The sequence below is a fragment of the Notamacropus eugenii genome, chromosome 3, assembly GCF_028372415.1.
Source record: "Notamacropus eugenii isolate mMacEug1 chromosome 3, mMacEug1.pri_v2, whole genome shotgun sequence".
NCBI classification, from domain to species: Eukaryota; Metazoa; Chordata; class Mammalia; order Diprotodontia; family Macropodidae; genus Notamacropus; species Notamacropus eugenii.
In genome coordinates this window covers 97,762,081-97,814,244 of record NC_092874.1, presented here as the reverse complement: position 1 = coordinate 97,814,244, position 52,164 = coordinate 97,762,081, and the positions used below count along the sequence as shown (strand labels likewise).

Below are 52,164 nucleotides of genomic sequence, written 5' to 3'. Positions count from 1 at the left end.
CATAGTCCTATTCTCCCAACTTCCATTGCACAAATAACAACTCAAACAAATGGCTGACTCCCTCATATCCCTTTATCTAGAGGGAGATATCCAATATCTCTGTGGAAACTGATTGAAAGGGCCTAGGGAAAGGGAACTGGGAGTGTTGTCTAACACATTCCATTAGAAGTACTATTGCCAGGGGCTACAGGAAACAACTCCCTCTCCCTTCTACCCCCTCCTATTGTGGAGAGAAGGGGCAGTTGGCTCAATTGCTTCTGTGGTTCAGAGTGGTAAGGGAAGGAGAAATAACTCTGAGGGAGCAGTTTCATTGAACCAGGTCCATTGTCTTGCCCCTGCCACCAGTTACACTTCTTAGCCTACTAGTCTCTCTCAAAATGAGAGAGCTGAGGGAACAAGTGCACGTTCCCAAGACGGAGGACAAAGGCTTGGCTTCTTTAATAGATTTGGATGGGGGAAGGGACAGGAAAGGAAAAATAATTTATTAAGAACCTACTATGTCCTGGTGCTAAGTGGGATATTATTTTACAACAGCTCTCTATCAGGTATGACTCTCTTTTTACAGTTGAGGAAATTGAGGCGCACAGAGGTTAAGTAACTCGCCTCAGGTCATAGCGCTGTGTATTCGTCCTTCATTGTCAAAGAAGACCATGCCATCAGAGAAATAATGACATGACTTGCACTTGATTTTGTTTTGAGTGAGGGAGGGCTGTGCAGGTCGCCAGCCTCACTTCTCCTCCAGAGCCATCTGAATCCAGTGACCAGATATTCATCAGGATGACTGGAGATGACCCAGGATGAGGCAATTGGGGTTAAGTGACTTGCCCAAGGTCACACAGCTAGTGAGTGTCAAGTAAGTGTTGGAGGCTACATTGGAACTCAGATCCTCCTAAATCCAAGTCCAAGCCCTCTATCCACTTGGCCACCTATCAACTCACCTTGTGGGTTTTTTAGTACTAATAGTACTAATAGCTAATATATGCACATTGCTTTAAAGTTTGCAAAGCAATTTACTTTGATCTGGGGTTCTTAACCTTTCTTAGGTCATAGATGCCTTTGGCAGCCTGGCAAAGCCTATGGACCCTTCTCTGAATAATGTTTGTTGCCATAATTAAAGGGAAGAAGGTGGTACAGCGGATAGAGTTCTGAGCCTGGAGTTAAGAAGACTCATCTTCCCAAGTTCAAATCTGGCTTCAGAAACTTATTAGCTGTGTGACCATGAACAAGTCACTTAATTCTTTTTGCCTCAGTTTCCTCATCTGGAAAATGAGCTGGAGAAGGAAATGACAAACCACTGTAGCATCTTTGCCAAGAAAACCCCAAATGGGGTTACAGAGTTGGACTTGACTAGACAACAAATACATTTTTGTATTTGTATTACATTTTGTAAAATACATGTATTTTTTTCCCATCCAAGTTCTCAGATCTCCTGAAATCTATCCAGGGACCCTTAGACTCTAAGTGAAAACTCCTTTATATGAATTATCTCATTTGAAACTCACACCATGATATAGGAAGTTCAGGTATTTAACTTTTTGAATTTGCAACAATGTGATAACCTTATCTTCAAACTGAAACCATATTTTAATTTTTTAATTTATGATTTCAAAAGGTATAATTGGTATAATTGTTCTTGTAATAGAAAACATTTTGTTAAAGATAGTTTGAAGAATTGGGACTGTCTTGGATCTCATTATTTTGTTCTCTTTTCCCCTCTTCCACCATCACAATTCCCCAAATCCATCCCACCAAAAATTTTTTGCAAAGGGGGAAAAAGTCACAAAAGTACAACCTGAGGCATGTATTTGGAAGACTAAAATAATAACAATAGCTAACATTATGCAATGATTAGTCAAAATTCCAGAAGGCCCATGATGAAGATAGATAAGGAGATAGGTCCTGTACCTCTCACTCAGAATGATGCACACATTTGGACATGGCCAATGTGGGAATTTGCCTCGTTTGACTAAGCATATTTGACATAAGGGTTTTGTTTTATTTATTTTCTTTCAGTGGGGGGAAGGGGAGATGGAAGAGGCAAGAAGGAGAAAAAAATAAATGTCAGAAGATTAAAAAATTACTTTTTTTTTTTTAAACAGAGACCTGGAGGAACAAGGACTGCATTTATCCCTCCATTTATTTTCACAGTACCACCATGCAGAACCCTAATTTCCACTTTTTCAATCATCTTCTAGTTGGTTTCCCTGCCTCTCCTCCAACTTTCACAATGCAACCAGATCAGTCTTCCTTATTTGAAGATCTGGCCATTAATCCACTTGTTTTCAGAGTCCTTTAACTGTCTTTCTAGTGATATCCAAGCTCATTATCATGGCAGCCAATTACTCCCTAAAGGTTCTCTAGGGTCCCTTCTGGCTCTGATCTATGATCTTAGGATTCTCCCTCTCCATCCTCACCCCACACTTCTCCATGTGCACCATGCTTTAGCCACACTAGAGCACACACTATCTTCTCTCTCTCTCTTTTCAAACATGCACTTGTTTTTTTTCATTAACAAAACTGAAAACCAAAATTAAGCCATGACCATACTCACTGTTTCCTTGGCTCTTATCATCTCTGTCCATGGGATGCCCTCCCTCAAACTCACCTGTCAAACTGGTTGTGATCATCCTTCATTTTCCAAGAGGACCGTGATATCGGAGAAATGATGACATGACTTGTGCTTGATTTTGTTTTGAGGGAGGGAGGGCTGTGCAGGTCACCAGCCTCACTTCTCTTCCTGAGCCATCTGTCCAACTGGTAGGCATCCTACAAGGCAAAGCTTAAATGCCACCCTCCTCCAAGAAGCCCTCCTTGACTCAGGAAAAGATATTTCCTTTCTCTGACCCCATACTCTAATTCAAGATGAGCAAGTTCAAGTTCAAGCCCTTCAAAAACCTGTTCCTGGATCATCATCATCATGACTCCTACCCCTCCCTGGTCATTGTTTTCTACTAGTCTGCATCATGGTTGTAGCATAGCAAGGCAGGAACAGGATGCTGATGCACTAATGGCATAGTCCCCAAAGTCTGGGCGCAGTCCGAAAAGCTGCCCTGGGACTGCTGGACATTCTGCAGAGACAGGTCATTCCTGCCTTGGTAGAGGATGAACTTGATCAAGGGCAAGAAGTTTAATTATCCCTTTTGTTCATTTTATTTATCTTTCAGATTATCTCCCCATGACACTAATGCTGCTTTACACACCATAGGCACTTAAAATGATTGTTGAAGAATGGATGAAAGAAACCAGAAATCTTCAAAATGAAAATTCCCTGACCAATGCTTTGCTTTTGATCCTGGCTCTGCGCATGCGTCTTCCTCTCCGGCTGCCCTCCCTCCTCCCGGCCCGCTGGCGGCGCTGTGCTTCATTCCGCCGCCAGCCAGCCTAGCCGGAGGTCGCTCTTGGCCGGGTAGGCGGACGGGGCGGGTCGCGGCTCCCAGGATGCAGTTTGTATCAACACGGCGGCGGTGGCTGCGGCGGCGGTGGCGGCAGTTGCCGCTCCTGTGGGGGGTCCGGACTAACCGACGGCAGTTCGGCCTGGCTCGCGCCCGGCTGCGTGAGGACGACTGCGGGGAGCCATGGCTGAGGCGGTTTCTCCTCCGGTGAGGTTCTCCCGGAGGACCGAGGAGCTGGCCCACGGAGGGGTGGACGGAGGCGGGCCCGGGGGGAGGAGGGGACCCCGAGGCCTGACCGGGGGTGCGGGGTGCGGAGCGGGGACCGGCTCGGCCCGAGGAGCACCCCCCAAGGGGAAGGCGGCCTCGGGGGACCTGCGCTTGGCTTCCGCCCGGACGGTGCCAGGGCCGCGCTCCGATGTCCCGGGGAAGCTGGCGGCAGCCCCCTCCCTGGGCTTCGCACGTCGCCGGGTCCCATCTGATTTTACAGATGAGGAAACTGAGACCAGGGGAGCGAGGGGCGTTGGCCAAGGTCACAGCCGGGGAGCCCCCTTTTATGGGCGCCTTAAGGGCTGCGAGTCAAGCGCTGTGTCCTCTTGTTCATTCAGGAAGCCGGGAATCCCCACAGATTTTGAACCCAGGGCCGCGGACTCCATTTTGCTGGGGTGTTTGTGGGGAGCGTGCGTCTCCCCTCAGTCTGTTTCCTGGGGGGGGGGGTCTCCTTGGTGCTGAGGCAGCATCTCGGATTGACCCGGTGCCCGCCAGCAGCGGGTGGACCTTGAGCCAAATCCTGTTAAATCCCCGGCTTTTCTCTGTGTCTCCCCGTGCACGTAGTAGGCGCTTTGTAAGCGCTAGCTGGCTGGCCCATGTGGGGAGAGCGGACCCCGGGATTCGCCTTCTTACGGCGCCCACAACTCCGGGACGAGTAGTCACAGCTGCCTTGGCCCTCGCCTTGTAGTCCAGTCGTGGCCGACTCACCGTGACCCGCTTTGGGGTCCCCTTGGCAAAGCTGCTGGAGCAGCGGGCCATTTCCTTCTCCAGGTCATTTTACAGATGAGGGAACTGAGGCAGAGTTAAGTGGCTTGCCCAGGGTCACGCGGCCAGGAGGTGTCTGGGGCCAGATTTGAACTTGGGAAATGACTCCGGGTCGGGCACACTTCTCACTTTGGCCACCCAGCTGCTCCCATTTTACAGACTGGAAAACTGAGGACAGGCGCCGTTCCTTGACCGCCCATTACCACATAAACCGTGGGGCGCTAGGCCTGCTTCGTTTTTGTCTCTGTGTTCTCCGAGCTTAGCACGGTGCCTAGCGCACCCCGAGTGCTTAAGTAGGTGTTGGCTGATTGATAACTCACAGCCTGGGGCTGTGAGGGACCAAGCCTGTTTTTAGTGCCTTGCCCTGAGGCCTGTCGAACGTGCAGCCCCCCATCTCCCCGGCACGGTCAGCGTCTGCTTCTGGGCTGCAAACCAGCCGCTGGGGCTCTGTTACTTGTCGAATTCTCCCAAATCCGCCTTTCAGAGTTCCGCGCTGCCGTTGTACCGCCGTCTGGAGTAAAACTGTGAGAATTAGGTTTGGGGATCTTTAAACTTTCTTTTGGCCTTAGCATTTGGTGTAAAATTTAAGGCCATCCGTATACTTAGGGCACTTGGGTGGTCCCGTTATTTTTCTCTGGTAGAGTTTGTGACTGGGATGTTGGTTAGAATATGATTGACTTTCCCTATGATGTAGGCCATACTGTTGTCAAAAACTGTTAAAGGAGGAGCTTTGACATAAAGTACAATTTAGATCAGTTCAAAGATGTGTATTACTGTGCCTAGCACTGTTCTAGAAGTCAGTGGACTTGAGTTTATTAGCTCACAAAGTTGTTTTAGGGAATAAAGGAAGATGCTTTATAAATTCTAAACTGTCATAAATTCCAGTTGTTGTAATTGATTGCTTAAGCTAGTTGCAGGTGATAATAGGTGAAAACTAACTCACTTCCTATTCCTCACGGAGCTAATGATCTAGTAGAGAGATAAAGAGGTATAATAATATCTTTAATAGAAATTTGAAAATAATTAAGTTCATAGGTGAAGTCAAAACATTAGTTGAAAGATTCGTGGAGGGGCACTTGTAACTGTGGATATAAGTGAACCTAGGGGAGAAGGGCTTCAAAAATTGAAGTTCTGAAAGTAAAGATCATTTCCTTCTTTGTATTTATATCCCTAGCACCTAGTGCAGTGTCTGAGTTATATGTCTATGTGTGTGTATGTGCATACACACACATATACACATGCATATTAATTCCTAATAAAAGTTTACTAATTTAATTAATCATGTTGGAATTTTTCTGCTCTCTAGTTCACTATGAGTGAATGGTGGAACATGGTGATCCATTAAGTAGTTTCACTCTTTATTGGCCCAAAAGGAGGTAAGTGCACTTCCAAAGGTGATATCAAATCAGTATCAACAGGTATTTATTGAGCACTTGCTACCATTAGACCAGTGATTCCCAAACTTATTTAGACATGGAACATTTGTGCTTTAATGGAAGTATCTTCCCCCAAGATTAAAAAAAGATGAGGCTGGAACTTTAGAAGAAAATAAGCATGTAACAAGTGGTTTTGGTACATTAAATAATCTTATTTCATATCTTTGGTACATTAAATAATCTTATTCCATATCTTAGGAATGAAAATTATCATCAAAATGTTATTACAGAACTGTCACATTCCTTAATACAGGGTACTCTTGGTAGAACTTGAAGTGTTACAGAATTCCTGACATCTTAGTTCTCTTCAATTTCAGTAGCCATTTGTTCACATAACAATATAAGGTTTGCGTAACTGAGACAGCAGTTGAGAATTCAAAGTGTTCATTGCCTGTTTAATTGCCAAATCTGTGGTTCAAATCTGTGTTTTCTAAAAAAACATAAACCTATTATTCTGGCCCTGCCTGGCCTGGCGGTAGTGGGAGATTAGTGCTGTTTTGTTTAAAAGTAGAAATTTTCTATTGCTTGTCATGGTAGTAACTATATAAATAACAAGCTTATGGGAGATTTGGTAATTCAGTTTTTGACTTGTTGCATTTGAAGTAATTGGTAAGACTGCTGGTGATACTTTGAATGGGGTCTAGGGAGAAGTTGAGTCCTGAGAGTCATTTATATTGGTATGATAATTTAAAGTTGGCTGTGGATTAGATCTTCTTGGGAGAGAATGTTGAAAGAAAAGAGGATTGAGAACAAAACCCTTAGAGTAGCAAGAGGAAAAGTCTATGAAGATCTCTTGTACTGAAAAGGTTATATAAAAGCCAGGAAAGAAGTTTCGAAGAAATTAAAGAGTATCAAAAGGGAGGGATGGATTTGTAAAGAAACTGTTGGATTTGATGATAAAACACCTAGACTTTGAAGGGAGCAATTTCAGTACAATGGTAGAGATAGAAATAGGTTGAGGAGTTGGTGGTTCCAAAGGAAGGTGAGAAATATTTAGCAGTGAAGGAAGGAAACAAGCATTTATTAAGCATCTACTATGTGTCAGGCCCTGGCTAAGTGTGATACAAATATTATCTCATTCCATCCTTCTAACAGCCCTGGAAGATAGGCACAATTATCCATATTTTACAGTTGGGGAAACAGAGGCAAACAGGTTAAGTGATTTACCCTGGGTTACACAGCTAGTAAGAGTCTGAGGCCAGAGAGTCTTCCTGACTCCAGGTCCATTGGTGCATCTGCTGTATGACCTAGCTGTCTCTAAGAAGAAAAGATGGTAGCTTAAAAGAACATCACGTTCAAGGGAAGGTTGTTTTTTAAAGGATTAGTGATAGCAACTTATTTATAGGCCAAGGAGAAGAAACCAACACAGGTAGAAATTGAAGATGCGAGAGAATAGGAATGGTTGATTGGAGCAAAGTCATAGCAGAGACAGAATGGGAAGATGTGATGCAGATAGAAAGTCTAATACAGCTCAATTTATATTGCCTTGTTTGGTCATCTCTCTTCTTTCTCTCTGTAAACCCTGTAGAGAAGGGATCCTAAGATGCTATTTGTGTTTCCATTACCTAGCACATTGTTTTGGAACTCAGCACCAATTGTTTGAGTTCCAAGTATGAGCAAAACAATGTGCTTGGGTAATAGTAACACAAATAGGCATCCTATGATGATGGGCAGCTAAGATGTCCCAATGGATGGAATGCTGGGCTTCAAGTCGGGAAGACTTGAGTGCAAATTTGGCCTCAGACTAACTAGCTGTGTAAGACTGAGCGAATCACTTAACCTCAGTTAAAATGGGGTTAATAACTGCACCTGTGCCAAGGTTGTTGTGCAGATCAAATGAGGTAATATTTGCAAAGTGCTTTGCACAATGCTGGAACATAGTAGGTGCTTAATAAATGCTCATTCCCTTCTTACTGTCAGAATGCCTTAGCCAGCATGAGACCATCAATTTTTATATCGTCTTCATTTTGGTACATATCCATCCCTGCTTACATACCCCTGAGGTGTGAGAGAGAGAGAGGGAGAGAGAGAATAAAAAAGGAAAAGCAATTCAACAAAAGAAAATTAATAATCTTGTAGTATCTATAGCTTTCTACCACTCATGGTCCCCCACCTGTGCAAAAAAGAAAGAGAGAGAGATGTGTTTCCTCATTTTTTCCTCCAGGGAAAAAATACTTGGCTTATTTATAATCATAGTATTCATCTTTTTTTAAAATTCTTTGCTTTTACCTTGTTGTAGTCATTGTTTAAATCTTTACAGACTTCTTTAAATTTTTCATATCCATTGTTTTGCGTGGCATAGCATTATTCCCTTATATTCATATACCATTGTTTGTTTATCTCTTCCCTAATTTATGAGCATCTACTTAGTTTCCAGTTCTTTGCTGCCAGGAATATTTCACTTTAGCTGGGTGGGGCCTATCATTCTTTGACATCCATTGGGTATGCTATTAGCTGTGGGCTTTTAGCATAATTTAAAATTGCTTTCCAGAATGTCTGAACTAATACATAGCTCCACCAACAGAATTAATATGCCAAACTTTTCAAAGCTCCCCCTACAGTTACTCTTTCTGTCTTTTGTTATGTTTGCTAATTTTCTGGCTATGAGGTGGAACTTCCCAGTTGTTTTGATTTTCATTTCTCTAAATATCAGTGATTTGAAGCAGTCTTTCATGTGACTGTTAATAGTTCTCAGATCTTTTGAGAACTGTTTCAACAAGTATTTTTATAGTATCCATTATTACGTATTTTGAGGTCTGTTTTCCAAAATGGAGGTGGACTTGTCTGACGACAGCATTTCAGAATGCTGGAGAGTGATATTGCATATCATGTTAGGTAGGGGAGAAAACCTTTGGTGGAAAGGGAGCTTCTGAATAATGATTTCACTGAAAGCATAGGATCTAGGCATTTGGGAAAATGACAGCCTAAAAATAATGAAGATGTTGTTTAGAAAGAACCCTTCTCATGTCTCTTATGCTTTGAATTTGCCAAATGATCAGTGCAGCAGTCTCAACAAAGATTTGAAGATTTGTTTGTGTATTTCTTTATTTCTCTTCATCCTTCCTCCATCTGTGTTTCTCCTGTTTACTATCAGCTAGTATTTATTGAGTTACCATAGCCCTTGCTGTAGAAACTTAAAATTATAGGCAAAAATAGACATGGGTGTGTATATATATTTTTGTTGTTGTTTTCCCTCTTGATCATTTTTGGATTTTTAAATATCTGACATAATTTTTTGCCACCTGAGTGTGGGACAGGTGGAGAGGGCAGATAGCCAGGATAACTCTCTTGTTTTAGGGTATATTGCTAATGAGGCCATACTTTTGGTCTTGAAAGTCCCCATATGGACTGGTTGATTTCATTTTGTTTTGTACATCTCCAGACTGTATTTCTGACCCCAGACAACTCATTGATAGATCGATCTATGCTTCTGGTCAGCCTCCTGGGAGTCTGAATGGGACCCATCATCAGTGCTGGAAAGACAACGTAAAGTTCATATCAAGGATGAAAAAAATGGATAGGACTTGGTAACAGAAAATGTTGGTAGTAGCAGATAAACATGAAACAAGAATGTTACCTGTTTCTGTTTCGTAGATTGCCTGTCCCTCAGACTGAAAGATGAAAAGTGGGTGGGAGTCATTTGGCAGGACATACTAGGGTGACCAAGCAGCACTTAAATTTTGCTTGTTGTTGTCAACTGTTCTGTAGACTCATTACATTTTGGAGCTGGAGTAGACTTTTTAAAAAAAATCTAGTCTTAATATCCTTTTCCTCTCTTCCCCTCCCCTCCTCTCTTACAGTTTCTTTATTTTTTCTTTTTGCCATTGCATCTCCAGTGCTTAATGCCTGGCAAATAGTAGGTGCTTAATAAATGCTTATTATATACTTGTTGATTGCAACTTTATTTGACAGATGAGGAAACCATTATTCATGCAGCTAGTTAGTATCAGATCACACTAGAAACTAGCTCTCTTGACTCGTAATCTTGTGCTCTTTCCAATAGACCCAACACCTAGAACAGAATTTAGCACACAGTAAAGAAGAAATAGTTGTTCTAGGGAAATCTTAACTGTTGGCTCTTCCCTGGAGGGGGTTAAGTTGGTTGGAGGATTATTTGTGAATTTCATTTATTTAGATTATCTCTATTGATTTCTTTATTATGTTATCCCTACCTTCTCTCCCTCCTCCCCAAAAAGAAAAAAATCCCAGAAAATCCATGATTTGGTCACACTTCTTTTGAGTTTCACCTCCAGTGTTTCTTCCACTTGTAGGATGATGCTAAATATCACCAAAATCAGTGAAATCTGGGTGGTGCTTTTATTTTGTTTTAAACTAGGAGAAAAACCTAGATCCTAACCTAGACATGAACAACTTTGAAACATGTCAGTTCTTTTCATATTGTTGTATGTTTTAACTGTTATTGTCTAATCAGACTGTGATCATATTAATTTTTCATTTCTCAGGGCAAGGGAAAACGACGCTCTACACCTATAACTTCCTCTTCACTCCTGCCTCCAGCCTCAGAGAAAGATTCCTACTTACAGAGTACAGAGATCTCCCTGTGGACTGTAGTGGCAGCCATTCAGGCAGTGGAGAAGAAGGTGGAGTCCCAGGCTGCCCGCTTACAGACCCTGGAGGGGCGCACAGGGATGACAGAGAAGAAACTGGCTGATTATGAGAAGACAGCAGTTGAGTTTGGGAACCAGTTGGAAGGCAAATGGGCTGTGTTAGGGACCCTGGTACAGGAGTATGGGTTGCTCCAGAGGAGGCTAGAAAACATGGAGAACTTGCTCAGAAACAGGAACTTCTGGATCCTGCGGCTCCCCCCAGGAAGCAAGGGCGAGGTCCCCAAGGTAATCTCCCTAGGTCTGGAGCTGAGGGTTAGAAAGGGACACTTGACCTTCCGTACTGTTGCGTTTCTGGTTACTTGCTTTTTTCTTGAAGGGTCAGGTTGTACCAACAATGATGAGAGACACTCAGTGTATGACCCTTGTGATTTCAGGTGCCTGGAACTTTTGAAAATGATGGGGTCTATTTCTCAGAGCAAGAATGGGAGAACCTGGATGATTGGCAAAAAGAACTTTACAGGAATGTGATGAAGAGCAACTTTGAAACCCTTGTCTCTCTGGGTAAGGGAGCTTCCTTTTTTAGAATTATCTGTTATGAACTCTGGGATTGGAACAGTTAATTGACCTAGGCCCAAGTTGTTATAAATTGTAATTTCTGCCTTTTTGATACCCATTGCCAACTCATGATATAGGAATCTACTTTTTCTTCTCATTTTCAAAGATATTTAGAAATCTCAGTGCTGGTCCTGTGGCATTTATTATCTTTGATCACGTTGGTAGGTCTTGATTATCCTTACTGATAAGGAAAGCATGATCAAATGGAAAGAACACTGAATTAGGAGACAGGAGAATTGGATTTGTTTAATCACTCTGTGTCTAACTATGATTTGGGGCAAGTCATTTTTCTTCTTTCCTCATCTGTCAGGATAGATAATATTTTTCTTACCTCACTGGGTTTTTATGGGAATGAAATGAGAAGAAAGATGTGGTAATATTTTGGAGAATAATGTTGTAAAATAATACTATTGCCTTTGGAATAGAGTATATAACACTTCATAGTATCATTGATTGAGAGTTGGAAATGACCTTGTAGATTATAAATACAATCTTAAGGGTAGTGGAATCACTTTTTATATTTATCTTAAACTTGCTTTTAGAGTGAACTTATGTGTTCCCTTAGTACATACCAAATGAGTGGAGGATGATGGGTCAGAAAGTTGTAGGGTGTGGCAAAGGGTAAACCAGCTTACCTTGCCTTGGATAATTTACAGTTGAGTTTTTAAGAATATTTGGTGTTAATACCCCCTCAGTGCCTGCATTACAGGCTCTTTTTGACTAAAGAATTTTTCTGTGAAGCTATAAATTCTATTCTATGAGTAGAAAATGTCTTACATCATAATTAAAGTGCTCATTAAAACCATGCCTATGTAGGTTTATCTGTAAAGTGGGAGGAATAAAATGACTTCCCTGGGGGCATATAAATAAATGTTAGAGCCAGCACTCAAACCTAGGTCTTTTGATTGCAAGACTGTTGTTCTTTTCATTATACCTGATTGTTTTTGCTGTAGTATCTGAACCTCTTTTTTGCACTTAATCAGTCTCTCTCTTGTATAATAATCATAAGTGTCCATGTCTTTTCTGCTTTATTAGGTTATATACTCTTTGAGAATAGAGTCTAGGTTGTTCTGTATTTTTGTATGCCCAGCAACTAACATAGTGCCTTAGCACCCATTTAATAAATAAATGTTTATTGAATTGATTAGCTTAGGTAAGACTTTATTTCTTGTTAACATATCAAAGGTCTCTGGGGAATAGAAAATGCATAAAATTGAAACACTTGATCATTTACAGTGTGGGCAAAAGAAGTTCATCTGTAAAATGAACTGGAGAAGAAAATGACAAACACTCCAGTATTTTTTTGTCAAGAAAACTCCCAAAGAGATCACAGAGAGTCAGACACAACTGAAAATAACTAAACAACAACAGAATCACATAATCTATGAATTTATGAAGTGATCTAAGCAGCTGGGAAAGGAAAAATAGTTTTCCCATGGTTCTTCTGAAGTCTTTTGGTCACCAATCACCAACCAGTTGTTCAGCTTCTTGTTTCTTTCTTGTTCTCAGACTGTGCCATTTCCAACCCTGAGATCTTGGCCCACCAGGAAGAAGAATCTGGTACAGAGGAATTGGGGGATTTGGCTGGGGAGAGCCCTGGTGGTCCCCACCCAGGTGAGTGGCTACAGGGTGATTTCTACTACAGTTTATAGTATTCTCTCCCTCTGAAGGTCCTTATCCTGCTGTACTCTTCTGGAACCCATCTTTGACTATTTTCTGACAGATTTTAGATGAGGTGTTTTCTTGTGTTATTAATGAACTGTTCATTAATTAACATTATAATTATAAATTTGTGAGCAAGGACCATACTTTACTTCCCTTCTGAATTCATTCAAAGATCAGACCTTACTGGTTATGAAAACATAAGACTCAATTAGAAAACTAATGGATTCAGAAGTGTTCCAGATTACCAGCTATGTAGCCAATGCCATCATTTGGGGTAAAAAGGGAACTGCACTGACTAATCCAGTGCTGTTTCCAATATAGTAATATGATTTTGGTTAGTTAACAGTCAAGCATTTATGAAGCACTTCACGTGTGCCAGTACTGTGCTAAGTGCTGGGGATACAAAGAAAGGCAAAAACATGGTTCCCCAATCACAAGGAGCTCACAGTTTAATGGGGAAGACAACATGCAAACAGTGATGTACATATGGGACACATACAGTGTAAATGGGAGGTAATCTCACAGAAGGTATCATGTTTATTTTTTTAATAATATTTTTCCCCAGTTACATGTAAAGACAATTTTTAACATTTATTTTTAAAAAATTTTGGAGTACTGAATTTTCTCTCTCCCTCTCACCTCTCCCCTTCCTGAGATGGTTATAGTTTAGTCGTGCAAAACATATTACCATATTAGTCATTTTGTGAAAGAAGATACAGACCCAAAGGAAAAAAAAATATGAAAAAACAGAAAATGAAAAATGGTGTGCTTTGATCTGCATTCAGATTTTTACTTCTTTCTCTGGAGGTGGATAGCGTTTTCCCATCATGAGTCCTTTCGATCATTGTATTGCTGAGAATAGCTAAGCATTCACAGTTGATTTTCATACAGTATTGCTGTTACCTTGTACAGTGCCCTCCTGGTTCTGCTCACTTCACTTTGCATCAGTTCATGTACATTTTTCTAGGTTTTCTGAAATCAGTCTGCTCATCATTTCTTATAATACAGTACATTCATATAGCACAACTTGTTCAGCCATTCCCCAGTTGATGGACATCCTCTCAATTTCCAATTCTTTGCCACTACAAAAAATTGCTATAAATATTTTTGTACAAACATGCCCTGCCCTCCTTTTTAAAAATATCTCTTTGGGAATTAACCTAGTAGTGGTATTTCTGGATCAAAGGGTGTGCAGTTTTATAGCCATTTGGGCATAGTTCCAAATTGCTCTTCAGAGTGGTTGAATCAGTTCACAACTCTACCAACAGTGCATTAGTGTCCCAGTTTTCCCATATCCCTTCCAACATTTGTCATTTTCCTTTTCTGCCATATAATAATAGTGATTTGGAGCATTTATTCATAAGACAATAAATAGCTTTGGTTTCTTTGTCTGAAAACTGCCTGTTCGTATCTACCATTTATCAGTTGGGGAATGACTTATATTCTTATAAATTTGACTCAGTTCTCTATGTAAATTGAGAAATGAGATCTTTATCAGAAACACTATAAAAATTGAATCCCAGCTTTCTGGAAAGTACCATGTTTAGAAAGGCATAACACAAAGGTCTTTCAGTACCTGCTTGACCACATCTGCATGAATATTCAGCTTGCCTTTGATTTATACCTTCTTTCACTCTTTTAAGGAAAGGCTAAGGCAGAGCCTTTAATTCTCACACAAAATGGGCTACATGTTGACCAAACCATATACTTCTGTTATATCAGTAACCATTTCACACAGCCTGTCTTCTACAAGTCAGAATGATTTTTTATCGGGCGATTGAGTAAATACTTCGTAGTCTTATTCTCTGGATATTCTTTCCCAGGGATAGGGAATTTTGAGTAAGCTCAGCTAACACAGTTCAGCCATGCTATTCCATACTCCATATGTCCGTGGCTCTCACTTTCTCATGTTTCTTGTGCACCTGTGTGATTTTGTAGCAGCAGAAGACACAGAGACCCATGAATACTCTGACTGCCACTGATGAGGTGGGAGAGAAGGCTCAATCATCTACTACAACCCCTTGTTTTACAAAGGAGGAAACTGAGATTCAGCAAGGATAAATGACTTGTAAAAGGACACACAAGGTCGACCCTGGTTTAAAGGCATATCCTTGAACACTAAACTGACTTTCTTTTTATTCATATTTCAGAGAGACAGAGAGAGAGAATGTGTGTGTGCATGCACGTGTGCATATGTGTAAATGCGCGTGCACCCCTGTGCTCCAGCGCACAAATGCTTAAATACTTTCAGGCCAGATTTGTATTATATATGTTTCTCCTTTGGGGTGGGACGGGTTCCATTCCCAAACAAATAATGCTTCTTAAAGCTGGGCAGTTTGCAGTGTACAGTGGCAGTGTCACATCTGTCTCTGCTTTCATTGAGTCTCAGGTACTTGTCATACTTTCTTGAGGTTCCTGAGTTTCCTCATTTATCTTCTAAATACATGATGATGATGCTCTGCCCTTTTTATCTATTCTTTTTCTTTTGTATAAGGTGCTACCAGAACCATATTCAAGCTGTATCCCACAAGTCTTCTGAAGAGAGTTAGCCCTACCTAGGCTCCTACCACCATTTGCACCATAGCTGTACCACACCTCTCCCTCCCATCTTCATTTAGCCTCTCTGCCTATATTTATATCACTCATTGTCATGACATTTTCTTTCTTATCACCATGGCTTGATAACCACTCCTGGCTTGATAAAAAATATACCAGCCTCTTTATATGTAGCTTCCCTGAATAATCTAGAAGTACTGATACCAAAAGCTAATGGCCTCCAAACTTTCTCTCATACTCCATCAGTAAAAAATTTTTGTGCCTGTACCCCCAAAGCATATATTTAACTACTTTGTAAATTAAATACATTTACAACTATACTAATAATTATGTACATTGCAAAACTTGAACAAATAGAAATTAAGAAACAATGAGATAATAGCCATTGGAATTTATTAAGGAGCAGGAGGTGATATGATTGGACTTAAGCTTTAGGAAAATCACTTTTTCCAAAGTCTGTATGGACGTTAGATTAGAGGGAGAAAAGACTTGAGGCAGGGAAAGTAATTAGGACTCTACTATAATTGTCTAGGCAATGAGGCCCTGAACTAGGGTGGTTGCTATCCAAATGAGAAAAAAGATATATGGACAATTGTCACTTTACATGAGTGGACCATTTCATAAAGTGGTTTTTACGTAATGTGAATTTGTATATATATATGGGGAAGGGAGGGAAGGTGACAGGATGTGGGGAGCTGCATCTCCCCTTAATCCCCCTCTGCACCCAAGGTGGGGCTGACATGCAGTTCAGGGACACATGGGGTCTGGGGACAGAGAATTGAGAGCAGGAGGAGGAAATTGGTGGGGGGAATGGAGGAGGGGAAGCAGACACAGACATAGACAGGAGAGGATAGGTGGCACTTGGGGGCCAGAGATAGACATGGTACCTGTTCAAGGACAGATGGAGGTCAGATATGCAAGTTGTGGGTGGAGTGGGGTAGAGTTTTCTCTCAGCTCCTAGGTCTCAAGCCAAGCCCTCAGTCTGGCAGTGGCAGGGTAAGCTTTCCCTGTGTCCATTCTGTTTTCACTTGGAGGTTTTTTAGTTTGGGGGTAGGAGGCTGTGGAGTGCTGAGCCAAGGGGCAGAAGTAGAGACAGAGAACACAGTACTGTACAGTAAAGGACATAGGTGTTCTTTTGGAATGAAGGTTTCTTTCAGAATTATTTATGTGAAATCAAATTTGCATAATCTGAATTTATACAAAGTGAGAACTATCTATATAGGAGAGATAGTAAGGAAGTAGAAATAACAAGATCTGGCAACCGATTAGATATATGAGGTGAAAGTAAGTAAGGAGTCAAAGATAACTTCAATATTGAGAACCTGGGGGAGTAGAAGGATGATGGTGGTGCCATCATCATCAATAGGGAAGTTCAGAAGAAAGGTAAATTCTGGGGCCAAAAGTAGTGAGTTTTCTTTTGGACATATTGAGTTTGAGATGCCTGTGGGGCATCCAGTTGGAAATGTCCAATGGGTAGTTCATGATCACAATATCACATTTAGAATTGGAAGGGATCTTAGAGGCCAATTGAATCTGGCCCCTTGTTTTATAAATGGAAAAAACTGAAGCACAGAGAGATTAAATGACTTGCTCAGGGTGTGGGACTGGAGTTCAGGAGAGATGTTAAGGCTAGCTAAGTAAAACTGGGAGAATTTTGCCTAGAAATGATAGTTAAATGCATCAGCTGAGAGAATGTAGAAGGAGAAGAGAAGAGGGACTTCATACACCCACAGAGGAGTTATGATTTGAATGTTGAGCCAGGAAAGAAAACTGAGAAGGAAGATATAGACAGAAAGGAGGAGAGCCAAGAAAAAGCTATGTCAGCACTGCCCAGAGAAAAGAGAGGTAAGTATCTAGGAAGAGAGGTTGGTCAGCCTTGTCAAATGCTGAGAGAGGTCAAGAAGAATTAATGTTGAGAAAAGATTCTCTGATTTGGCAGTTGTGAGATCATTGATAGCTTTGAAGAGAACAATTGGAATTAAGTGAAGAACCAAAGATAAAAAGAGAAGATGGAGAACTTGTAAGGCTAGAAGGATGGTGAACATGGAAATAGGGAAGTGAAGGAGAGAAATGCATTTGGGAAAACAAATGATGAAATCCTAACCTTTCTGTGCCTAATCATCCTTTGCTACTCTTTCTATTGAAAAATTAAGTGAGAATAGGTTTTAGTTATTAGCTGCTACCCCAGAGTCCTCTGCAGCTAAGAAGGCTGTGGGAGGGGGACTGAATGAGAGAGTATCAGGGGTATTGCAGTTTTGTTTGAAACAATCCAAAATTGGCTGTCAAGAGGAAGGTGAGATGTGGCCCTCCTTTCTCATTCACTGTGTTTGGTCACCTACTCCTTTGGGTCTTTCTGTGATCCCTTAAAGTATAGTGATGTCAGACTAAAATAGAAATGATCCTTGAGGGACCTATAATGACTTACAAAACCACAAATTATGTTGTATTCTCTTTTTTTTTATTTTGTTACACATTTCCCAGTTATATTTTAATATGGTTCAATGGCCTCGGCCTTAGCAGTCTACTTTTGAGACCATTGCAATAAACTGTTTGTTTCAGCTATTGCCCTATTTCTTGCAATTGAAGGATAATTCTCGTGCAAACCCTGAAATGCCTTATTGTACTTACACTCCAGAAAAGATGATATAAAAGTATTCCCATGTTTCCCTTCTCAAGACTATGGAATAAAGGGAGTTTGAGGAAGAGGTTAAAGCTGAAGGAGCAGACCAGAGTGCATCCATATAAGTCAGGAAGAAAGTTTTGAAACCATATAATTTAGATTAGATCTTAAATAGAAATGTGATGACAGAAAAGACAAGATCAGGCTAATATATATTTATAAGAAATGGCTTTAGTGTTTTCAAGTGTTGAGACTAGTTTTCTCTGCCTCTCCTGTAGGTTTCTTAAAAAGTAGTATTCCTGAGTCATTTGCTGTTTGGATGGCTTATAGGGAACTTTTTAAAGGCAAACCTCCTTTAAGAGTTATTTTTGTGTAGAGTTCAGTGGTATTAGAATTTCACTTTTGTTTGTTTCTTCTCTTCTCTTCCTGTACGTTAGATGGAATTATGATCAAACAGGAGATGAAGTACCATCAAGAATGCCCTGAAGACTTGCCAGGAGAGTTTTCTGGCAGTGTTGAACAGCATACTTTGCTAATCCCTGAGCAGGCTGCAACCTGGGATGGTCAGGGCAACTCCATCCTTTTGGAGACTGACTCAGAAGTTGCTAAACTAGAAGAAGCTATCGAGTGTAACCAAGATCGAAGTGATGCCAAAACATTGGGCTTTCATCGGAAGCGGAAATCTAGTGGGCAAGTCCGATCAGGTCAGGAGTGTAGACAAGGCATGAGGTTGAAAAGGAATCTGGCCCATCCACGGAGCCCCCCAGCCACTGGTTCGTATGAGTGCTCTGAATGCGATGTCAGTTTCCGATACAAGCAGCAGCTGGCTGTTCATATGAGGACCCATCCTGGTTGGGGGTCCTTTGGGGATCCAGAGCCTGAGGAGAATCTACGGCCCAGGCCCCAACTCAAACCTCAGGCCAAGAAGGTGAAGCCGCACCAGTGTGAGGAGTGTCTGAGAAGTTTTAGCTGTAAGGCAAGCCTTGTGACCCACCAGCGGTGCCACCTGCAGGAAAGCTCAAGCATGGGCCAGCGGGTCCAGGAGAGGTTCTCACCCAACAGCCTGGTTGCACTACCAGGCCACATACCTTGGAGAAAGAGCCGCAGCTCACTTATCTGTGGATACTGTGGCAAGAGTTTCAGCCATCCTTCTGACCTGGTGCGACATCAGCGTATCCACACAGGTGAACGACCCTACAGCTGTACACAATGCGAGAAGAGTTTTGTCCAGAAGCAGCACCTATTACAGCACCAGAAGATCCACCAGAGAGAACGGGGTGGGCTGGCCCTGGAACCTGGAGGGAATGATGGGCTACTCTAAGGACGCCGGCCCCTCATCTATCTGTGGGGCAGGGGGGGCCGGCGGAAGCCCCCTGGAAAGTCACTGTGCAGGGGTGAGGCACCTCTCAACTAGATCCTGCCTTAGGGCAGGGTGAGCTCAGCCACCCCCACCCCCACCCCCCTTCTCTCCTTTCTCCGACCAAGCACTAGACTGAGCCCGAACTCTTCCCTGAAAACCATGCTGAGATGGGGTAGGTAGCCTGAGAGTCAGGCTTCCTTATCCTGCCTTCCACCTGCTGATAAGTCAGCCATTCTTTGGAATCCTTTGTGCCTCTGTTTTTCACATTACCCCAGGGCTTATGGGTTGGAGTGGTCTAAGGTCTGCCACCTGGTGGACACTTCTGTTATGTTGCCAGGCCCAAGTAGCGTTCTTCAGAAGAATCCCAGAATGGAAATTCCCACAGATGCTCCTTCTGCCCCTCCAGGTGACCTGTGGTCACCTCCAAGGCCAATTTTGGGGTGTTTTGTAACTGCCTCTGGGGAAGCAGGGCCAGAGGTATTAGCAGTCCTGTGGCAGGAAGTTGGGAAGCACAATATTGCATTTCTTTAAAAAAAAAAAAAGTTATATTTGGTGTTAACATGTAGGAGGATTAACTTAAATGAGCCACTTTCCTTTCTCTGCTGATATCTGTCTTGAACTCGGTTTGAGGATTTTTTCATTTAATTTTTAAAACCAAGATTTCTGACAGTTGGCTTTCTTTTTTTTAATTCTAAAAGAAGTGGTTGTTCCTAACAATGGGACTGGGCCCACCCTCTAGGAGGGAATAAAGGATATGAGGTTTCTTTAGTGTTGCCTTCACTGTGGGCAAATCAGGGAGCAGAGAATATGGTTCTGGTGTCCCTCTGACTACCACCTGGAAATCATAAGTAGAAATGACTTTGTCTATAGAAGATCAAAGGGAAAAGATAAAAATGGCTAAAATCCTAAAGCCTCTAAAGAGATTGAGAAGGCAAACTTTGAGCCCTTTCACTGGAATAAGTGTAGAATCTGGTTTCAGGGTTTCACTTGTGAGCAAGGAACTGGGCCTATTTTTTCTGTATGTATGTATGTATGTATGACTTAGTTGCTCTGTGAGGGTCTGTGGCCTTGGTTTAGCAGGGTTTTTCAGGTTTTGGAATTGGCTGTGGGTCTTAGTTACAGAGAGACAATGAAGGGAAGTATTCAGTTCCTTACCTCCGAAGCCACTGCTAAATGCTCATTACTATTACTGAGGTCTCTGGTGGAAAAAGAGGGAAAGGGTTCCTGGGACAGACAGGAATTTCTCATTGTGCTCTGCATAGAATAAAACTGCTAACTAGCAAAAAGCCCTTATCTGTTGTTTTCCTCCTGTCAAAAATAGCTTTCCTAGTTTTGGGGAGCTGAAGTGAGAGAGGCAGCCTTACTTGGGGTGTTAGAGGGAAACTAGCCAAGAAATTTGCACTTAAGGCTCTATGGAGTAAGTAACTTTCATTGAATTTAAATCCAGATCACCTACATGACACAGGTTTGTCCTACCATAGAACTAAACCTCCTAAAGTTTGTAAGAACACTGCATGTATTCTCAGCTTTATGTCCTTTCCTTAAATTCCTCCCTTAAAGACATTAGTCCTCACAGGATTGGACTCATATTTTTTGAACATTTGTTTTGTATACAGGAGAGTGATAGGACTTCCTCTGAAATATTGCTTACTTGGACAAAGGAACTTTAATATTTGGTAAATTTGCTGATAACTAGTATTATCATTATGAGAAACTCTTACAAGATCTTAGTCCAACTTCAGCTTTGGTAGTTCACTTGTAATTAAAATTAGTAAAATCTGCCTGATAAGGTCACCACAGTTCAGTGTCTCATCCTCAGTTTTGTAATGTTACAACTTTGATTTTTAACTTGAGAGGGGCAATGATGAACTGATGAATGCTAACCACATTCACGGGAGTTGGCTTTATTATAAAAAAAATGAACACTTATTAAATTACAGTGGGAGATAGGCCTGGCCAACTCAGGAGATTAAATGACCATTCAGAAAGCTTATTGAGCATAATATTGAAGCAAAGAAAGTTGGATGTTCCTAAGGGATATTTCCATCAAGCTCTGTACCAAGGCAGGGACATCACATTTAGAACCTTCTCCTTGAGCTTATATATCAGTGCAGTCAGCTGATGTATCAGGGTGGTTTCAGGTGGCTGATGGACAGACAATTAGCTGAACACAGCAATGCATGTTTAACTTCATAAAAATTGAAATGTCATTTGAATAGAGAACTGCAGGATGAGCCATTTTTAAATGACCTCCAAAAAAATTACTCAAATAATGAGATCTAAGTCCTCAAATATTGGACAAAATATTTTCCTGTTTGGCTGAATCTTAAGCAGATTTTGAGTTGCTCAGTGAGCCAACAGAGTTCGCTGAAGAAATTATAGCCGACCTGAGGCACAGAACTGGGTTTTAGAGCACCATGGATTCAGGGAGAGCTACTATACATATTCAGGGAATGCCAGGGGGCAGTATAGCGATAAACAGGCATGTTAGGCAGGAGACAAGGCACCACATCCCAGCTGTGGTTGCTCATCATAGGGGTATTTCATAACTCTTTCAACACCAAAGAAACCTCATAGTAGAAAGCTGATGTTTGGTATTTGAATAGGTACTATTAACTGATGTTTCCAGAGGAACTTGTCAGCCACCTGACCTTACTACCTTATATACCCATACCCAAGGAACTTGCTTGGTCTATTCCAGAAGAGTGCTTAGCTTAATAAAGGTTGATGATATTTTCATCAGGAGACTGTTGGCTGCTGCTATAGGTAAGGTAGGTAGACCATGGACTGCAAGTAAATTAATACTACAAACCTTGGTGTCTTGAGATGAGTCATTGCCTCTTGGATCACAAGAATATAAAAATGACAGTGAGAGGCCTCAGTCTTCCTGACCTAATTAGCTGAAATGATGGCAGGGGCTGCAGCAATAGGAACAGAGTTGTATGAGAAGGTTGCTGAAGAGATTGACATCTGATATGTGGCCAACAGTTAAAAGTATACACTGTATAATAGACTATAAGGATACGGAAATGGTGGCACTTGTAAAATATTTGTCAAACAGCTCATCCTGAAGCTGATGTAGTGTTGACATAACCAAAACCAAAAAAACAGGGCACTGTAGAATTTCCCCAACATGTTTTAGGAATAGTGTGGGGCAGTACCAATGAGAAGCAGAGCAAGACTTTTTTTCTTGGAGAGGTTTGCCTTACCACAATTCCATTGTGTGGTAAACTGATGTTCTAAAGGATATAGTTGTTACGACACTCTTGGTCCATTGTTACCCCATTCATGTACTTCTTCCCCTGAAGAACTCAGAATCTTGTTGCTTCTCATGCAAAATGTAGAGAAGTTGAGAAATTCTATGAAGAATTTGACAATCCTCCAGATTGAATCAACATAAACCTTGATGTTTGGTAAATTCTGTGCCAAGAGGTATGCACAGAGGAAATACATAAAGTAGGGAACTTGGTTTCTTTAGTATAGGCAGCTCCTAGGTGAGGAAAAGTCCTCTGCCAATGCAAAGTCAACACTTTGTAACAGAGCTTTAGAAAGTTGCCTAGATATCAGAGGTCCAGCAACTCATCCAAGGTCATACAGACTGATTCAAGTGCTCCTTAGCTTCAAGTCAGCTTGGAAGAAATATATATTGAACAATATAGATCAGAAGAAAAGAAATAGGTTAGACCTTTGGTAACCCACACAGAAGCTTCACACCTTTACATTGCAAATATTTCCTTTGAGAAAAGAAATCGGAAGTACATAGGGTCAAAATGACCAAAAATGAAATAGTTTATATTTTAAGAGAGAAAATGACATTAGTGATGTGGGCATCATTCCTCAATCAATTGTATATGCAATTAGACCACTGACTTGTTAGAGCAAAAACCAAAATTAGCACAAAGTGAAGGGCATGAATATTCAGTATAAAAGTGAGAAAAATGGCATACAATTAAAATGGCAATCTTAAGTATTTTAAGGAAGTTATTGATGCCAATAAATAGCATATGGATGGTGAAAAGGACATAAAGCTTGATTATAACAGTTTTATGCAGATATTTAACTGATAAAAGTAATTTACCCTGAAGAAGAAAGCACAATGGCCTAGAAACTGCATCAGCCAGTAAATAACTTGATCTAGCCAAGTAAAGTGTCTGGGACAATACTAATTTAGAATAACAGATCATTTGCAAAATCTTACAGAAAAGAATGGATTGGTGGGAGATGAAGTATCACTTTATATGACAATATAAAGAAAGCTTGGTGAAAGACCAAAGCAGTTATCTAAAGACATTTAAGAATGAAGCTGAAAGGAGAGCAAACATATTGCAAAAGATTTTTATAGCAGACTTTACTGTCAGGGATAGTTGACCTACCACTTTTGGATTCAGTATAGTTCTTGATGGAGGACATAGAAATGGCACTGAAGAAAATGAACAGAAAAGACATCTGGATTGCCCGAGAAGAGTTAAGTGCTTGGGCTGATCTAATTTTAAGGGCACAAGGAGTCAATTCTCAAGGTTAGTGAAAAGAAAGGAAACTGTAGGCATTAAAAATCTCAAACAAGAGGATCTCAAAAATAGCTTCTAATCTGTATGCCTACTTTCCCATCTATACAGATTTTTATCATCCTTGGCACACATTGAGGGAGAGCTTCATGAGCTTAAGGGAACAGATAGTTCAAGCAATAAGCCATATCAGATAATTGACTGAAAGGCATGAAAAATACATCTTCCTATCATGCTTACTGATCACTGGCCATAAAAAGCATTTGATTTTGCTAGGTAAAACATTGCCATGAAGGGTCTTCTCCAAAAAGTCTCCCGTAATATTGAAATTATAAGATAACTTGAAAGATGTGAAGACAAAACGAGACCTTTGTTTAGTGGCCCTCAAATTATTGATGGCAAGTGGAATATAAAGTGGATGTGTGTGCATGCCAAAGATTAAGTGAAATTCTCTAGAAGTTCTCTCTAAGTGGTGAGACCCTCCAGTACTTCTGTTTGTGAATGATGTGTTTGCTGCATCAGGCCCTGGAATATTGCAGAGACTTCTAAATGAAATCAGTAACTCCAACCTTTTCCCTTGAAATAGAGTTTCTGGTGGTGGTGTGTAGTTTTGAGTCAAGGAATGTTTCTCTGAAGAACTGAAGCTAATATTCATCCATAGGCTCTGGAGAACTGCATATTGGCAATTATCAGCACATTACAAATGAGAAATTATTCATGAAAAGTAGTGTAAAAAATGTCAGAAAAATGCATCATTGGAAAAGTTAGGTATTGGATATTAAGATTGAGGGACAGCCTACACACTCTTGGTATCCATCCATTGTAAGGAAAATGTGAGGAAGGCCTGTTGTGTGGCAGCTAAGCACTGGCAAATTTATGGGGCAGCACAAATGAGGGTCGGATTTGAATGGGTTGGGGTTTTTGTGTTTGGATGGTGAGCTCACATCTCTCGGAGCATGTATAGGGATCTTTACATAAAAACAAAAAAAGCAACCATCCTGTGACTTATTCTCTCTCTGTTACATGAGCATGGCAGAGAGTCTTTGTTTATAGGAGATTGGGGTGCCCAAGATCACCTAGGAACAGGAACCAAGTCTTCTAATTAAAGTCCAGCTTAGAGTCAAAATATAGCACAGTGAGGAGACTGTTCCCTGGCCCCTAGTGGCTAAAAATTTTGGGGATCTTGGTCACCTTGGTGCCTTGGCTTAGGAGGAAGATGAGAGCTTCAGAGGTTCCTTCCATAGTGATGGAAATGTCTAGGAAAGGCAGGAGGAGTTAAGATCCAGAACTGGAAGATACTGTTTATTTTTTGTAAAATGGGAAAAGTGAAGAAAAAATTTTCACAGTAGAAAAACTACCAAGTTATACATTTTGGATATACCAGACAGCATTTTAACAACTTAGATTATATGCAATATATTTTTATTTTGAACTGTGTAGTAGTTTTTAAGGTCTGTAATGGGTAATTTAAAAAAAAATTCCTCAAAATTTCTGGTTCCAAATTGTGGTATGATACTGCTGACCCTCCTTTGCTTAATATTTAAACTCAAACCCACTAGTTCTCAGGATTTCCTTCTATCTCAGTAGTTGCAGTGACTTTTAAGTTCTTGGAAGAGAATCTGCTGTTGATCTTGGTACTTTCCCCAGTGGTCTGTCCTTAGTGCTGCCCTATGACCTTCTTTGAGAGGAAACAGGCTCCCTTGGTTACTGGACAGTGATTTAAGGAAGTGTAGTAGTTACTCTCAAATAGTGATAAAAATGACTACCTGTCATAAAGGTGTCTTTTATGAGTGGAGCCATGCAGAATACATATCACTATGAAATACCTAGCAGAAGGTATGGGAAAGCATGACCAAGAGTTGTGGGGGTAATGGTTTGTGATCCTCACCATTGGACATTGAAGTTTGAAATACATAATTTATATTTTTAAAATTTTTCATGATTGAGAGTTAATCTTATATGGGTTCAGGGCAATTTTAAAAATATAATTACATGTAAGAATAAAAATGGCCAACCTAATAAACATTTTTAAGCACCTGCTGTGTGTAGAGGGGTGCAGTGGTTTCAGCCTACTTTAGACAAGTCTGTATTTGTGTAGTTTATCTCCTAGTTCGGATAGAGTGTTGTGTCAGTACCTCCTTACTAGATAAGTGGTAAATTAAAATTACACTCATTTGCGGAGTCCAAGGCAGGAGAGAAGGGAAGAGAAAGCTTTCCATTTTTACTCCAAATATAATTCCTACGATCTCATGTATATGTTCGTACTGGGAAGGAACCTTAGACATCAGTCGTTTTGAAGATGACAGCAGAGATTGTGATGTGCCCAGTGTTGCAGTCAGTGGCAGTGTCAGGTTGAATGGAGCTGGTTCTAAGCCCCGAGGGCTGGGCCGGCCCTTCCCAACTCGTTCCGTGCCCCTCCAGCTGGACGCCCCTTTCTCTTTACCCATCCAAGTGCACCCTGACAGGTGCTCCCTGACCCTCTCCCTCCTTCCACTAACAGCCCCTCTGAAGCCAGGAGCTCGTCCTAAACGGGTAAGTTTAGTTCAGCTGACTTGTACGGACCTGAAGGCTCCACTGGGCCTGGGACCAGCCAGGAGTTGCTGTGCCAACCCTTCTTTTCAGAAGATCGAGGCCTCCAGGGCTTGGGGAGGGGCGGGGGTGGGCACGCCCCCGCCCCCGGGGGCTCACGTCGCTAAGTTTGAATGCTGCTGTTTTTACTTTCAGGACAGCCCCAGGTGGGAATGCACCTCCCTTCCCATCAGAACAAAGAGCCCTCCTCCCTCCCTCCCCCACCCCCGCCTTGACTGCTCTAGGTTAGGCATACTGCACAGGTTCGGCTTCTTGGCAGTGTGTTCTTAAAATCCACTTGGTGTCTCGCCAGCGTCCGCGGCTTCCAAGCCCAGAGCCCGGGTCGAACAAAGCGGCCCGCTGCCTGCCGCGCCTTGCGGTCCTACGGCCCGCAGGGGGCGCTGTCGGCGCTCGGGGCTGGCTCGAGCTGGGCCCGGCGGCACGGGTCCTGGGGCCCGGGGCGGGGCTTCACCCAGACCGTGGGGCTGCTAGGCTCCGGCTCCTGGGTGCAGCTGGTGTCCACAGCTTCGCCCGCGGGCCGGCTCTGGCTCGGCACCCCGGCACCGACGCCTCCCGCCTGGGACGAGCGGCCCGGCCCGCCCAAGCGGGGCGGCGGGGGACCATGGCGGAGGCGGCGCCCGCTCCGGTGAGCCCGAGGCGGGGAGGGGGAGCGGCGCGGGCGGGGGTCCTCGCGTTCTGGCGCGCGGCCCGGCCCTTCGCCCGCAGCTGCCCTGGCCTTCCGCGCGTTTCCGCCCGCGGGGCCGGGCCTGCCCGGCCGTGGCCGTGTTGGGGGGCGGGTGGATCCGGGAGCCCTGGGCTGGACGCCCCCGCCCCGAGGGCGCGAGTGTGCGGACGTCTGAGCAACGTGGGCCCCCTCCCCGCCCCCACTGCGGGCCCACCTGCGATGGGGGCGGAGGGCGTTGTGGCGCGGCCCCGCCTCGGCCACCAGAGACCTGTCGGGGGTCCTGGGGGGGGCAGATGTTAATCACACAAAGGACGATGGAGCTGGTGTGCAGGATGCTCCGGGGAAGTCCTTGCCCCGCGGTGCGGTGCGGCGCGGTGCGGTGCGGTGCGGTTAAAGATGTAGAATACATGCGATTGCGAAGGAAACCAATGAGATTGAAATGCAGACCCCGGAAATATGTGTGTGTGGAATGCATACGTACACACTTAGTGTAAGTGCGTGCCTCCTGCAGCCGAGGGAGAAAGGCTTCCTCGGTGGCGGTCATGCCCCTAGCCGTCGGTGCCCGCCTGACTGGGGGCCTCCCCGCGGCGCACGTGGGCGGTCAGGGACAAGAATCGCCGCAAGCGCAGGGCCAGGAGGGTTCTGAAGTGATTTTAGACTGCTAACGACAGCTGCTTTTTCTTGCAGCATGACTTTCCCCATTAACAGTGGCTCTTTGAGGGATGAGAGGTACCATTGATTTAAGGATCCTACCTGGGGCCACGCAGCAAATTAGTGACAGTCAGGACTAAGAAACCCAGTTTTCTTGACTCTAGTTCAGTTTTTAATATTAGGTCGTTAGTAGTGTTTTTACTGTTTGAGTTTTCATTTGGAGGAAGAAAAACAAATTTCCTCTTATTAGTGGGATTTTAGTATTTGACAATGGCTGGCTTTGGTTGTAATTAATTTGGGACTTTTAGAATTTGTTCATATCTTAGCTCATTCTTTGTTTTAAATGTTGTATTGATCCTTTTTTTAATCACCCACATTTCTCTTCTCCAATCCTATCCCAGCTAGCCATCTTCTGTTATAATGAAGAAGAAAAAAGTTCCACAAAACTAGTCAGTATATCACAAAAGTCAGATATTGACCGCAGTATTCCACACCCATTGTCCCCCAACTCTGCAGACAAATGAGGGGAAGGTGTCTTCTCCAGTGCCTTCTTTGGGGCCAGGCTTGGTTCTTACAATTTCATTGCGTTCTGTTTTGATTCTTTCATTATTTCAACATGTACCTTGCTGTAAGTTAGCAACTGTACACCTTATTTTCCTGGTTATACTTACCTTGCATCAGTTCATTTAAGTCTTTTCATGCTTCCCTGCATTCACTGGGCTCATGATGTATTAAGTTTCAGTGTGTTCATGCACCACAGTTTGTAAGGCATTCTCTGACTGATAGGCATGCATCTACTTGGTAACCCTTCTGCTACCACAGAGTGATGCTATAAATGTTCTGATATACACTTTGTTTTTTGTTGTTCTCCAGGTGTAGGATTTTGAGACTTGAAATTATTTTGGCAGTGGATCTTTTTTGGCCTAAATTTTTATATATAGAATTGGTATAGACTAGAGAATCCTCTATTAAAAAAACCCACTCTACTAATTCAGATTGACAGCTGTTCTGTAATTTATGGTTTTAGTAAGATTAGACTGGTGCTGTCAAAAAAGAATGTTTGGAGGACAGTGAAAGTGGATATACCTGTTAAGGTATTGTAATAAAATCTTGTATTCTAATATGTATTGTAATAAGATAATGAGGACCTATGCTAGAGTGGCATGGTATAAAACCCTACAATATTGAGAACGCAGTAATAACTGTGTTGTTAGAGCTTAGGAGTTGTTCTTCCCAGGTTTCTTTTTGGAGTGGTGGATGACTTTTAAAAAATAAAACAAAATGTGCTATCCCATAATCTTGAGACCATCTCTAATTCTCTTTGCTAACAGGCCCTTGAGCAGGATGTTCAGTCTGGATCCTTGAGAGCTTTGCTGACCTCCCCAACTCTGCAGGTGTCTCCTGAGAAGGACTCCTGTTTGCACTCCCCAGAGATCACCCTGTGGACTCTGGTGGCTGCCATTCAAGCTGTGGAAAAAAAGGTGGATTTGTGCCTGGCCCGATTATTCACCTTAGAGGGTCGGACAGTGACAGCAGAGAAAAAGCTAGCAGACTGTGAGAGGGTAGCAGTGGAAATTGAAAACCAGCTGGAGGGCAGGTGGGCTGTGCTGGGCACCCTGCTACAGGAGTATGGGCTGCTCCAGAGGAGGCTGGAGAACATGGAGAACCTGCTGAGAAACAGGAACTTCTGGATCCTGCGGCTCCCCCCAGGCAACAAGGGCGAGGTCCCCAAGGTAATCTCTCCTAGTCCAGAAATGGTGGGAGCAGGTGAGACCAAGGTTGTGTGTATGTGTGTGAGAGCGTGTGATACTTGTGGTTCTAGGTGCCCCTGACGTTTGATGATGTGGCCGTGTATTTTTCGGAGCAGGAGTGGGGCAAGCTGGAGGAGTGGCAGAAGGAGCTTTACAAGCACGTGATGAGGGGCAACTATGAGATGCTGGTCTCCCTGGGTAAGGTACCAGACTTGGTCGCGTTAAAAAGCTTCTAGGGGTCACTCAGTTTGTAGAATTAACTTTGATTTGATCTCAGCCTCATATGCTTTTGGGTGCTGACTTGTGGGAGGCCTGGTCTTTATCTTTCCATAGACAGGGCAGTATGTGCATCACTAATGTGTTCCAGGCTATCTTCCTGCCCACATCCAGTAGTCAGACTGATTATATCCTCTTCCTCCATCCTGTGCATAGACTATGCTGTTTCCAAGCCCGATATTCTCTCTCAGATTGAGCGAGGAGAAAAACCATGCCTTACAGACCACTGGGGCTCAGATGACGAAGTGTCATGTCCTGGAAAACTAAGTACTAGTAAGTATGAGGTAGAAACAAATGGAAGACTCTGTGAATGAAATGCTATCAGGAAATACTACCATTGGTTTTTATTTCCTTCCAGATTTGTGCTCAGTTTTCTCCACTAGCACTTCCTTTGTACCCTTGGAAGGGTAGAATTTGGTATTTATGTCAATTTATATTTTCTAAGGGTGAAATTGAGGCTCAGAGTGGGGCAAATAGTGGCCAAGGCCACAGTAATAAGGACTGAGTTAAGTGCAGGACTCCAGACTTGTAATCTAAGAAGTAACCATTTCCCTCTCTGTTCTCTGTACCTCAGCCCTTCAGAGCGTCTCCTTTTGTATTCAGACCAGCTTCTTCCTCCCAAAGTTTGCTAACATTCTGAGAGACTTTGTCTCCTAGGATAAAGGCCCATTTGCTTTTACCCTTAATACAGTGTGGAGTAACAGAAAACACTGGACTGACAATCCAAAACTTCAGTTATCAGTCTGCTTCTAGTGCTGGGGAGTAAAATCGTTTCATCATTATAGGCCTTGGTTTTTTTTTTTTTGGCTTTAAAATGAAGCCCCTAGACAAAATCATTTTTAATGTCTTATCTAGTACTAGCATTCTAGATTTGATCAGAATTCTCAGAGAGGTGTAGGTACAAGGCAGGCAGCGATTCTGCATCACCCCAGAGAAAAATAACTGCCTGAGAATTAGGTTTTCTGTTAGAAATTCCAAGGGGTTTCTGGTGAATCCTGGGAATATGGAAAATCTTCCCTGGACCTTTATATTCTACTCAATATTAGTTATGTATAATTTCCCCTGCCCCAGACTTACCTTCTTCAGAGTATATTTCCAAGCAACTTCGACCTGCCCAAGGGGAAACAAAGGATGAACCAGTTCTTACAGATCATCAAGGCCCAGAAGCTCGAGAAAGCCTGACCGGACCAAACATAACTGGTGAGTCAGAGGACAGGGTAGGAGCTGAAGGTAGATAAAAAACAGTTGACATATGGGTTGGGGCCCCAACTTCTGAAACTATTCGGAGATTCTTCTGTAGCTGCTGCTCTCCTAGAGGGGAGAGGAAGGATGGGATTTTCTGAGGACAGTGAGCTCTAGGGCAGAGCCCATTATTCTAACACTCAGAGAACAATAATAGTAATAACTCACAATTTCATAGAGATTTGAGGTTTACAAAGTGCTTTTCTCCAAACTCTGTGAGGTAAGTAAGTTCCAGTGTTTTACTGGTGGAGGCCCACAGAGATGAAGTCACTTTATTCATTTTCATATTGCTGTTAAATGTCAGAGCCAAGGTTCAGGCTGTTGACCTGACATCTATTGACCAAGGGAATCCAGCGTTCTTTCCACTGTTCTAGCTGGATATTTTTTTACTTACTGTTCCATAAATGGATTATGCATTTTCCTACCTCTGTGTCATTGCTATAATATTCCTCCAGGCTAGGATGACCTCCCCTCATTTCTTTATTTGTTTGAATCCTGCCTCCTCTTGAAAGCCCAGTCAAAGTCCCATGGGACAATGTAATAAGCACTAACTCTGGAGTTAGAGGACCAGGATTGAAATCCCACTTCTGATTCTCACTACCTCTTCACTTGATCCTGAGCAACTCACTTCCCTCCCTGGGTATTAGTGTCTTCAACTGTAAAATAAGAGAATTGGACTAGATAGTCCCTGAGGACCCTTTCAAACCTTACCCTTGGATCCTGTGCTCTTATTTGAGACTGCCTTCTCTGACCAGACCCCTTGGCCATCTCCTGATAGAGCTTCCTGTCTGGGCTGCTGATTTTACACTTATCGTACTAGCTCAAATTCATATAAAATTGACAGGTTTCTAGAACGCTGTCCTCATCTTAACTCTGGGGCTCAGAGAAGTTAAGAAACTGATTTGTGGCCAATTGGAATAAATGGCCAGACTGTGAACCAATGTCTTCTGACTCTAACTCCAAAGTTCCCTACCACAGAACCAGACTTCTGTTTCCCATTTAGTACATGGCTACCTTATGTTTATTTTTATACATGCAAGTAACCTGTCTTCCCAAGTAGATGAAAAGTTTTCCAGTTTCTAGTCCTGCTTGGTAATCACAGGTATGGATCCCTGAAAAGAATCAGTATCAGCTATGACCATAGTGAAGTCACCCTCTCTCTAACCTTAGTTTCCCCTTAGCAGAATGGGAATAATTTACGCTACACACTTCACAGAGATTTTGTGAAGAAAGTACTTTATGTACTTTGAAGTTCTACATAAATGTCAGCTGTTACCTACTTATAAGATGTGGTCTCTTTCTTAGAAGATCTTCCAATCTAGTTAGAAAAATTAGATATACATAGATGAAAAATTAAATACTGTTAACTGTGATAAGATGACATTTCAAGAGATGTCATGAAATGGCATGTGCATTTGTTTTTGTTTTACCAAGTAAAGATCATAGAAAATAAGTGTATTAAATCAAAGGAGAGATCAAGATGGTCTAGGAAATCTTTTTAGCAAAAGTGGGACTTAAGCTTTATTTCAAGGGCTGGTTTGAATTTATCTAAGCAAAAAAAGGGGATTACATTACTCCTGGGGAGAGGAAATTTGAATCAGAATCAGGATAGTGCCAGATGACTTTGGGGACTATGAGCCTAATAGTTTGGTTGCAGTGGAAGAAACAAGGGAGTCACCCCAAAAAAGTTGTTTTTTCTCTTTTCAAAGACATTTAAGAAGAAAGGTCTTGGGGGTTGTATTTCCGGTGATCAAAACATTTCCTTAAGGTAGACTGAAATACTTAATTTAATCTCATTTTCTGTTATGTAGACCTTCACAGGCATGAAGAACAACAGGTCAGCACTGTACCTTTCAGAAAGATACAGGGGCTCTCTCCTTTTTCTTCCTCCTGTCTTAGACTGTCTAATCTTCTCCAGAATTGTTTGCTTTCTTAGGACTCAGCCCTTTGCTACTGACCATCTCCCTACTTGCTTTCACCTATGTTCCTTTCATCTCCTGCCTTCTGAATTTTCTTATTGATATGTATATGTACATGTCTGATCTCTGCCACCAGGTTGTTTTCCAAGGGTAGGAGCTGTCTCTCTTTCTCTGTACCTTTTATAATCTTGAGCCCAAGGCACTGTACCCTCAGGGTGTTATTTATAGGAGGACAATTCTACTGACCAACTATGTGCCCTTTAGAGCTATTTTTCAAGAAGTGGCAGTGGGTTAGATGAGAGAGTCATCTGCAGTCCTCTGGCAGTCTTTTATAGTCTGTCCTCAGGGACTTAACCTGCCCATGTTGGGACTGAGGAGTGAGAAGTTCTAGACCTACTGTTAGGAGATCTGACTCCAGTGCCAGTCCTGACCCTTGGTAGCTGAGTGACTGTGGACAAACTATTCCTTCCCCTGAGTCTCAGTTTCCTCACCTGTACAGTGACCAGAATGGGCAGGTGCCACTTACTTCCTAGGATTGATTAGAAAATGTGTGTAAAACCTAAAGCACTATAGAAATGTCAGTTTTTGTCATTAACAGGCTGACAGCAACCTGGGCTTCTTGGCCTCATTAACTCTGTGCTCTAACCTCCTGAGCCATGGTTGATGGGTGACTGACTTCAGGTCCTCATCTGGAACCCGATGGGGATCCGCCTTTACCAGTAGGTATCTGCTTAGGGTGTGCAAAGATGTTTCACACCTGCTGGGGAAACAGTGATGCTGAGTCCCATTCTTGTACCAGTAATGACATCTAGCATCCAAGGAAGACCTTAATGGGATTCTCTTTCTCACAGAGCCCCCCCAAGCTGGCATCAATGTTTTGTCCTCGATTAAACAGGAGGAAGAACCCCCAGATGGGGAAGAAGCATCAGCCTTCCCACAAAGGGAAATCCTGCCCTACCTGAGACTGGGTAAGTGATAGGGGAAGGAAAAAACATGTATTAAGTGCTTCCTACATGTCCAGCGCTGTACTGATAAGCATATTACAAATATTATCTTATTTGATCCTCAGAACAATCCTGGGAGGTAGGTGCTGTTGTTATCCCCATTTTGTAGTTGAGGAAATTGAAGAAAACAAGGTTAAGTGACTTGCCCAGGGTCACGTAACTAGTAAGTGTCTGAGGCTTAATCTGAATTCAGGTCTTCCTGACTCCAGCCCTAGCCTTCTGTTCACTGAACCAGGATACCCACTCTGTAGCCAGTGGGGGAAAAAAGTCAGCTCTACTTGGCTGATTGAGTGTAGTCTCCAGAGGTTCTGCTTCTTCTCTGCAGTTGCCAACTTCAGCTCAGCTACTTGGTTCTGCCCCCGGGGAGTATTGTGGTGGTGATGTGCTTACCTCCTCTTCTAGGGGGTTTGGGAAACAGGAAGATCTAGATTCTAAGTTCTTCACCCCTTTACCATTTATCCTGTCTTGGGGCTTCTACTTGTTCACTGGCCAGTATCCTGTGGCCAAGCTGCCAAGCTTCATTTATCCCCATTGCTAACTTTCCACTGACCTTAGTGTGGAATGGACTCCGCTCCCAACAGGCTACTCCCACAGGACTCAGAAACTGATTGTAGAGGCCCTCACCATCTCTAGGAGTCAATCACAGGCATTCCTTGCACCTTCTCAGGAAGAGGTTCAGTATTCACTGGTTTGGAGATGGATAGGACCAGCTAGGCCAACTAGGCCAGCCTCCTGGTTTTACAGATGAGGAAACTGAGGCCCAGGGAAGTAATGTGACTGATCCAAAGTAATCCAGATGATAACTATCAGAGGTGGGATTCGAACTCAAGTCTTGGTGACTCTACAGCTAGTGTTCTTTTCCCTGTCCTGCACTGGGAGGTCTCTGTTGTCTGTGCTGACTTTGGATGAGCCTTGGATAGAAGACCTGGCTTGCCATTTTGGGTGGATGGTGAGAAGGGAAGGAGGAGAAGGACGAGGCCTGCCACCCGCTGGTGTAGCAGTTTTGTAGGAGAAATGAGGTCTCTCATAGCTCTTGTAGCTTAGTCTTTCTTGGTCCTGCCACTGAAGCTGGTCTACTGCAGGTAGGCGGGCAATATTTATTTATCAGACGTCTGTTATGGAGGAGATAGAATGATGATAATAACAAAAATAGTTCATGGTTTAGATAATGCTTTAAAGTCTACACACCACTTTCTTTACATTATTTTATTTGAGAAAATGATAGAACCACAACCTCTGCCTTTTAGAAGGACAGACTTTTTGGGAAAACAAAATGGTGCAAGGCAAGGTGGAATCCAGTACTGGGTGGTGTGGTGCAGACTGTAAGTGCTAAAGGACTTTGAGCAGTCAGGGAAGGCTTCATAAAGGGGGTGGCATTTGAACAGGCGAAGAAGGTGGCTGGCAAGCCCAGGTGGATATTTCTTGGTTGTTGTCTGGAGCTCTCAGGCATTGCTGAGGACCAGAGCAGCTTTTGTTCTCCTCATTTTCAGCAGGTCTCTGCCTTTAACCTTCTCTTACTGGAGCCAAGAAAGAATTCCAGTCAAAGAAAACACTGCATTTTTTTTAATCTTAGTATTTCTTGTTACTTGCCCTTGATCACTAATCCTTTCACCAACTTGCATTGTGACTTTGGGAAAGTCATTGCCTCTCTCAACTTTAGTTTCCTCATCTGTGAACCGAGAGGGTTGGGGTCAATGATCTGAAGGTCCTACCAGCTTAAGCAGGCAGGGATTCTGTATTATTAAATCTGGAGAAGGGAGAGAATCCCAGGTTTGGCAGGGGTTAAGGAAAACTTCATGGGAGGATGGGAGGACTTGAGTTGGACTGGAATAAAGGGTGCAATTTTGATTAGCTTGGAGGTGGAAATGACCTTGGTTTGTTTGAAGGACCACATGTGGATTCTTTTCACCAGATAATGGACTTGTGAGCATCAAAACAGAGAGTCAAGTGGATGAGGCAGTCCTGCAGCAGCCAGCCTTGGGGCAGGGCTCCAGCGAAGCAGAGCACACGGTTTCTGAGGGAGGCAGAGAAGACATGGCTGAGCCAAGGGAGCATCCACACCCCAGTCTGCCAAGGAGTCGGGGGAGGGAGAAGCCCCCACCTCCTGCTGCTAGTGAGCCACCTCGTGTCCTCCCACGCCGGAGAGAGCGGGCCTTCCCATGTCCAGACTGTGGGCAGAGCTTCAGGCTGAAGATCAACCTGACCATTCACCAGCGGAGCCACGTGGAGGATGAGGACTGGGCAGCCCAGGGCAGCTGGCCAGACACATGGGGAGGGACTCCTGCCTCCTTGGAGCCGGGGGAGGTGGTGGTGCCTGGCCCCATCATCCAGTGGCTTCCCGATGAGGCAGAGAGCCACCAAGCCCTGGCTGGAAGGCCATGCCAGGAGCAGCGTCCATCATCCAGCCGGACATCCAGGCTCTACCACTGCAGCGAGTGCCTGCGCCTGTTTGAGCAGCGGAAGAGCCTCTTGCTGCACCAGCGCTTGCACACAGGCAACAGCCAGGGCTGTCCCACCTGCTCCTATTGTGGCAAGGGTTTCCGGAGACCCTCAGATCTATTCCGCCATCAGCGCATCCATACTGGTGAACGGCCCTACCAGTGCTCTGAGTGTGGTAGGACTTTCAATCGCAACCACCACCTGGCTGTCCACATGCAAACCCACTCCAGGAAGCATCAGGACAGCCCTCACTGTGCCAAAAGAGGAAGTCTGGCTCTGGCCCGCCCCAGCCGTGCTGAGGAAGGTTGAGCCCAAAGGACCCCTTGGGGTGGGGTAAGCTCCTCACCTTACAATAGGGCCCTGCTGCACCTGTAGAGGCAAGAGCCTGCTATCTTCATGCTGCTGCTCAGCCTGGAGAATAGCAAAGCCCTTTATCTCCACCTGCCTGGCACTGTTCCCTCCGTTTGGCAGAGATCTCGCCCTAGGACGATTTAGGAAATTTTCTTTTTCTTTGTACTAGAACGTTGGGCAGGTGACATGTAATTGGAATCATGAGAGTGCTCAGAAACTTACATTTTCTATTGTCCAAGTCTGGTACCTGTCCCTCAGGATCACTGAGCCCAGGAATCAAAGGAGATGGGTTCTTGGTGGGGGTGGAGGAAAGGCTTAGCACTTGGCACAGCTGGTGGGCTGGGACTTGGGCATATTAATTGATCTCTTCCACGAGCCCCAGTGTAACCTACCTGGGAACTTCCTCAGTCCCCTCTGCCAGTGGAGCTTGGGTAGGGGTCCACGTGCTGTTCTGTATACTCAGGCCTCTGGAGCAACATGTATTGAAGAGAATCACTGTCGTGATTTTTCCTTTTTTGTTGTTCTGATATTTGTCTTGAATTTCTTTTTCCAATGGAGTTTTTTTTTTTATTATTACTGCTTGTATAAGTGGTCTGAGTTATCTCAAAACAGTACAGGAAGGACTTAGTAGAAGTTGACACAGTGCCTCTGGGGGTGTGTGTGTAGGAAGTTACCATGCTGTGGCTCCGAGTGTGCACGTAGAGAGGAAATTACCATGTTGTGGCTCTGAGTGTGCATGTACAGAGAGGTTTGCACACAATACATCTGGCTCTGTGTATGTACACATATATATAGTGTATGTGTATGTATAAGCACACGTACTCTGCACGCAAATGTATATGTACATGTGTGTCTGTATACGCCCACCCACAGAAAGCTCAAAAGAAAGCTTCAGTCTTTTAGGAGGACTAAGCCATGAGCTAGCTAGGATTCTAAAGCCTGTGATCACCATCCTCAGGCCACTGGAGTAGGTGTGACATTTATCTAGCATTTTCCCTAATTTTTTTATCTCAAGTTCTTTTACATCTCTAGTAATAATAATTATCTTACATCTCTGTAACTCTTTATGGTTTATAAAGGGCTGCCCTCACAGCTGAGGTATCTGAGACAAGGATCATCATCTTCCTTTTGTAGAGATGATACAGATAAATGAGGTTCAAGATAGCCTGACTTCATTGGACATTCAAACTTGTTTCTACCACTGTTTTTTCCACTATACAATGGTATCTATTATTTCATCCAAATTTGACTTGTGCTTTTATGGGGGAAAAAATCCAGTTCTCCCGGATAGTATCTGCTCATGTGTAATGTGATTCTAGCCAAACGTCTATAGATGACAAAAAACCCCAACAGCCTTCCCCAGCAGAGAAGAAGGCTGCTGATCCGGCTATCAGTGACCTTCAACCAACTCAGCTTAGGAGCCTTTAGGCTTTGTTTAAAAATTTTACCTATTTCAAAAAAACAACCGATGAACCTGTTCTGGTGCATATGGACTCTACTGATTAAGTTGTTCAACTCACTCATCATAAGTGAAGTAGAATGAGCCCAAAATGGGACACAGAATGCTAGACTTTTCAACCTTTTGTCATTTGGGAAAATCACAAGATTTCTCTAGGTCCCACCTTTTTGATCTCTTGGTTGGGGATGATAATTCCTTTCATGCTTTTTTTTTTTTGAAAGGCCATTGTTGGACCACAATAAGAACTAATATAAAAGTCCTGTTGGGGGCGGGGGTTTAAGACTCACCCTTCTACTCATTTCCCCATTCTCCCCCCCCATCCAAATTTGTTCTTAGGAATAACAAGGGAAGAACAGCTGAGAAAACTGAACGTAGCTGTATTAGGCAACAGGGGACAAAAGCTTTTGTAAAAGCCAAATCTCAAAGAAAGAATTTTAGGCACCAGTCGGCAGCCCGATTTCCAGCGTGGCTGGCTCCTCTTCCTGGGGGCTGGGGGGGCCCATTGAGAAGAGCCATCTCCCACCTCCCCTCTTTTACTCCTGGGCACTGCCGTGGGGGTTTGGAAGATGAAGTCCACCCTAGATGGCACGGGGGCCGAGCTCCGCCAGGGCTTGGGGAAAGCAAGAGGTGCAGCCTCCTCAGGCTGGCCTTCGGGCCGGAAGTGCTGCAGGCCCATCGCTGGGGTTCGATGTGGAGACTGACGCTTGGGGCAGGGGGAGGGGAATTTCCCCTGGGAACCCCCGCACTAAAGCTGATTCTCAGCGGGGGCTCCCCTCCCCCGCTGACCCTCCTGGGCCTGCTTTGCGAGTGCTGGTTGGGCCCAAACACCGTCCACCTTTGACCTCCCCTGCATCCGCCACATACAGACAAGCTAGGGGACGGTGGGCACGGACCCCCCGCGGGGCTCAGCGAGCCCCTGTGTGCGCCAGGCGGGCCCGCGGCCACTGGGAGGGAGAGCACGTGGAGGCGAGAATTGGCCAGCTGTTCGGGAGGGGGCCGGACTGGGTTAGGGCCGGAGAGGTTAGGGCCGGCCGGGGCCCGCGGAGGTTAGGGTCGGCCGGGGCTGGGGGCCCCAGACGCAGGTGTCCATCCATGAGGATTAGCTCCTCGGGTAAGAAATGGTTCCGCGTCACTGTGGCGTCTGGCGGGCTGCCCACGGTATATGTTGGGGGGGGTCCTCCTGGACGCCCAGTTTGGTGTAGACGACCCCCAAGGGCCGGCCTACAGACTACGGTGCTCCCAAACGTCTTCGTGCCGTTCTTAGCTTGACCTGGCACGAAGACTCGGAGAGCCCCGTCTAAGAGCCAAAGGGGAGCCTCCCTGGCCTGGCCCGGCTCCTGACCCGCTCGCGCGGCCCAAGGACACGGACGGAGCCCGCGCGGGGGCCGCCTCTCTGCTGTTCGCTCCTACGGGCCCTAGGGGGCGCCGCGCGCTCCGCGGCCGGGAGGAGGCGCTGAGCGCTTCTCCTTCCCCCGCCAGCCAATGAGGGGGCTGAGCTCCCAGGATGCAGTGGTTATCAACACGGCGGCAGCTGCAGCAGCTGTGTGGCTCGCGCTGCAGAGGAGCAGGAGCTGGAGCCGCAGCCAGGCCGGGGCGCAGGTGCTGCAGAGCGGGGCCCAGCCCGAGGGTCCGAGCTGAGCGCGAGGCCGGAGCGCAGCAGCAGCAGCAGCCGCGGAAGCCGCGGAGGCGGAGGCAGCCCAGCGTGGGGCCGGCCCTGCGGGAGCTCACGGCGCCCCGGGCCCCCGCTCGGGGTTTTGGATCCGCGCCCTCCCGCGCCCAGCTCTGCCGGAGGAAGCCCCCGTGCGCAGGCAGAGAGCCGCTCCGGAGCCCGCTCGGCCGCGCCGCAACCTCCCCGCGGCCCCCGAACGAGACCCAGGGCCATGGCCGAGGCGGCCCCCGCCCCGGTAAGAGCCCGCCCCCAGCCCCTAGCCCGTGTCGGCGAGGAAGATAGACCCCTCCCCGGGCGCAGCTTCTCTGAGGGAGGCCGGGGCATGGCTCCGGCCCCCGGGGTCAGGGTCAGGCCCGAGGTCAGCTTGCACGAGTTAGTTCGGGAGCCTGGCGTCCCCCTGCCTCTTCTCTGCCTTGGCTCCTCGGCTCCCTCCTGACCTTCAGCTCCGCTCCCCAGCCCAGGACCACCGTCCCTCCTGACCCTGCCCGCGCCTCCCACGGGGCCTCCTGTGCTGTGCCCCACTCCTGCCCACCTGCTGCCCACACGTCTGCATCCGAGAGACGGAGCCCCCCTCCCGCCCCCCCGTGTCCGTGTCTCCCCTTATTGGGGCCAGCCTGCGTCCAGGTAGTCCGCCCGCGCCTTTCCGACGTCCTTTGCCAGCCCTGTCCTTAGGAAGGAAAGGGGCCTTCCATAATTGAGGCCGAGCCTTGGCATAGCTTGTGCATTTGGTACCAGGGAACTAGCTGTGTCCTGATGAGTGTAGGAACCACCACCATACAGAGAGGGCTTCAGGAGAAGTCTAGGGGATCCTGTTTGGGACGTTTTCTTGACTTGTCACAATTAAAGGGGAGACAACCACGGCTTCTCCCAACTTTGCTTGTAATGCCTCCGTCAGAGACCAAATCCCCGGGTGAAGCTGATGTCGGGCTGGCCTGTGGAAATTTTTCTAAGGTTTTTATTCCCTCAGTGCCTAGGAGGGCATTGTGGCACCTCCCAACTCCAGTTATCAGGTTGGGGTTCTCATCCAAAGGCTCTCAAACTATCTCTGTCTTTGTTTCTGGGTGGTTGGGCCCGACCTTCTGGAAGTGATTCAAGTTGGTTGGAGGCAGCAGAACTCTGAAGGGACAAGAAATTCACAGAACCATAGGATTTGAGAGCTGGAAGCATCTGACCAAATAAATATTTGGGTATGGTTCAGTTCAGTTTTGAATGAGGAAGGAGGCCTATTAATTGAAGAGGGCTTATTTCCCTGCCTGAGAGTGAGACTCCATTCCACACCCCTGGAAGGTTCTGGGGCTTGGATTTCACCCCTACTTTCAGGGGCTCCCCTGTCTTATCAACCAAATGAACTTTCCCATTTTGTCACAATTTATCCTAGCTGGAAAGGATCAAAAAAACCCAGTAATTGAAGGAAGAAGCTTCAGTGACTTTGAATTTTCAATTAGCAGAAATATCAAATACCAGGTCTCCCAGCACCTGAATCTGAGTGAGCAAGTTGGTAATCAGGAAGCATTTAGACATTGCCTCCTATGTATGAGGCATTATACAAGATGATGGAGACATACATAAAAAAATTAGGCAAGTTTCTCTTCCTGGAGGATACAGTATATTCACAGATAAGTAGTGGATGTATACAAAATGGGGTTGCTGCCGCTTGAGCTGAGCCATAAAGGAAGCAGGGGGTTCTAACACATGGAGTTAGAGAGGGTGGATGTGTAGAGGGAGAGCTTTTCAAACGTGGGAGACAGCCTTGGCAAAGACTGAAGATGAACTATAACATGCAAGCACTTAGAAGTAGGCCAGTTTGACTGGAACATAAAGTTCATGTGGGAGAATAATGTGTAATCAGCCCAGAGAGATAGAGTGGAAACTCCCCATTGCTAGAGTTTCTCAAACTAATGGCCACAAAACACTCTGGGGCTTAAAATAGGTGGATGAAATCCATAAATGTTGACTGTCTGAATGAGTGGGAGTGATGGGTCTAGGGGTTTGTAATTCTCCCAGTATTAAGAATAATTGAGGTGATTCTTAGAGAAAATAAAGAAATAAAACCTGTCTTCATGCTGAAAACTTTCCACAAATAAAAAGTGGTTTTGATTTACACTTCAATAATTTAGTGAAAAATAGCAATAACATTGACATTTTTTTCTTTTAGAACACCTATTCACATGGTACAGACTTAAACTTCTTTAGAAATGGTGATTAGGGGTCACAAGTGGAAAAAGTTTAAGAAACTCTCAAAAAGCATCTGTGTTACACAAGTCACTTCCCCTCTGAGCCTTTGTAAAATAAAGGGTTTGGACTAAATGGCCTCTAAGGCCCCTTCTGGTCTAAATCCTAATATGCTGTGGAGCACAGTTGGAGGAACTTGCAGACTCCTGAATCCAAATTCTTCTGCTTGAGTGTTAAGGCCTTCCCCATGATGGCCAGCACCATTTGTTCTTTGCTCCTTAACCTGCATTCTCTGCTTTAGCCAGGCTGATCGAATGATCCTGTTAACAAAGGTAATTCTTCACCTTAGTTCATATTATTTCATCCTGCTGCCCTTCACACTTGAAATGCTCTTTCTCTTCTTCTCCATTTTTCTAAGTTTTAGCCATCTTTGAATAGTCCGTTCTTTTCAACCTGATTTTTCTGAATTTTAAAAACACTTAGTCATTTATTTGGCACTTCATTCTTTTCTCATTCTTTTCGTGCATGTTAATTTTGTCTTTCCAAGTAGATTATGAGCCTTTTTAGGGTATCATTTATATTACCAAGCACAGGATGAGATGCTCAGAGAGTTGGAAGAGACCTTAACAATTATCCAATTCAGTCCTTAAAAATCAAGCCAACTCCTTATTGTGAGAAAGTAGACCCAGAGGAGTAAAGTGGCTTGTTCACAGGCATACTCTCTGTTAGTGTCAAACTTGAAACTGGCTCCTAAGTTACTTGATTAAATACTTCTTCTGCTGTACTATTTCTCAAAACATTGTTTTCCTTTGGAAAGTAAGCTCCTCGGGGGCGGAGCCAAGATGGCGGAGTGAAAGCAATGACTCACCCAAGCTCCTGGAAAAACTCCTCTGGATATCTCTGGGGGGAGAGTCTGACCAGACTTTGGAGGTGTAGAATCCAGTGGGTGACGGACTTTGACGGATTCGGAGCCCAGGCTGGACCAGAGGGTCCACGGGAGGGATCTGTTCCGCGGGGGTCTTACCCGGCGCACAGCGCGGCGCGGTCAGCGCGGCAGGGCGGAGGGGACCAGAGGAGCCCCAGAGTGGCGGGCGAGACCAGCGGAGCAGGAGATAAGCCAGGCCGAACCGGTGAGAGCCGCTGAGTGCCAGACATCAGCGCAGCAGCCCTTGAAATCTTCAGCCTGAAGACGGACTTCAGTGGGTCACTACTTGAACTTCCAGGAACTGGGATGGCAGAGTGATCAGTAAGTGCTCTCTCTTCCCCCCTGATGACCGTGAGGGAACCATAAAATTCTTCCCCAGATTAATCCTGGATCAGCGGGAACAGCAGAAGGGGGCGGGTGGTCTCATAACACCAGAGGCTGGAAAGGTGGCAAAGGGGGATTCTTCCTACGGTGGCGGAGACGGCTGGAGGGACAGACGACCCAGGGCAGAGAAAATTCGCACTGAGACCCAGGCAAGCCTCAGAGCTGGGAGACGAGCCCCAGGAGGGGCGGGAACACGCATTAGCTTCTAGGCGTGCCCCAGCCCTCCAGGGGAAAAGGGAAGACAATAGGGAAGCTGGGATCACCATCCCCTGACCTTGCATTTGCCTCAAGTCAGCTGAGGAGATATCCTGAGACCAGACCACCCCTCCCACACACCTAACAAGCTAACCCCAGGGTTGATCGGGGAAACAAAAAACAAAAGCCTGCTTTTAGCCTAGACACACATCAGCTCAACTTAAAGATCTGTACCTTCTGACTGAAAGAACCAAAAGCTACAACACTCAGCCAACATCATGAATCGGAAAAAGCAGACGAAAAGTGAAAAAACCATAGAATCTTTCTATGGGGATAAGGACCAAAACACAAACACCAAAGAGGTTAGAGCTGAGACTGTACTTCCATCTGAAACCTCAGATGGGACTATGAATTTTCTCGCAAGCACAACTAGAGTACCTGGAACATCTGAAGAAGGATATAAAAGAAAAACTGGCCAATGATTTTAAAACTATAAAAAAAGAATTCACTGATGAGAACATCACCCTGAAAAAGGAAAGTAAGCTCCTCAAGGACAGGACCTGTTTCTTTTCAGTCTTTGTGTCCCCATGCACCTAGAGTAGTGCTCCATAATCATTCATGAATGATTATGGAGCCACAGCAGGAGCCAGATAGTCATGAGAAGGCCTGGCAGGGAAGGGGGAGAGCCCAGAACAAAGTCAGTATTTAATAAGTGCCTGTTGAATGAAAAATATACATATCAGGTTCCAGTTTAACTGCCTTGAATTTTGGCCATATCCTGCCAACCTCTTTCATGTCAGACTTGGAGACTGGCCCAGAGATCCCCCAAGAGGTATCTACTGGTAGTGTCAAAACTTTGAGACATCAAACTCAAGTTCTCTAATATCAGTTTGAAGATCCTACACTAGTTATCTTCTTTCCCACCCCTATTCTGCCCCCTCCAAACCTATTGTATCTCCATTGTTTACTGGTGGATTAATGCCTTAATTAGGAAGGGACCATGGTATAGTAACAAGAATATTTTTTCTTAAACTCATATATGTGGGTTCAATTCTCAACTCTAATACTAAGCTGTGTGATCATGAATAAGCCACTCAACATCTCAGAACCTCAATTTCCTCATGTAAAATGGGGATAGTCATACTTTCCCTATCTCACTTGGTTATTATAAGGAAAGTACTGTGTAAACATTAAAGTACTACATTTCCATGTTTCACTAAAATTACCATCTCCATATCAATCTGTGTTCTGCTCCCTCCCTCAAAGTCTTCACCAGTTGATCCCTTCTGTGAGTGAATTGTCCCGTTATAACCACATCCCACGGCACAGCTGTGTGTCATACCAGGAAATTACTTTGTGTAGTTTATTTACAACTTGGTTCTAAGTAAAGTGTAACCTGAGCCACATTTTAAAGGTATTACGGCAACTTTCTTTGAATCCTTTTTAATATATCATAGACTAGCTCCTGATTTCTATTTTTATATATTGAGATTCTTATTTTTTAGGTTTTTTCTTAAAATTTATTTAAATTTTCTTCTTCTTCTTTTTTTTTTTTTACTGACGTGTCATCCACAAACGTGAACATTTCTATAGACAAAGAACAAAAGAGGATTGTGTGTGAAACTGAACATCAGTTATATATCTCATGCATTGCATGATGGGGGTCTTCTTTTCTGGTGGTACACTGCTTTGATATCCTTTACTACTTCGTGTATGTAATTTATTATTTGTAGTATTCTGTGGCCTAATTTCACGTACCCTACTTTGGTTACCTTTCAAAGAATCTGCAGTTTTGCTTTCTGAGAGACTATAGTATCCCATGATTCAAAGCCATGAAGTAACACTGGAAGAATGTTGGTGTTGTGAAGTGTGTAGCATTCATATACCCAGTGCTCAGCACAGTGCTTTGCATAGATTAAGTGTTTAGTAAATGTTTCATGCATTCATAATGTTGGGGGTTTTGTTAAGGGGAAGCTTAGGGTTATTGAAAGCTCTAGATCTAGCCTGTTTCCTTCCTCCTCCCTTTTCTCCTCTTCCTTCTTCTCCTCAATTCTGAGGTCACTTTGTTGTCCATCATCATTGTCTGTCTAAAATACGTATACTGTTGAACCAGCTATATAGGTTGTCTAATTATGTATTTTAGTAATTAAGAGGTTTTCTTTATCCACTTTTCTTTTTCCTATGTTAGACCAAATTCTAACACTAACAAAATTTATTTCAGGCTCTCAGTAAAATGATCATTATCCATCTAGTGCTTCTTGAGAGTTCTACATGCTAGGAGTTGTTGAGCACATGACCTGGTTCCTCATCTCAAGGAGCCCTCTCTGGGGGCAGTCATTACACTTCTAGGCTAGCCCAGGCTTCTCTAAAGCAGCTAAAAGCATGATCATACCTCCTAAAGGAAAGTCATTGCTATTTAAGCCAGTATTTACTAAGCAGTAAGTAAGAGAAAATGAATGAGGTTGAAGGGAAGGCATAAAATTACAAAACAAAAACAAAAGCCTACAAATAGCCATCAGTTTGAGGCTTTCCGTTTTGATCTTATGTCCTTCTCATAGGACGCTGCTTGTCTTTTCATTTTAGGCTGAAAATTCTTACAGGGAAGGGAAACCCTTTTATAATCTCTTACCTGTTCTGTACAGTGAGTGTTTAGTAAATGAAGTCAATTGTGTACCAGGGGCTGTTTGAACGTAGTGGTCCTGGAAAGGAGGTAACATGCACGCGTGCGTGTGTGTGTGTGTACTAGCTAATGTTATTATAGATGGTATAAAGCTTATTGACCCTTTTTATGGATGAGGAAACTGAGGCCCAGATAGGTAAAATATACTAGTGTAAAATCTTAGCCATAGTGTGGTCTCAAAATTATAGACTCTCAAAGCCCAAAGGAGCCTTTGAGAGCAAGAGCAATGAGTTAAGAGACAGGTTCTAAGATGTGAAGTGAGTGACTGCCCAGCTGGAACTTGAACCTGGGATGGTGGTCCCCAGCCAGTTTATTCCAGTGGCAGCACTGCCTCTCAGGGTCTTCCCTTCTTGAAACTGGGACTCTGCTTCCGTAGCTCAGCCATGGTTCTAGCTACTGTCTCTTTGTTGCTGATTATGGGCAATGGAGATGACTTCCTCCTACCTTCTCACCCCAATTTGTTTCTGTCTCTCCTTGTGTTAAGTCTCAGGAATGGGACACCAGCATACAACACCCAGCGCCTCCAGCATCTCCTACAGTCCCTCAACGAGAAGCCCAGATCCAGTCAGCTGAGATCTCACTGCTGGCTATCCTGGCTTCCATTCAGGCTGTGGAGCAGAAGGTGGAGTCCCAGGCTGCCCGCTTACAGACCCTGGAAGGGCGGACAGGGACGGCGGAGAAGAAGTTGGTTGATTGTGAGAAGACGGCAGTGGAGTTTGGGAACCAGCTGGAGGGCAAATGGGCTATTCTGGGCACCTTGCTTCAGGAGTATGGGCTACTGCAGAGGAGGCTGGAGAACATGGAGAACCTGCTCAGAAACAGGAATTTCTGGATCCTGCGGCTCCCCCCAGGCAGCAAGGGCGAGGTCCCCAAGGTAATCTTCTGTTGGATATAGCTTAGTACATAATGTTCTCAAGAGGCCCAGAGCCAGCAGAAGGCAGAATTCTTTGTTCCTAATACTAGTCAACCAGTTATTCCAAAGATCTTTGGGATATTTGGGGAGAACAGATATAAACATCGTGGGCAGAAGAAAAGGAAGAGCTTTGATGTTGGAGTGTGTACAGAGAGGTGTGCTAGGAACTGACCATAAAGTAGAGAAGAAACCTGTAAAAACCTGTAAGTAGCCTTCAGCTTAGAGGTGGACATGGGGAGGTCATATGGAACAGGAAAAGCAAAATTCAACCTCAAGCAGCTTGAGGCCTAGTGGGGATGAACACTTATTTACTGGAGTTTTATAAAAGAGCCCAAGAAATCACCAGATGAGACTCTGAAATGGGGGTCTCATGTACTATTTTCCAGGTCCCTGTGATTATTGAAGATGTGGCCGTGTATTTCTCAGAGCAGGAGTGGGGGAACCTGGATGACTGGCAGAAGGAGCTGTACAAACATGTGATGAGAGGAAACTATGAAACATTGGTGTCCTTGGGTAAGGAGCAGCTGTCTTGGTGTTAAGAGCTCTGGAGTCTTTATAGAAATAAATCCTGTTTTAATTTTTGCCTACTGACTTAGCTACTTAAATTGGAATCCTATAGTTGAGACATAAAAAGGACTTTGAAAGAACATCCAATACACGTAAGGTGAGAAGCAATGATTTGCTCAGGGTTACACAAGGTTAAAAAAAAGGAGAATACAGAAAAAGCCTGGGACTCCTGCCTGTAGCATAGTGCTATTCCTGTTTTTCTGTGGGTAGTTATTTGTATACCTGATTTATTTCCCTGTACTATGCTGTGAGCTTTCGAATGAGTAGAAGCCTTGTCTTGTGTCTTTGTATTTCTCAGGGCTTAGCAGAGGGCCTTATCCATCATATGTGTTTGATAAATGTTGGCCAAATGTATGGTTGGTGATGAATCAACTCTTAACAGCGACTTATTAACCTCTTTTCATTTGAGAACCTTACAATCCACGTCTTCCACTCAATTAAAATCATGGTAGCTCCTTTCTTTCTCATTGGGTTTCAAAGCCTGGTTCACGGTCTTTCTCAACTCCTACCCTCAAACTAGGGGATTTCAACATGTATGTTGACACTCTCAAACACCACAATTACCACGTTTCTTAACCTGCTCACTTGCCATTACCTACTCCCCTACCCCACCTCAGCCCTATACAAACAGGGTCATACCCTAGATTTTGCCATTACCCACAGATATACCACCTCTTCATTCAAGAACTCTAAAATCTCATCTGATCATAATCTATTGGCTTTCTACCTCCCTGTGCCTTCCTGTACCAAACCCTACTCTTTCTTCATCGATGCCGTGACCTTCAGTCCTTTAACCTCTCAGTTCTCTCTCAAGCTGTAACCTCTGCACTAGCCACTCCCTCCTCTTCTCCCCATGTTGACCCACTGGTGAACCAGTTCATCACTATACTGTGTCTTCTCCATTTGAGTCCTCAGACCCCTCATTATGCCTGTTGTGCCCTGCCAGGCCTTCAGTTACTCTCACCATCTGTTATCTTGACTATTGCACTTGTGCTACTCAACAAAGACAGAGAAAATCATGCAAACATTCTGACTGCGTCCTCTACAAATTGATGTTCTACAGTCTCAACCGAGCCCTCACTGTTCCTACACAGTCCCCCTCCACAGCAGCTCTTTCAGATCTTTTCATTCCTCCCCAATGACTCCTCCCTTCTTCCCCCAAGCTGAGAACCTTGCCCCATATTTTACAGGAAAATTTGAATTCATTCACTATGAATGCCGCCTCTTCCTCATCTGTCACTCAGGTGCTTTCCGCTACTATTTCCTCATTCACTCCTACCTCATATAATTTCACTCCTTACCAAGACTAATCCCTTCTTGTTCAAGAGATCCTATTCCCTCTCATCTCCTCCAGCAGATTGCCCACTCTGTCCTTCCCACGCTTCCACTTATTTTCAATCTCTCCCTCTTTACTGCCTTATTCCTGGCTGCCTACAAACATGCCCATGTCTCTCCCGTCCTGAAAAAGCCCTTACTTGATCCTTCCACCTCAGTAACTATCACCTTATGTCTCTTCTCCCCTTTGTGGCTAAACTCCTTGAAAATGGCTGTCTACAGTAGACCTCCACTTTCTGTCCTCTCACTCTCTTCTTGACTCCTTACAGCATGGCTTCTGATCTCATCATTTCACTGAAACAGCTTTTCTAAATTATCAGTGGTCTTCTGATGGGCCAGATCCATTGGCCTTTTCTCAGTCCTCATTCTTCTTGACTTCTCTGTATCCTCTGATGCTGTTGGCCTTCTTCTCCCTGATATTCTCTTTCTCCAGGTTTCCAGGACATCTCTTTCCTGGTTCTCCTACCTAAGCTCTTTCTCAGTCTCCTTTGCTAGATCTTTCTTTATCTAGCTCTTGCCTACTGATTGTGGGTGTCCCACAAGGCTTTATTATGGATCCTCCTCTCTTTACTGCTTCACCTGGTGATTTCATCCACTCCCCACTATGCTATTGATTCTCTAATCTACTTATCCTTCCCGAACCTCTCTGCTGATTTCCAGTATCATATCTCCTACTGTCTTTCATACATTTCGAACTGGATGTCCACTAGACCTCTTAGGCATATAAATAATGCCTAATGACTGACTGACTTGGGCTGGGGGAGGAGTAAAGGGAGAGAGTAGAAATTTAGTTTCCCTTTTCAATATTGTGGTCCAAGCTCAGTGATCTGCTCTTTCCCAGATTACATGGATAAAAAACCACATGGCTGTGTTTGTGCTATTTGAAATGTGGTTAGGATCAGAAGATGACTGTAGACCCCTCAATTACTACTTATGAAGGCTGACCCATGGGGCATATGGACAAGATAAGAAACAGTGGGACATAGAGAAAACCTTAAAGGCCTAAGTTCCTGGATTTCTTTCCCCATAAAGTAATTGGGATACATGAAGAGCCTTGTGGTTTTCCCTTCTTAGTTTCCTGCTCATCCTGTTTGACTGTTAGAAAATTAGAATCTATGACTTCAAGTTCCAGATGTCACCTGTCCGGCCTAGAGGCTGATGGGCTACCCGAGTCTTACCTTACCTGTCGTCCAGGTCTTCGGTTGGCCAAACCGGATAAACGTATTGAGAGAAGAGACTTTCCAGAGTCAAACAAGGGTTAGGCTTTATTCAGGGTCTTGGTTAGATGTGCACGGTGAATTCTTCATCAGGAGAGAGGAATCCTCCTCCTCCCAAGGAGGCAAAGATCGTACAGCAAGCGAATGGGAGTGGGAGAGGGGAGGGACCCTCTGCCCTCTAAGGGCCCTTCAGCGCAAAGAGCGCCTTCAGGCTTTCCTGACCCTACTTAAGCTCTCCCGCCGCATAGTTTGCACGTGAATACCGGGCGTGCTCTCAGCCCTTAACTTAGTCAACAACAGGTGTGCTCAGACCCCGGGGCCAAACTCCAGGGTGGGATGCTCTCCCCAGCACGTATCCCACAGAGAAGAGGCTCCCACAGAGAAGAGGCGGAGATGCACAAGATAGCCCGTGTCTCACGCCTCAGTTCCCAGCTATTCCCTGGGGGGCCTCATGAGAACCCTAAGGTTTAGAAGTCCTCACCTTTACCTGCCTGAGACTGTCCACATGAAACTGAGCTTACACCCCCAACAGTCACCAACCTAGGTCATCGTCCTTCCTAACACTTCACCTTATTCCTTACCAGATTATGCCATCTCCAAGCCAGATCTCTTATCTCGCATTGAGCAAGGGGAGGAGCCCTGTAACCAAGAGCTCTCAAACACAGAGGAAAGAGAGAACCCAGTCCATCCCAGTGCTGGTGAGTACCTCTGCTACTGGAGGGGATGGAAGAGGAATCTTAGTCAGCTACTGGCAGTACCATGCCATGGAAAGAATTGGAATACCGGGTTCTTTCAGAGAGGAAAGGGACTGAAGAAGCTATTTCATCTTACATATGAGAAAACTTGAGTCCTAGAGGGTTGTTTTGATTTTTTTTTTACCCAAGATCATACCACTAGAGTCAGAGCTAAAACTGGAATCCTACGTCTCCTTACTTCTAGTACATTGTTCTTCTTATTACGGGAACCAGATGTTCTAACTTGGGCAAGTCTTTTAATCTTTTGGGACCTAGGTTTCCCTATGTGAAATTTTTGAAAAAAATTATTGATGACATAATCTCTTAAGATTTCTTTTAGATCTAAAAATCTAGCATTTGATCAAACACCATGTTAATAAAAACCAAAGCCATAGTTTTTTCCCTTGTATGACCTGGTTAGTTTTGTTCACTAACCTAGCCATATGCTTATTGTAAATCTCTCCCATTATTCAAAAGGGGTAACAGGACTATTGTCTTATTCCTAGACTATGGGTAGAATTTCTCTCAAAGAAGATTGGAACATGACTTCTTGGGATGTTTCTTTTCTTTTTTAGTTTTTTAGTATGAACTTAATCAACAAATGCATTCATCTCTGTATACAAGTAACTTTTGTTTTCCTTCTGTGTGTGTTTGAAATGTCCTATTGATTCTCTTTTTTCTTTCCATGTTTGTCACTACTCACTAACTGGCTCAGCACACCCAGGTAAGAAGCTTTTTCTTGTAAATATGTGTAGTTGAGCAAAATAAATCAACATGATGGTCATGTCTGAGAATATATGTTTCATTTTATATCTCTAGTCCCTCACCTTTCTGTCAAGAGCTAGATGGTGCAGTGGATAGGGTACCAAGCCAGGAAGACCTGCTTTTGAATCTAGCCTCAGACTCTTCCTGGCCATGTGGCCCTGGGCAAGTCACTTAACCTCTGTCTTAATGTCCTCAGCTGGAAATGGGGGTAATAATCCAGGGTGAGGATCAACTGAGGTAATATTTATTTTCAGCACTTAACACAGCACCTGGGAACAGACTAGACATTTGATAAGTGTTTCCTATCTCCCTCCCCCTCATCAGTCTTTTAAAGTCACGATTGGTAGCTTCTTTTGTCAGCATTCTGAGATCTTTCAGTTTTCTCCTTTCGTTAGTGAATTTGCTGCGTAGATTGTGCCATTGATTCTGTTTGTTTCACTCTGCTTCAATTCATAGAAATCTCTCCACATTTCTCTCGCTTCTGATATTTGTAGAATTCATTCATCAGCAAATT

At 44.2% G+C, this 52,164-nt stretch overlaps 3 protein-coding genes across 5 annotated transcripts in view; all 3 read left to right on the top strand.

Moving 5' to 3' along the window:
• Positions 1-3,393: 3,393 nt before the first annotated feature.
• ZNF212 (zinc finger protein 212) lies at positions 3,394-20,530 on the top strand. Its single transcript, XM_072652391.1, has 5 exons — positions 3,394-3,599; positions 10,324-10,713; positions 10,863-10,989; positions 12,553-12,657; positions 18,322-20,530. Exons 1-5 carry the CDS (start codon positions 3,576-3,578, stop codon positions 19,203-19,205), a joined length of 1,530 nt encoding a protein of 509 aa, XP_072508492.1. The 5' UTR covers positions 3,394-3,575; the 3' UTR covers positions 19,206-20,530.
• A 6,235-nt stretch (positions 20,531-26,765) lies between these two features.
• Positions 26,766-37,873, top strand: ZNF783 (zinc finger protein 783). Of its 2 annotated transcripts, none has more exons than XM_072652390.1 (7): positions 26,766-26,963; positions 28,985-29,386; positions 29,476-29,602; positions 29,837-29,953; positions 30,752-30,880; positions 33,693-33,809; positions 35,758-37,873. In XM_072652390.1, the coding sequence occupies exons 1-7, from the start codon at positions 26,940-26,942 to the stop codon at positions 36,591-36,593; spliced, it is 1,752 nt and encodes a 583-aa protein (XP_072508491.1). In that variant the 5' UTR covers positions 26,766-26,939; the 3' UTR covers positions 36,594-37,873. The 2 variants fall into 2 exon arrangements, with proteins under 2 accessions (XP_072508491.1, XP_072508490.1); XM_072652389.1 differs by lacking the exon at positions 26,766-26,963 and adding an exon at positions 27,058-27,492.
• A 1,686-nt stretch (positions 37,874-39,559) lies between these two features.
• The window catches only part of LOC140533065 (zinc finger protein 783-like), a 25,427-nt gene continuing 12,822 nt past the window's right edge, over positions 39,560-52,164 (top strand). The window contains exons 1-5 of one of the 2 annotated variants that reach the window (XM_072652387.1): positions 39,560-39,998; positions 46,604-46,993; positions 47,419-47,545; positions 50,736-50,849; positions 51,601-51,609. In XM_072652387.1, the coding sequence (XP_072508488.1) occupies positions 39,975-39,998; positions 46,604-46,993; positions 47,419-47,545; positions 50,736-50,849; positions 51,601-51,609 (664 nt within the window). In that variant the 5' untranslated portion in view covers positions 39,560-39,974. The remainder of the gene's footprint in view (positions 39,999-46,603; positions 46,994-47,418; positions 47,546-50,735; positions 50,850-51,600; positions 51,610-52,164) is intronic. The other variant, XM_072652386.1, reaches the window with a different exon arrangement.

What these genes read in the sequence shown, in the direction of transcription:
- ZNF212 (XM_072652391.1), top strand. Translation starts at nt 3,576, where the DNA reads ATGGCTGAGGCGGTTTCTCCTCCG. An exon ending in CTGAGGCGGTTTCTCCTCCG is followed by an intron (nt 3,600 to 10,323) that starts GTGAGGTTCTCC and finishes TTCATTTCTCAG; the next exon opens with GGCAAGGGAAAACGACGCTC. An exon ending in GCAAGGGCGAGGTCCCCAAG is followed by an intron (nt 10,714 to 10,862) that starts GTAATCTCCCTA and finishes TTGTGATTTCAG; the next exon opens with GTGCCTGGAACTTTTGAAAA.
- ZNF783 (XM_072652389.1), top strand. Translation starts at nt 27,442, where the DNA reads ATGCAGACCCCGGAAATATGTGTGTGTGGAATGCATACGTACACACTT. An exon ending in ACAAGGGCGAGGTCCCCAAG is followed by an intron (nt 29,387 to 29,475) that starts GTAATCTCTCCT and finishes TTGTGGTTCTAG; the next exon opens with GTGCCCCTGACGTTTGATGA. An exon ending in CCTGCCCTACCTGAGACTGG is followed by an intron (nt 33,810 to 35,757) that starts GTAAGTGATAGG and finishes TCTTTTCACCAG; the next exon opens with ATAATGGACTTGTGAGCATC.